General features: G+C 35.6%; 5 protein-coding genes across 11 annotated transcripts in view; 2 read left to right on the forward strand and 3 right to left on the reverse strand.

The window, feature by feature from the left end:
* The first annotated feature begins 1,601 nt into the window (after nt 1–1,601).
* Nucleotides 1,602–12,320, forward strand: LOC122299546 (COP9 signalosome complex subunit 4). The gene is made up of 14 exons (XM_043109911.1): nt 1,602–1,856; nt 1,932–2,083; nt 2,558–2,661; nt 2,792–2,852; nt 3,568–3,660; nt 3,753–3,853; nt 4,728–4,836; nt 4,928–4,972; nt 5,089–5,157; nt 5,254–5,345; nt 5,432–5,474; nt 10,949–11,008; nt 11,515–11,574; nt 11,933–12,320. Exons 1-14 carry the CDS (start codon nt 1,727–1,729, stop codon nt 12,005–12,007), a joined length of 1,194 nt encoding a protein of 397 aa, XP_042965845.1. The 5' UTR covers nt 1,602–1,726; the 3' UTR covers nt 12,008–12,320.
* A 2,093-nt stretch (nt 12,321–14,413) lies between these two features.
* Nucleotides 14,414–31,146, reverse strand: LOC122298498 (probable serine/threonine protein kinase IRE4). Of its 7 annotated transcripts, XM_043108265.1 has the most exons (19): nt 30,616–31,145; nt 29,036–29,130; nt 28,683–28,898; nt 25,699–26,946; nt 25,058–25,230; nt 24,665–24,917; nt 22,390–22,482; nt 22,143–22,283; nt 21,972–22,064; nt 21,244–21,436; nt 21,088–21,173; nt 20,476–20,564; nt 19,370–19,421; nt 19,212–19,268; nt 16,477–16,626; nt 15,948–16,022; nt 15,519–15,625; nt 14,717–15,361; nt 14,414–14,613 (listed from the first exon to the last, which is right to left on the reverse strand). In XM_043108265.1, the coding sequence occupies exons 1-17, from the start codon at nt 30,848–30,850 to the stop codon at nt 15,524–15,526; spliced, it is 3,351 nt and encodes a 1,116-aa protein (XP_042964199.1). In that variant the 5' UTR covers nt 30,851–31,145; the 3' UTR covers nt 14,414–14,613; nt 14,717–15,361; nt 15,519–15,523. The 7 variants fall into 7 exon arrangements, with proteins under 7 accessions (XP_042964199.1, XP_042964201.1, XP_042964200.1 ...); XM_043108267.1 differs by lacking the exon at nt 16,477–16,626 and having other exon boundaries at nt 30,616–31,146; XM_043108266.1 differs by lacking the exon at nt 15,519–15,625 and having other exon boundaries at nt 30,616–31,144.
* Nucleotides 31,147–36,218: 5,072 nt separating this feature from the next.
* Nucleotides 36,219–39,866, reverse strand: LOC122299823 (outer envelope pore protein 24, chloroplastic). Its single transcript, XM_043110282.1, has 3 exons — nt 39,593–39,866; nt 38,973–39,332; nt 36,219–36,532 (listed from the first exon to the last, which is right to left on the reverse strand). The coding sequence occupies exons 1-3, from the start codon at nt 39,797–39,799 to the stop codon at nt 36,452–36,454; spliced, it is 648 nt and encodes a 215-aa protein (XP_042966216.1). The 5' UTR covers nt 39,800–39,866; the 3' UTR covers nt 36,219–36,451.
* Nucleotides 39,867–65,530: 25,664 nt separating this feature from the next.
* On the forward strand, nt 65,531–68,543 carry LOC122299608. The gene is made up of 3 exons (XM_043109993.1): nt 65,531–65,945; nt 66,092–66,307; nt 68,166–68,543. The coding sequence occupies exons 1-3, from the start codon at nt 65,691–65,693 to the stop codon at nt 68,241–68,243; spliced, it is 549 nt and encodes a 182-aa protein (XP_042965927.1). The 5' UTR covers nt 65,531–65,690; the 3' UTR covers nt 68,244–68,543.
* An 806-nt stretch (nt 68,544–69,349) lies between these two features.
* LOC122299607 (protein ESSENTIAL FOR POTEXVIRUS ACCUMULATION 1-like) overlaps nt 69,350–72,089 on the reverse strand; it is a 14,735-nt gene continuing 11,995 nt past the window's right edge. Inside the window, exons 8-10 of the mRNA XM_043109992.1 lie at nt 70,502–70,695; nt 70,291–70,350; nt 69,350–69,933 (exon numbers count right to left, since the gene is read on the reverse strand). Of these exons, the coding sequence (XP_042965926.1) occupies nt 69,548–69,933; nt 70,291–70,350; nt 70,502–70,695 (640 nt within the window). The 3' untranslated portion in view covers nt 69,350–69,547. The remainder of the gene's footprint in view (nt 69,934–70,290; nt 70,351–70,501; nt 70,696–72,089) is intronic.

The raw sequence follows: 72,089 nt of genomic DNA on the forward strand, positions 1-72,089 counted from the left end.
TTTAGTTAAGCTCTCGGTGGAGGAAGCTGTATCGCCGTGGCTCTTACGCTGAGGCCTTGCCCTCGGCTCACCCCAGTGCTACTCTCCCCGGTCGTGTTTGGCAATGTGTTGATGTAGAGCGTTGCGGAGGCGTGGGCTGATCTGGTGGAGAGGATTCGGAGGTCATGGGTTTGGCCTCGGGTCTTGTGGGGGGCGTGGCTGGGCAGGGGCTCTTGCGGACGGTTTGAGCTGTTGCTCTCTTTCCCGGTGTTAAGCAGAGGCGGCATGGGCTGTTTGTGGAGTGCAGAGGGCCGCTGGAGTGGCTGTTTGGGGCTGCTGGAACGTAGGGCTGGTACCGCCGGGGCGCGGCTGAGTGGAGATATCCTTTGGTGCGGCATGGAGGATGCGGCGTGGGCTGTCCTCAGAACCTTCTTTTGATGAGAGCTTGGCTGGGTCGGGCAAGAGGCGGGCGGGGAGATGCAGAGGTTTGAAGGGATGATGATGGGTGGCGGCAGCTGAGTAATGAGAAGAAACCCTAACGGGTTGGGCCCCCATATGCATACCCGCCGGGCCTTGGGCTGGGCCTTTTTGTTTTACAGCCCATTACCTGTTTTTTTATGTATTTGGTTTTGTTAATCTGTTTTTTAGTTTTATAAATAATATAAATAGTCTAAGTCTCACTTCTCTTTTGGAGGAATGTGGATGTTTGTCCTACTCCTCTTTTGGAGGAAGGTAGGTGATAGTACTCTTCATCCTTGAGAGGAGAGAGTGTGGTTGTACTCCTCCTCCTTGGGAGGATGGACAGTAAGTGTACCTTTCTCTTTTGACGTTTGTCAGGAGAGAGGGTGTAGAAGTTTTAGACAATGTCTGTCGCAAAGAAATTTGTTGGCGGGGAAGCTCCTGAGCAGTTGCATTAGTTGACTTATAGTCTGGTTCTCCTGTACTGATAAGTCACAGTTGTAACTTCGTTTATGAATGAATGCTATGAAGCATATTCCCAACTATACATAGAGAGAGAGAGAGTGGTCAGTTGGAGGAGAAATGAGAGGAATCGGAGAAGGAGGGATTACAATTAAAAATTTTGAAGGAAAGAGACGGAACAAAATTAAGAGAGAGAAAGAAGAAAAATGACAATACACTGACGTGGCAGAGCTGTTTACGTGCCGGTTGCTCCCAGTGCTTACAATTAGCATTTTTGTTTTAGGAAATGTTTCTAAAACTTTCAATTTTGAAGCATTGTTGGGACAGTTTATTGTATTTTTTAAGATTTAAAATTTATTTTAAAATTCAAAAACTTTTGAAAAGGGAATAATTAAAATTAAATAAATAAGAACAAAAAAAAAACATATTAAGAACTCATTTAGATAGTAAAATGAGATGTGATAGTTTTAGATAAAAATTGAATAAAATATAGTTATAATATTATTTTTTATTATTATTATTATTTTAGAATTTGAAAAAGTTGAATTGAGATTTTAAAAATTTGAATTTTTTCTTATATTTTATATGAAAATTTGAAAAAAATATAATAATAAGATGAGATAAAATGAAATAAGATGAGATAAACTAATAATCGAAACAGTTCTAAATAATAAAAAGGAAAATAAATTTTAAAATTTGAACTATTTGCTGTCAAACGAGGCTATTACGTAGGCGCAGCAGTGGAGTGGAACAACCGAGGATTCATTTTGTTGGAGAAAGTTTCAGGGTTTAGGATTACAAAATCAAGAAGAGAAGTCGAACTTCAATGGAGAGTGCCTTCGCGAGCGCCTCTGCGATCACTGACCAGAGGCAAAAGATCGAACAGTACAAGCACATTCTAGCCACCGTGATTTCCTCCAACGACGTTGTTCAGGCCAAGAAATTCATCGATCACGGTTGAACTTTGTTTCTCAGTCGCCTTTGTAGTATCTAGATTTTAATCACGAAGTAAAGAACTATTGTATTTGCAGTTCTATCGGACGACGTTCCTTTGGTGGTGTCGCGGCAACTTTTGCAGAGCTTTGCGCAGGAATTGGGGAAATTGGAGCCTGATGCCCAAAAAGAGATTGCGCATTATATTCTTTCCCAGATTCAGCCTCGGGTTGTTTCGTTTGAAGAACAGGTTAGTTTCGCCTAAGCCATTTAACACTTTATTGTAATTTTTTTTTTTGGCACGAAAATTCAATAGGAAAATGGTTACGATCTTTCGATTTGTATTTGGTCCGGGTGTTAGTTATTTGGGGTCTCCGAGTGGTTAACTAAAGTTTTCAATTGTTATAATAGAGATCTAGCATTGACTCTTACTGATGTTGCCTTAGCTTTCGCTGAGTGTTTTATATAGGTGCCCATGTAATTCTTTCATATGTCTTTTATATTATTTGGAATCTGCTTCTTTTATGTGCCTCTTTTCCCTTGTGGTGCTATCATTGTTATCATCGAAACTTGGGCACGCGTTAGTGTAATTTTATATGCAAAACACACACAAATTGGCATTGTCACATGTTTCGGTTATTGAGACCAGTAGACGCTTTACCTTTATGAGTTAATCGAGATCATTTTGTGTAAGAAATTCGTTATTTGTCTGTATGAGTTACAGGTGCTAGTTATCAGGGAGAAACTTGCTGAGTTATATGAATCTGAGCAGCAATGGTCTAAAGCAGCTCAGATGTTGAGTGGCATTGATCTAGATTCTGGAATGAGGTCTGAGAGTAGGATGCTTCTTTTGTTAATATTTTTCTAATTGAGCTCTTTAAGACATATTTATGATTATTTATTTTCATAATAATCATCATGTTGAATTTCTTCATTTTTTTATGGATGCCTCCATCAGAGTGATTGATGATACATTCAGATTGTCAAAATGTGTCCAAATTGCTCGTCTTTATCTTGAGGTATTGACTTTATTTTGCCATTGTTTTCTTTATATTGAGAAGTTTTAATGGTGTTTGCTAAATACTGAAATTGAGTGTTGCACTTGGGCATTACTGAAAATGCTATTTGTGGGAAATGGCGGCACTCAGGCAGGTTGTGTGCATGTATCTTGGGGCTTCTTGGAAAGAGTTCATATATGGGGCAAATGAGGTCAGGTGGAATAGCATTGATACCTGTTAATTCTATGCTCATCTTAGAGAAACATATCTGTGAATAGTATTACTCTCTATAAAATACTAGATTACTAGGCTTGTTCCATAGAAAAAAATGAAAATTGTGGGTGGTTCAAAGTTAACCAACGTGGACAAGTTGGTAAGTGTTGGTATAGGAGTTAAAAAAACATTCTCAATTTAATAAGTGATTGGCAATAGGCGTGTTCACAGGATATAGTCTGCAATTTCTGTGCTGATACTCTTTGGACTCCATGGGTTTAGTTTGATGATTGAAAGGTTCTACACAATTTCATGTCAATTCTAAATGACAATTCAGCATTCAGATTGGTGAAACTTGTGGATTTGGTGGTGATGTTCCGTTGGTGACTTTTATTCCTTGGTGATATATTCCTTCCTGCGAGCACTGTGTTCATGACCATAATGCTTGATCAGGAATTTTAACCTCAGAACATGGTAGTGTATCACTCAAGTTATTGGCTCTTGTTGCTCGCTTATTTTGCAGGATGATGATGCTGTTAATGCAGAAGCTTTTATTAATAAGGCTTCATTCTTGGTTAGCAATAGTCAGCATGAAGTTTTGAATTTGCAGCATAAGGTCTGACATTATTTGACTCTCAGTGATAATAATTGTGATGAAGGCTTTCTGCTTTTGCATTTTCTTAAGTTGATTTCCTACTCCATTATCAGGTATGTCACGCGAGAATTTTAGATTTGAAGAGGAAGTTCTTGGAAGCAGCTTTACGTTATTATGGCATATCCCAAATTGAAAAGCGGCAAATAGGAGATGAGTATGTGCTTTTGGAATTTATTCATGTTTATCCTACCTTTTCACAAGGATTGTTTTTAAAAGGTGTTTTCATGTTTGCAAAGTCTTGCGTTATTGGCTGCATTTATTGCGTGCCACCATTTTTTTTTTGAAGTTTCCTTGAAATGATTTGAGTTCGAGAAGTTGATATTATAACTCTGTCCTCTTTTTTATTTTTTTTATTTTTTTATCATTTATCATGATTTGTGGATAACTACTTTTTAATTAGTTCTGCTCCAAGACTGACCAAACTTAATCACGCCAAATTTCAAGAACTCGGTTTTATCATTGTTAAATCATGCATTATGTGACATTGACTAAAAACTAATAAACCCACCTGGAAATGCAATATATAGTGTTTATTGTGCAGCAAGTAATTTTATGTTAACAAGAAGAGATTAGATGATATTGTTAATGTTAAATATGATTTGTCCAATTATTTCGCTCCCACTGCACGAGCTAAGTGCAAATTTCGAGCTTAATCTCACAGGCACTTGATTGTTTCAGTTTAGGAACAAATATCTTTAGTTTAACATTGTGGAAGTCACTCTCCCTAATTCCACCTTCAAAAGAAAATTTTCAGATAGCCAAGGCATGGTTAAGGACCTATATAGTTATTGGATAAATAAATGGGCCTTTTTTAAATTAGACATCAGTACTTATTTAGTAACCAAATAAGATGATGATACTAGATGTGGGTTATTTCATGAACAGGGTATGGTCTGGAATGAAACATTTGAAAACTATCTTGTGTGTGATCTTGTGACCGATAGAGAGCACTCACTCACTCTCTCTCCTCTTCACTCTTTGGCACTGGTGAATTGTGATGCATAAAAGGTTCATGATTGTTTTTGCAGGGAGATTGACGAGGAAGCATTGGAGCAAGCTCTTTCTGCTGCTGTGACCTGTACGATTTTGGCAGCTGCAGGTCCTCAACGTTCTCGTGTTCTTGCAACTTTGTACAAAGTAAACACTCTCTCACAATGAATAATAGTTGCATTTTGAGAAGTCAAAATAACTTTGCACTATTTAACTGAGATGCTGGTATTTCTTTCAGGATGAACGGTGCTCAAAATTGAAAATTTATCCTATATTGCAGAAGGTCCCCTTCCACTCCCCCAGTTATATAATACTGCATGATTTTTTACTTTCTTTTTTCCTCATGTGCATCTTTTTAAACAAGTGATGCTAATTCACTTTGGATGCTGTTTATACCAGGTGTATTTGGAGAGAATTTTGAGAAAACCTGAAATTGATGCTTTTGCCGAAGAATTAAAAGCACATCAGGTTATGATTAGTTGAAAAATAAGATGTCACATTTGCGTCATTTACTAATCAGGAAGCTATAGTGTGTTTGTCTCAATTATTATTTTTTGGCCACAGAAAGCACTTCTACCAGACAATTTTACAGTTCTGGATCGTGCAATGATTGAGCATAATCTTTTGAGTGCAAGCAAGCTCTACACAAACATAAGGTTCCGAATACTGCTTCTGTTAGGTTGTCTTTACCTCTTAAGTTATTGCAGGAGACTAAGTATTATTGTTTATGCTTCTGGCATAGCTTTGATGAGTTGGGCACCTTGCTGGGCATTGCTCCTCATAAGGTATGTTCTGTATTCTGTTTATGAACGTACTTTCTTACTGTTTTCAAATTCATGTTTCTGCCATGTGATGGCTAGTGTGAAAAGAGCTGAAAAAATTTACGTTTCTTTGACATTAGGCCCTGAAGTTTTGTTGTATGTCTATCAATTTGCTGCCACTATAATGTTCCCTTCTTATTCGGATACGTCTTTATCTTAGTTTCATGCAGTAGTTTGAGCTAAAGGAAAGCATGAATTAAGTTTAACTTTCTGGGCAATTCTTTTTTCCCCCTCTTAATATGAAATTGGGCATATAGATGAGCTATCAACTACTCTCATTTTGCATGTACTTAATTTCTTTCTTCATGTCTAACAATTAAAAATATGCAACATGTACTTCAGTTTAAGTGCATTTATATTTTGAGCATTGGAATCTTGGACTCTTAAAGCCTCCATGTAGTTGAAGCATTACTCTAGTGCTGATAGTTTAGAGCATTAGTTGTGCATCTGTGATAGTATTCTTGGCATATTTTTATTTACTTTGGAACATTTTTAATTTTTCCTTTGGAGCTCCCAAGGTTTCATTCAATCTCCGATGGTATTTTTTTTTAATCGGTAATAAGATTTTATTGATCGTAGAATTAGGCAAAAGCCCAAGTACATAGTTCATATACAAGAGCAATGCTTAGGAGTGGTGTTCTAGTGATACAAGAAATTCATGAGTGTTCATGCCATTAAAATCGACCATTGGAACAAGTTGTTAAAAAAGAAGGTTCTAAGTTCATCCAATGACTGTTCTAGATCTTCGAAGCTTCGCTTGTTCCTCTCCCTCCAAATACACCACCGTAGGCAGATCGGAACCCTCTTCCAAATTGTAGCAATCTGAGAAGTGCCTTGGAGACCTCTCCATGAAAGCTAAGAGGTCAATCACTCTTCTTGGCATCACCCAAGCTATATCCACCCTTGCAAAAAAGTCATTTCACAAAGTCAGGGCAATCTCACAATGAATTAATAGATGATTGACGGATTTGCCACTCTTTTTACACAAACAACACCAATCCAAGACTATGATTCACTGTTTCCTTTTATTAGAACTCTTTGTATTTGGGCCAACGCCATTAATTTTAATGGCCTAGACCTTCATGATTTGCTTGTTTCTATTGCTCCTACGTAGTTAGGGCATTCTTTGTTCTGAATGAGGCTTTGCCTATTCTTTGATTAATATAATTTATTTACTTATAAAAAAAATATTTTTGATTCACCATTTCCTTAGGTTGTCGGTAGCGAGAATCTTCCCCAAAGAAGGATGCCTTTAAGGGAGGTTTTGTCTTCCAAATGCTCTTCCATAGGAATGGATTTACATTAAGCTTAGAGTTGGATTAGTAGAAGGAGTGTACTGAGAACTTCCCTTCCGCCTAGGGTCGCCAAAAAAGCTTGTTTTCACTTTCCCCCCTCGTAAGAACATAATATATTAGATTGTAAAATTTAGAAATTGCTTCAACTTCCCAATCATGGATAGCTCTAAGAAATGTGATATTCCATTGGGGATTACCGTTAGATTGGTAAAGGCGGTCCACAATCAAGGCTTCCTTCATTCTTGCTATACCAAAGAAGTGGATAGGCTTCCTTAAGTGCCCTGTCATCACAATATGCCATGCCAGAATTTGATTCGGGACGGGTCACCCACCTTGAAACGGGTAAATCTAGAAAATTCAGTCCATCCACGTTAAATGTGCTTCCAGAGCCTCACCCCATAGGATCCACTCACCTCGCTCGAGCACCAACCTCTTCATGCTCTACCATACTTAGTCTAAAAGTGTTCTCCACAAAGCTTCATGTTCTATGGGATACCTCCATAGCCATTTGGCCAACAACGCCTTATTAAAAAGCTGCAAATTGCAGATACCCAAACCTCCTTCAGAAATTGGGGAACAAACGGTAGTCCATTTTACCAAATGAAATTTGAACACATCGTTCATCCCTCCCCATAGAAAATCCCGCTGTATTTTCTCCATGCGGTGAGCCACCTTTGATGGAAGTGGAAGTAAAGAGAGGAAATAAGTCGGTAGGTTGGAGAGGGTAATTTTGATAAGTGTAACTCTGCCACCTTTGGATAAGTATATCCGCTTCCAACTAGCAAGTTTCTGCTCCATCTTTTCTAGTATATCATTCTAAATGGATATCGATTTGTAATGAGCACCCAACTGGAGGCCAAGATATTTAATAGGTAGATGAGATATCTTACATCCCAAAATGGTAGCCATACTATCCACCCGGAACGACCTTTGATTTGCCCAAGTTCACCTTCAAACTGGAAACGACTTTGAATCATAGAAAGAGAGTCCTCAATGAATGGATGTGATCCTGGCTGGCCTAAAAAAATAATAGGGTATCATTGGCAAATAAGAGATGAGAAGTATTGAGTGAGCCAATATTTGCTTCCCCCATTGTAAAGCCGAATATAAAACCACCCACCACAACCCCATCAATCATTTTGCTAAATGCTTCCATTACAAGAACAAATAGTAATGGAGATAAGGGATCCCCCTGTCTCAATCCCTGCGAGCTTTGAAAGAAACCGTTTGCTATGCCGTTAATCAAGATAGAGAAATGTACCGTAGATATGCAATGTTTGATCCATGAGCACAACTTCACCCCAAAACCACATCTCTCGAGCATATAGAGTAAACGCTATGGTGGTATTGAGATACATGCTTTTATAATCTCTCTCTCTCTCTCTCTCTGTGATAGTATGCACCTTAAAACGGTGGATTGCAGTCCATTTTTAACTTGCTCTATTAATTACAACCCAAAACTCAGGAGCTTCAGCCACAGAAAAGTTAAGGGGAGATATCTTTGAGTCTTTCAAGCTGAAACTAATATAATGCAATGTAAGGGGGTTGAATGATGCCAAAACAACCCTAGAATTTGGAACTTGCTTAAAGAATGGAAGGGCAATATCATTTGCTCTAGGAGGCTAAATTTGAATATATGACCTGTGGTGTAGTGTGATCTGTGGGTTGTCAATATGTTGATTAGTGCTGCGTGGGGTCTCGAAGTGCTTCTAGGGGAATTTTACTAATGTGAGACTGGATGGTGGTATAACATATTGAAAACTGTGTAGGGGAGTTTATAAATATCGTAGACCAGTCTGCATGGGCCTTTATGGGCGTTTATGGGCCCAATAATTATTATGACAGAACATTGCTTTGGGATCAGTTGACTGGAGTAGTCAGCTTGCAGCATTTACCTTGGTGCACTTGGTGTGTTGGGAAGGGGGGGGGGGTGTTCTACCTGACTAGGTTCCTGAGCAAAAGATTGGGTCTTGCTAGCCATAGGCTGGCAATGGAGGAGTCTTCAAACTTTATTCTTGAGCAGGATTTTATTGATTTGCCAATGATTCCAGGGAATTTCACATGGTCAAACATTTGAGAGAAGGCTTCCTGGTCTAAAAATGACAAGTTTATTATCTCCTGGGAGTGAGAAAGGCTATTTCCTTAAGTATCCCAGAGGAGACTTCCAAGACTTTGCTCTTAATATTTTACTATCAAGCTGGATTTTGGTCAAGGTCAAGGGGGTAGATGATACTGTAAATTTAAAATATGCGCATACACTTACAAGGTTTTGTGGATAGTGTTAAGGAGCGGTGTACCTCTGTTGTTTTTATCAGTAAGGAGTGGTGTAACTCTGGGCTCTTTGGGGTGTAAACTCATGACCTTGAATGCTATTTTTTAGAGATTTAGGGAGACAGAAACTATTTCCATTAAATGAATTGAGTGACGTGTCAAAGAAGGGAGCGGCCTAGAGGTTGAGGAGAAGGCGAAAAGGGACACAACCATCAATGACTTGGATAGAATTGCTCTCTTAGAGGAAATGAGTTGAAGAAAAGAACTGAGGTGCCTTGTGGCTGGAAGAAGGGGAAAGGTGTAATAAGTTTTTTCATCAGGAGGGCAGCTCACATGAAAGATACAGTACCATTGAGCCCTTAAAAGTCAGTGGTACAGTATATTCTAATGATCAAGAGGTGAGGGTCATATTGTACAATTTTATGAACGATTGCATGGACAGTTCAATTAGAGACCTAAGTTGGGTGGATCGTCCTTTGGTTCGTTGGGACTAGAGGAGGCCTCTTGGTTGGAGATACCCTTCAAGGAGAATCAGGTGTACGAGGTAGTGAAGGCTTTGATTGGTGATAAGGCTTCGAATCTAAATGGTTTTACTGTGACTTTTTCCAAGAGTTTTTCATGACTTTCGCTCAAAAGGCCATTCTGTTAGAAGCATCTGTCAAACATTCATAGCTCTTATCTTGAAGAAAGCATGGGCTATCAACATTAAGGACTTACTGATCGATTAGCCTTTTAGGTGGGGTGTACAAAATAATAGCCAAGGTACACGCAGATAGGCTGAGAACAAGGTAGAGAAGACATCTCTAATCCCAAAATACTTTTATCACGAGTAGGCAAATGTTAAATTTAGTTCTCATTGGAAATCAGTGTCTCGACAGTAGAATAAGATTTGGAGAGTTGGGATTGTTGTCCAAAATGGAGTTGAGAAGGCCTTTGGTTGTGTTAATTGGAAATTTTTGTTGTGTATGTTGAGGCGGTGTGGCTATGGGGAGAAGTCGTGTAGATGGCTACTGTCTCTCCACAGTGTGTTTCTCCTATGAATGGTACTCTCACAGGGTTCTTCAATGGCTCCCCATGGCTAGCTCAGATCAGCCCAGCCATGGAGTTGCCAATGGTGGCCACCCCATTGGTGGCTAGCAATGGGCCACCCTGAATCATATTTTTTTAAATAATAAGATTTTCTCAAAAATTTCACTATCAAACATTTTCAGCGGGACCCACAATTTACACACAAACTCATAAAACTTATCTCAAGCTTTTTCTCCACTTCTTAACATCCACATAGTGGCTAACAATTTGTAGAATTCAAATGGTTCAAATAACTGAGTGGTGCAATTTATTAGAACAGTACATGATTGGGAGATGGATCTCTTTGTTCTTTGCTTGGTTGTATTCAGTGCGAGTGAGACAGTAGAGAAGATAAGATGTTATGGTTCTTATCCAAGGGGGTTCTTGAAGTAAAATCTTTTTATCAAGCATTGCTCCACATGAATGGGTATCATTTCCTATGGAAGAGCATTTGGAGTAGAGCCCCATTGAGAGCGACAATCGTTTCTTCTGAGGCAGCATTAGGGAAAATCCTCACCCTAGACAACTGAAGAAAAAGATGGATTACAGTGATAAAATGATATTGTATGGGAAATATATGCAGAAGTTAAAAGGGTTTTTTTATCGGTAAAGCTAAAGGATTTTTTATTCAGCTCTCTATCTTTGTATGGAATTTTTCTGAGTTTTTAGATCTTTTTGCTCTCTCTAAATAGGTGTTTATGATGCATACACCTGGAGTACTTGGTTGGTTCTTTTGCTCATTAATAAATTTGTTTCATCGAAAAAAATAACAAATTCTTGAATCCCTAAATACTTGACTTGCAGGCCGAAAAGATAGCATCAAGAATGATTTATGAAGATAGAATGAGAGGATCAATTGATCAGGTAGAATAACTGCTCTTTGTGGCTCAGTAAATAAATCACCACTTCGTCTATAAAGTTCTTCATTTGATCATATCTTACCAACTGAGAAATGTGGTGATTATTGGAGTATTGAAATTATAGTTATGTTTGACTTAAAAAATGTTACACATTTTCCTTCTCTTTCATGAATTGAAAATTCATTGATTTGATATCATTTTTGGCCCTTTCCCATCTTGTTCTTGCAACAAAAGAAATAATTTATTTCAAATAAATCACCTTGATTTGGACTAGGATATTTTGCTTCAGTCGAGTCATCGATTGATCTCAAAACTCGGTTTCTAGAGTACCCTTTTTTTCTCAATCTTTTTTTTCACAGGCTAATTTCAGATTATTTCACTTGGTTCATATATGTTGACGAAACCTATGGTTCTTGCAATGACTAAAAGGGAAACAAAAACAAAGAAGAAAAAGAACGGCTGCATTCTTTTCTTGTTGCATAACATCTATCTCTAAATTTTTTGTATCAGGTAGAAGCTATCATACACTTTGAAGATGACACTGAAGAGCTGCAACAATGGGATCAACAGGTGATTCCTTGCTTTGGTAGCTCTCTCACTACTGGACCTAACATATCAACAAACTATTTTGTGCATGCTGTGAGCTCGATTGAGCTTTTGCCTGCACAAACTATAATACTTAACCAACTGGACTATGCTTATATCAATAAAATATCTTCTTGTTAAAAAAAACTATAATACTTAACCAACTGCAACCCCTTTCACCAAATTACTGGACTTCCAAATAAACAAAGTGGAATTTTTCTGATAGTGTTTGCCAACTTAAACTGGCCATAGGTCCTGAAATACAGTGTCGGCTAATAAGTAGCTCTTATAACTGAGTTTCTCCTTTAACAGCTCTTAGTTTTATTCTTGCGGTCTGTTGCAGATTGTCGGCCTGTGTCAAGCTCTCAATGATGTCTTGGATGGCATGGCAAAGAAGGGCTTGTCAATCCCCGTCTGATTGATGTTCTCGATGACAAGGACTTCAATTTTTTTGACCTCTATGTACTTATCATGTAGTATTATAGTATAACTTGTTTCTCTAAATATGGGGTTTCTGTCTAGCACAGGGTTTTATTCCCTGCTCTTTGGCGATGGGTTGTCTTTGTAGTCCATCCTCTGTGGTTACCCAAGACCATCTCTCCTGTCAACTTGCTTCAACCTTTGCATGAAAAGTTGATGGTGTGGGTTACATCTAAGTCGTTTAAATTAGTTGGCTGAGCTTTGAAGCTGGCTGGAAAAAAGCAATGCTACTCTTAATTCTTATTTTTGCATCCTCAAATTGTTTTATGTAGCATATTTTTAAGTGGCTTTATAGTTCAAAACTTACATATCAGATAGTGAGACTATAAATGATGAAATTCAAGATGAAGAAAAACCGTTTCTCGAAATAATGGTTCTCTTCTCAACGAACTCAAAAGTATTTTTGGTGTAATTTATGACCGGGTTATGATTTAGATGGAAATGCAGCATGGTTTAAGTAGGAAGAGGCTTAGGGCTTGTTTGGAAAAAGTTTTTATCCTAAAATTCTAATCTCATTGTCTCTTTTCCAAACATTACTTAAATATAAATACTTTCAAATTAATGATTACAATTTTTTCAAACTTTCAAATAAAAAATAATTCAATTTTTCAAATTTTTAAATAAAAATAATATTAAAAAAATTATATTTTAACAATATTTTAACTTTATAATATTTTTTATTCAATTTTTTTCTCTTCTTTCTCAAAATCTAAAAAATACTTAACTCAAACTATCTCACTATCATTCACAAATTATGTTATTATTATTCACAAAATTTTCATCTCATATCATTACGCAAGCAAGCATGTCCTTAGTTTATGTTTGGATGTAGAAAATGCTGGGTCAGTTTTTCTTCTGAGCTAAAAATGTTTGAAGATGAGGTTTTATGGATTTTTGTGAAAGTCGCGAGTCTCATATCAAAATATGTTCAGGTCTTTTGTGGATGATCTGTCCCCCCTACTAAACATCCAGCATTTCGTTGCACCCATTTTGACAATTTACGTCAGTGGCCGTTCTTTATGCTCCAACTAGCCTGTGATTCATTTTGCATTTTTTGATTTTTGGAAGCCGATTTTCTACCTTTGAGTTTTAGGTTTGAATCTCAAATCTATCTTTAACTTATCTCATCTAATCATTAACACTTTTATAAATTCCAATACAAAATATAATAAATAATTCAACTTTTCCAAATCTAAAAATAATAATACTACTAAAAAATAATATTCTAATAATATTTTATTTAATTTCCATATTAACTTAACTCAAATCAACTCAATATCTAAATCCAGCCAGAATTTCCCATTTTGCATTTGACATTTGATTTTTGAACTTCATGAAAAAAGGGAAAAAATAGGTTTTTGTTTGTTTGATATTTAGGTTGTTGAGGATCCTTAAAACTATTGTCCATTGTAACAAAGCTCAATCAAGCTGGCAACTTTTTGGCATGCAATATTGGTTACGTGGCAGCCTCCTATCTGTAATGTTTGTTTAAGTATGGTTGTTATTCTCATTTAAGGATGTAGCAACCCGTTAATGGATATGCAAGCAGTCCCTTTATAAAAATTGAGACACCATAAATAAGTGGACTTTTCATTTGGGTCTTGGACATTGTTTTTTTTTTTTTTTTTTCCCCAAAATGAGTGAAAAACTTACACATCTTATGACTATATCTAGTATCATTATAAAAAATTATCACTTGAGTTATATTTAATAAAGTCAGTTTTATGAGGACATATAAATATAATTTCCTTATAAAGAGATGAAAATCTACATGTAAAGTTTCCTTCATGTTGAGCAACAAAAATATTCATTTCTATTTATCAAAAATAAAATTAAGATATTCCTTATGCTCTCTCAATCCCCAGACCTTAGAAATATCTCTCCCTTCTAAATACTCCCTATCAAACTAAATTATGACGATAGTTCTTTTCCGTCTTTTTTAATTTGATTTCTAGATATATTTGTATTGCGAGGAATCATAAAAAATCACATAAAATATCTAAAAGTTGATAAAGAAAAAAAAGGAAAAAAGAAGAAGGAATCTCATATTCCTTATGATCGTATCAAATTCCTATGTAGGTTTACCCACATTCTTGGGAATCTAGATGTCGGTAACCTCTCCTAGGAAAGGCCCTTCGGACCCACCCATGCAAAATAAACTCTAATTCCATGCACTGTACCCACAGAAGTTCCACTACACGAAACCGGTTAAATCGTTGGCTTTTCACCCAGGGTGGCCCCAAATGATTGTTTGCACCCATGAACAAGTCAAATTCAGTTTTAATGTTTTGATATTACTTATCTTCTCCAAAGAAATTTTGAGATTAATTTAGAGAAAAACACAGAAGATAAAAAGGGAAATATTATTTATCATACTTTTAGCCATCATCCCAAGATACATCATCCCTAATTCAACCTCAATCTTTTTGGAACAGCAGTTCGCGTTCACCAGGCTTAATATGTCTCAACGCGAATGTAAAAATTGACTAGTCCTGTTTAACTGCAATAAACTAATGATCATGCCAATGTGATCATTCGACTTTTCTGCAATAAAAAAGAGACATGAGTAGCTTAGTTTTCTTGTATCAGATGCACTCAAAGATGCCATGTCACATGCTTTATACTTAAAAAAAGAGAAATCATGTACCTCTCAAGTATATTTCTCCAGCAGCAGATTGATCCAGCAGATTTGAGGAACATTAAAATGTGCTCTAGTTGATATGAGTTTGGTGAATGACGATGGCTCTGAAAATACCTGAATCAAACTGCATATATATATGCACTGATAGGAATACAGACACAGGAATCACACTTTTCCTCGCAATAATCTGATAGTGCTGGCTCTCTTGATTTCAAGAAGGCAAGAGGGCCAACAACCGAATCGATGACTGTCCTCGACTAGGTCACTGGAAGATCTTTATTCTATGAGCAATGGTCACAGAAAAGTCCCATGAATAAGGTAATACTAAAACGATAACATGCTCTCATTTTCATTCCATGAAAGAGAATATGGGCTCTAGGAGAAACGACTAACAGTACATGGTAATGATGTTGCTGATGCTTTCCCTTTTCCTTTAACCTCTTTGACTTTCTTTTTCTTTTTCTTTTTTGTTTACACATTTATCTTCATATCCTAAAAAATCATTATATACAGGGCTAGCTGTACAATTAATTCGGTTTAAGACCAAACCATGAACTATGAACCTGGACCTCTGGATGGAGAAAACTTTGTTGGATCCTTCCCAGTTTGTAAGAGCACGTCATGGTTAATAGATGCCAACTGTGACAAATTCTGCAAAGAGAAATTACTTCAAGTAAACAAGTTTGAACAAATTAAATTTGTTTAACATACAGGGTTCAAACATCCTGAAAAACTTCAAACAGGCGGGATGTCCCAATGCCTAATGAAAACCAGTGTGTTTAACAAGGACTGGGTATGCTACACATACACTGCCTATGGACAACACCACGCAATGAGGGCAAAACCGAGCCAGTTGTTTTCCCTCTTCTGAAAGACGGATGGATGGTGGCTGGCTATGTGGCTAGGAGATCTGTACTGTAGGTTGCAACAATTATAGCAATAAGCTACATGCAAATACTAGAACATTTGTGAATCTGGTCTATATCATTAACTGGGAATAATGCATGTGACAGCCTGAGACATCCACACTTCAAATGAAGTCTTTAGAAGGATTTTTTATTTTTTTTAACAAGTAATCGAAGATTTTATTAAAAAAAATATAAAATGCATAGCACAGGCATCACAGGTAATATTCCAAAGGTCACCAGGAATATCAATTAAGAAAAGAAGCTCCAGAGCAAGATTGAATATATCCATTATGGCTACGTTGTTTCAGTTTAAGGACAAGTTGGCTTACCTTGAAGGAGAAATTTATCAAAGAGAGGCCTATTGGAGAATCCTCAAACTCTGCTAGGTCACCGCATTCATCCATCTGAGTAGCAGCAAAGAAGATTCATAAAGTTCAAAAGATTCAAGTGATAAGACTTCAAAAATAACTACTGAGCCTATAACAGACGAACATCAGCTAACACAGTTCAACTTCAAAGAGAAATATTGTTCAGCACTCTGAAGCAGACTAAAAAAAAATACTTCCACTTTGAAGCACATGGTCGTACACAGTAATTTAACTAGAGATAAAATATTAACTCAGTTTTCTATATTCCACAACTACATTCCTTCAGGGAAACTAATGAGATGAAGGCTCTCTCTTTTCTTCAGAGCACCAATCTAGGATAAGCTGCAAACCACCCCCAAATCTGATCTCTCTGCTAGGCCTTTTAGCATGTTTCATATAGTTAATGACATAAAACAGACTCTTTGACCAACCATTCCGGTTATACTCTCAAATATGGATTGTTATTAAGAGATGATAAGGGTATGTCCACCTCAGCTAAAGAATTTGAGTCTGATTCCTGAGTGTCAGAATCAGAGTTGCTACAGTTCTGATCATCTGGCAATCCAGGGGAAATTGGACGATGCCGGGATATAAAATAGCTCGTGTCATCTGCACTGTCAGGCTGTGGAACAAAGGCAGCCTAGGAGCAAAGTTAAGCAGTAACAAAGTTAATAATTCAGAAAATGTCCCCGACTTTGTTCTTTTAAGAAGTCTGCACCAGTTTAATCAAATTCCTTTTCATATTAAATGCATAGATATAAACAAGCATGCAAATAAAAGAATATAAAACACTTCTGTGGTAGCAAGTCCTTTCCATTCTACTAGTGTATCAGTATATATAAAAGCAGATAAACTTATAGCAGTTTTCCATTCTACTCGCATGGTAGCAAAATATGGAATACATAACGTGAATTACTTCAGTCATGTTCTCAACAATTCAACAGTTACACAAGCATGTTTCAGACCCCAAACAGATTTGTTTTTTTTTTTTTTTTTTTCGAAACTACTATTTTTTTATTAATAAAAGCCCTCACTTAGGCAGAAGAACAACCATAATTACATCAAAAAACCCCAAGCAAAAGACCCAATTCAACTAACGTCTAACATACAGAATACCCAATCTATTTGTACGAATAAGACCCCTAATTCTCCCTGGTCCACACATCTCACCCAAAAAATCCAAGTTCCCACCATTAGCCCCCTATCTTAGCTAAAAAAATAAGCTACCATATTAGCTTCTCTAAACACATGTTTTAACTGAATGTTAAAAGAAGAGATAATAGACTTAGCTTCTTCCCAAAAATCCCACAAATATCAATAAGTACAAGACCGCAAAATAAACCAACCCACCACCACACTAGAATCCAACTCAACCAAAACATCCCTCAACCCCAACTGTTGACAAAACGAAGACCATCTAGAAAAGCTCGGCATTCAGCAATAGTGTTGGTAGCATGCCCATAGCAATGAGCAAAACCCCCCAAGAACCTGACCCCGCACATTACGGAGAATGCCTCCTCCGCCAGACATACCCGGATTCCCACGCGAACCTCCATCCACATTGAGCTTGACCACCCCCACTTCCAGTGGAGACCAAGCAATCAAACTCGGCCTATGCCCCAGAATCAGCACCACTGGGCAATTTAACTCACTCAAGACACGCAAGTCCTTTGAGCCTAACACCTTGAATTTCCTCATTGACAATGAAATATCAATAACAAAACCTTTTACCCTTCGGATAATATTCCTCCAATCATATTTCACATCTTCCATATGTACCGCACAACGTGCTCTCCAAAGAGCCCAAGATATAAAAATAGGAATAATACCACGAAGCCACCAAACTTGTGAAGATGAAGAAGCTTGCCCCCACCAAATACTCAAAACAGCAGACCATATCCGAGTATAAGGTAATCAAATACCAAAGATAGCTGCAAAAAAATCCCAAACCTTCCTTGGACCCTCCCCATCACAAAACACATGATCCAAAGATTCACCCTTGCTGGACACACAACAATGACATTTAGAAGCAATTGGAATACCAAGCTGTTGGATAGATTCATCCACAGGTATGGCATTTTGTTGTGCTCCCCAACATAAAAAAGACATCTTCTTTAGCACATGATCTTGCCATAACCACGTCTTCCATGGACAAACATCTCCATGAATCCGAACCAATTGCCAGGCCGATTTGGTAGAAAATTTACCATCCACTGTATGCTGCCAACTCAGGACATCATGCCCCTCCCATAAATGCACACGAGAATGAGCAATTTTATTAAACATTTCATAATTCACCAGTTGACAAAGAAAAGCAACATTCCACATCACCCCATCCCAAACATGCTGAACCTGCGGCTCAGTATCTCCCACAACAGGAAGCCGATCTGCAATAGAGCCATCCCCAAGTCAATTATCAAACCAAAAACTCAAAGCACCCTCTCTAACCAGCGAACTCAAATGACTTAGCATCAAAGGCAAGACCTGCAAAACACCCTTCCAGAACCTGGAACCCCTCGGCAACAAAGGAGAAGAAACATGCTCATTTCCAACATACTTTGAAGAGAAAAAATCTGACTAAAGAAATCCACCAATAAGTAATTTCCATGCAAACTTCATGAACAAAGATTGTTGCACTTCCGAGAGATTTCAAATCCCCAAGCCTCCTTCCTCAACCGGCAAACAAATACAATGCCAGGAAACTCATTTCCGCTTTTTAATATCCATACTCGATCCCCAAAGAAAATTTGAAAAAATTGACTTGAGTTTTCCAAATATTCCTTTAGGCAAATTCGTAATAGACAATAAATGAATGGGCATACTATTAAGCACATGTTTAGTAAGCACAATTTTACCACCAAACGAGAGCAACTTGCTCTTCCAACCAGCCAACTTTTTTTGAACTTCTGCCAACAAAGGCTCAAACATGTGCAAAAGCTGTTGCATTAAGATGTTGTAACTTATTAAAGCTTTACATAAAAAAAAAAAAATACAAGACAACTCCCTTTTTCCTCTTTCTGTTTTCAAAGCCGGTTTGAAACCATATGCCAAAAGAAATTGGGCCTCTTTTTTATCAAAATTCTAGGAAAATCAAACCAAAACAAACCAAAAATGAGATGCATTCGCAAAGGAGCTAAACATATTTTGCTTTCTAGCTTTATCAAAGCAAAGAAACTTCAAGTTAAGAATATGTCTCATATACAGGAGGATGAGCAGCATTTCTACCTTCTGCAATGCTAGGTTGTCCCAGTTAACTCCTCTGAAAAAAGGATCTGCTTTTACCTGCAAAATAAATAAGTGCAAGTTCCTGTTCAGGTCATCATGATGCAGAAAAAATGCTTATTGCTCGGCTAAAAAACAAAGTGTAGATAGTAGAATACAACTTCTACTGATCCATTTGCTCCTAAGCGCTGCTCTGGATTATGTATAAGAAACCTATCAAGAAAAGGTCTGAGCTAAATAATAATTTGAATAGAAGCTAGCATATCATATTACACAAACAGCCAAACAAGGCAAATGAGTGCTTGACTTGTGCAAATGAGAAGGAATTATTTTATTACACAACATAAAAGTAGAGAAAAATTGTTCATCTGATTCAAGTACTGGGTGCGAAGAAATGTGAATGAAACAACAATAAGCATGCTGGTTTTGCAATGAAAATGTGCCTTTGGCATATTAAAAATACATGTAGTACACCATGTAACTGAAGGAAACAAAATGGAGCAATAAGTAAATAACCCAAACATCTGAAACTGAGACAGTTCATGGATTTATTACTAAATCTTTGTATAAACATCCTGCATGGCACAGACAAATGTAGAAGCTAATCTATAAATAAGCTGACAGATATCAATTTCCAAGACCACAAAGAAGCAATAATCATTGATCTCAAACAAATTTATCAGTACCTCTACAAATTCAAGCTTGACATGTTAAATAATATGATACCACATTAACTGATTTGGAAATTAGAAAGGTATAAAATGCGAACCTTTAACATAGACAGAGAAAATAATACCAAACATATTCAGTCACTTTCAAGTTCCTTTTTTATGAAACAACTTTCCTGTTAGACACGCAGGCACAAATACTCTCTGTTTGAGGGCATCACATATAGAGAATAAGGACAAGAACTCCATTAGGACACCCACACACAGAAGTACCAAGTCTGAACCTCAACCATAGATTAAGAAAATAATTAACAAAAATATCCTGTAACTTTTACAATGAAACTTCTTCTGTTACAGACATTGATACTATCTGTTTGTGGAGAGAGAATAAGATCGAGATTTTTTTCTGATAAGTAATAAGATATTTTATTGATGTAGAGAATAAGATCGAGAATTACATTAGGACACACACAAACACACATCCTGGAGACATGAAAGTTAAACCATTTACCATGAGAATATATAACACATAAAAAGTTGCTAAGTCAAAATTACAAGCCATTATCACCACATCAAAAGGCAGGAGTCTGATAACCAACCGATTAATTAGGTCCTGGGCCTCATAGGTCATATCACTGGGAACTGAAGGCCAGGGGACTTTTCTGTTAAGAATGTTGTCAAATATTTTCTGCACACCATTAAAGCAGTGTTAAGTTTTAACAAAAGAAATTTTAGATGGGAAATAGCATTTAAACAGAATTTCTGATAAGAAACTCGGTTTAAAAGGATAAGTAATCAGTAAATAAGTAATCAAAATAATGGATGTATATCCCCCCCCCCCCCCCCCCCCCCCAATTTAAATCAAAATAATGGATGTATATATGCAGTTTCCTAGCTGTAACATCATGACACAAGGATGACCGCATAAAGCATAAAATCTCAATGGTAGCATCAAAGTCTGATGGGAAATTAATGGCATAGCAAACACCATAGAGCACATAACTAAAAATAGCATGTTACCAATATGCTTTTACTGGTGAATGTCAAAACGATAGTCTTATGTTGCTAGCTGGCAAAAAAAGGGGGGAAATGCTACAAAACCAGGCTTTAGATAATGATTGTTTTGATACCCGAATCATAATGGAGTTTTAGTTTCCCAAGGAGTACCGAGATTAAAACATAATGAGAGAAAATTTTAACACGAAGAATACCTCTGGACGTTCAGCAGTGAAAGGGGGAATTCCAGTTATCAATTCAAATAAGATGATTCCTACTGACCACCAATCAGCAGCATAACCTGCATGAAGGACCATCTTTTACTTTCCCATTATGCTTAAAATAAAGTGAAACTCAAGTTGAATTCAAACCATGCTCAGTTCCAAGAAGGATTTCTGGTGCCAAGTAGTCAGGCGTCCCAACAGCAGAGTGCCGACTTCTCTCCTCTGTTTGTTGAGCATGTGGGTTATGGACATCAGGTGAAGCAGCTCCAATTGTCTGAGGTCCTGATAACTCCATTGTGCTATTTATGAGGCCAATCTTTGATAGTCCGAAGTCTGTAAGCTGGTAATATAAGCAACTCTTAGTCATCATTGAAGCAGAAATCAAACCTAAATAGTCAGACCTCATGTGACGAATAATATGAGCACTAAGTTGAACAAAGGTATAATAATTAGATATTCATTAATTCTCAATAAGGAGGAATTTCTTCATCGTTGTCTTCCTTGTGTGTTCGAGGATTTATGAGATATATATATATATATATACACCTATCACTTCCACTACATCACAAGGTTTTATAGCTAATGTGTTCTAAACTTGGGAGGTTTTCATAGCATTGGATTAGTTCCTTTGACCTTGTAGAAAAAAAAAATGATATCAATGAGCTCCAGGTTAGGGGGTTAAGGTAAAAAATTGCACAGGAGCAATTAGTTTATAAGATACTTTTTAAATTTTGATAACTAATATATTGATGCCAAAAAAAAAAAAAGCACTAAGATCAAAAGCAGCTTCAATTGGTTGCAATGTTCTTGATCTATTATTTATACCAATCCTTCATACAAGAAAATAACTTAATCATCAAGTATATACACCAGACCTTAATGTGCCCATCGTGAGCAATCAGTATGTTGTCAGGTTTCAAATCACGATGCACAATTCCAAGAGAATGGAGGTACTCCAAAGCAAGAACCTGCAAAGGACATAAGAACAAACTGAAAAATATGTCCATAATCCATGAGAAAAAAAGGCATATGGCGAAATTAACAACCAGTTCTGCAACATATATACGAGCTACATCTTCCTCAAGGCAACCGACATTTCTGAGCAGAGAGTAAAGATCACCTCCATTCAGATATTCCATAACCAAGTAGAGGTTATCTCTACATGTGAAAGAATAAAAAAATCGAACCTGCAGCCACAAACATTCATTTCTAATGTATCATAGAGTACATTTTAAAAACTATTCAAGCATAGCTGCAGTGACATTTGAAAGAATTTCTAGTATTGGATATTACCACAAAAGGGTTCCGAACAGTTATTAGTATATTACGCTCTGCCAATATCCGCTCAATATCATTTTTTCGTATCATATCCAATTTCTTCAGCACCTGCATGAGCAGAATGTTGCACAATATCATGAATCTGGACCAAAGTTACAATTTAGCAGTGCCAAAAAAATATATAATTCCTTGGAAAAGAGAGAATTTAAAGCAAGAAAGTTTGTGGAAAAAAATGAATTGCTTGGACATCTTTTTTTTTTTTTGATAAATAGAATTGCTTGGACATCTCTTAGGAAGAAATACCACTGCAAAATAATTTTGAGTAGAAACAAAGACTTCCAAGACACAAAGAACTCAATCTTACTCTTTTCTGTTCCACGGGGAGGGGGAAGGGGCACGGGTATTGTTACAAGAGCATTTGCAGTGACATTAACATTCTCATAGCTCTATATGAAAAGAACATAGGTGCCAGTGACCAGTACAGTGACCTCATAAGAGCCAAAATGCTATGATCATGAATGAAGATGTGTGAATCAGAAATTCTCTCCCAAGCAATGTGGGAATCCTATACATAATCCGGGGTATTAAGATCCCTCCTTTAAATTCCTAATGTCCTCATTAGGTCATTCCATCATATAGGTGGCACAGCTCAAGTCTCACACTATTAGTTGGTTTGGCTCTTACAATATTTGTAATGACCCAAGAAAAGCACAGATCACATCTAGGCTTATACTCCAAAAAGATTAGTCAAGGTTACAATTGAAGCTCATTAGAATCATTATAAGAGTTTAAACTTCTTCCTCCTAAACAATGTGGGATCCCACTCACCACCATACTATACACAATACAGGGTAATACAATCCCCTCTTAAAGCCCTGACGTCTTAGTCAGGCCATTCCATTTAAATCATTGGTGGCATGGCTCAAGTCCCACACTTCTGGTGGGGATTGGTTTGCTGCCATCTGTAACAAGTCAAGGACAGTTCAAGCCACATCTAGGCCCATACAGGAAAGGACTACCCAAGGTTCTAATTGAAGCTCGTTAACATTATTATAAAAGACAAAAATTTCCCCTCCTAAGTAATGTGTGATCCAATTCACCACCTTCCATATATAATATGGGATACCTTAACCAAGTTATATTTGGTCCAGGATTTTGTTTTATAACGGCCCAATATGTTATATCTCACTACATTGACGACGTTTCTATAAGCCTTCTCTACTTGAATCAAAATCTACTCCTTACAATTGTAATCACCAATCAGCCAAATGATCACACATTGTGGATGAATTTGTTCCTCCTGGTACGCCTACACCTGCTTACACTAAGAGCATAACTTAAAATTTTATACTTCCTTGTACCATAACCCATTTATTTCATCCACAATGTGTGGACCTTTTTTTCTTTCCTCAAGACAGCATTTAATGATGTACGAATCTGACTAAACAGTTTCATGTCATTTAAATCAAGTCTATAAACAATTGATGGGTCCCGAAAATACAGGGAAAATATAACCTTCTTCAATGAAAATAAAAATAGAATATAGATGCTTTTTTTTTTTTAATGAACCAAATGATCTTAAAAATTCAATATTAGGAGTTAAGGTTTCCTTGTCACCTCAGTAAAGGAAAATTGATAGAGTAGATGCTTAACTACATTTTGGTCAGAGGAATACAATAAGGCAAAAGCAGATTGACCATCCAACTGTCACTCGTAAAGAATTAACTGTGGCTATTTGTGAATCACCTTCTCCAATTCAATACCCGTTTGGCTATCAGCCAACATCAGGAATCTTGGCAGTATAGTATGTCCATATTGAAAAGACTCCCTCCATGAATAGTATAATAAGTTATTAGCCTATATTCAAGGCTTTCCTGAATTTCCACTCACCAACTTCATCCACAAAAACTGATCAGTAGTCTGTCAAGCACAGGTGCCAGATATTACTAACGTGCCACCAAGTAATCTTGCTTTTCAATTTTATGGCCAAATGGATAAACCTATTCGATTCTCATTCTGTCAATAATAAAATTCTTTATAGAGATGTGAGAAACCTGTTCCTCCAACATGATGGCTGCAACACCATTTTAATATTTGACTTCATTTTTAGTTTTGGTCTTCGTCAGACACAGCTTCTGACTCAAATTTTTACATATATCTATGGGTTAAAAGGACTAAAGTTATCCAAAATACAAATAAAACAAGGAACATCAGCATGATGTTGTCGGTTTTGCTTAGTGTCAAAATTATCTGAAGATTTCTTACCAAAGGTTTGCGTTTAAAGTATTACCTTTATTGCGAAAAAATCTCCAGTTGTCCGCTTGCGTGCAAGAAAGACTTTACCAAAAGCACCCCTGCTAATTGGTTTGATAATCTCAAAGTCATCAATGCTTATCCGCTCTTTGTGCACGAAATGTAAAGCAGTTGTCTCAACAGTACTTTGGGATGCATTATCAAACAGCTGTCTAGAACTTTCCTTATTCTTGATATCACTCTTTGGACTTCTCATATCTATTAGCTCACAAGCAATTATATATTTCTCCCTGCATATGTGGTTATATGAGAGAGGAATAACTCCAGTGAGATAAAATTAGATTTAATAGGAACTTTTCTTCTGGTCAAGTTTAATAAGAATGAGAGAGGAATAACATAATAGGGAAATTTTCTTCTGGTCAAAAATTACCCCAGAAGCTTCTCAATACGGCCTCCAAAGGTGTCTATTACAAGAGCTTTCAGCTTGCTATCGCGTAAAACATCCTGTAAGTCATGCGTGCAGGCAAGCAAAAATTCATAGGACCCTTCTTTTGAAAGATCTGTTCCTGCCACACAACGGGCAATGTCCGCTAGGTCAATCATCTGCCAAGAATAAAGTACAGGCTTTTGAAATTGGAGAACAATGTTACAACCATAACCATAAGGTAATGAATAGATATACTAATGGATAGACGCCTAATGGATAGACGCAATGAGTCTACCAGAAAATTAATGAATGCTTGCTTATCAAAAAAGGACCAGAAAGTAAACAATGATGACTGCACAATCACGCAAGACTAGTGGGGGAGCAGAGTAACAACACTAATAACAGATTGACAGACACACACTCTCTCCATGAGATATTTCTCAGCATGGTTGTATCAAAGGACCTCCAAACTTTGCAGGAGATTCCAATTCTAGACATCCATACCCTAAGATTTTAGGAGAAATTCCTCACATAAACTACTCACACACCACAGAAGCAGATTACATGTGCTATAATCTAATTTAATACAATTATAGGTTGAGATGATCTAGAAGGAACAAAATTCACCACAAAAAACGGCAGACCTGTTGCACATCCTCCAGCGCAGAAGGATTATTGTGCTCCAACCACCAGGAGTCAAAATGACAAGCTCTAGGTGTATTTGTGGACGACACTGATGTCATGCTCCCAGTTGAGGAGGAAGTTCCGTGGTTGCCAAGCTTTAAACCCAAAAGGCCCTTAAGGTTCATAGAAGCAGAATGAGAATCATCTATGTAGGCTGTGTCCATCTCATGTATATCCTCAAACATTCCTTCAACACCTTTATTCCGCCACTCACATATCTTGGGAGAATATGCTTCAGATGCAATTGCCAAGTTTGTAGTTTTTGTTCTTGAGCTTTCAGGGCTGCCATCAGATGAATGAAAACTCTTATTGCGTGACTCAATGATTTGTTCCAATATCTCTGCAAGTTTAATAAGGCGCTCATCTACATCTAGATAAATTAAGTCACACTTATCAGCATATGCACATATATAAGAATGTGACTCCAGATGAGAAGTAGGAACCATTTCCTCACAGATCCGACAGAGTACTGCCTCTGATCCATCTGTGCTTTCTTCTTGCTCATGAAATGACCCAGAACTGCAATTATTTCTAAATTTTCCAAAACTACTGTCAATTTGATGAAATTGTTGCTCTGGTGAAAGAAAATCAGTTTTGGCAGTTTGAACAGCCAATTTTTGCTGCGAAACCATGACATCCTTCTTGGAAATTGAGTCACTCTCATCATCTGGCTCTAAAGAATTGCAACAACTTGCCTCCGGGACAGAACATAGCTTACTTTCTCGATGCAATTCATGTTTGACAACATCCTTCTGATTCAAAGCATAATGTGAACCACAGTCGGCAATCTGGGGATTGGGCACCCAGCTTGTTTCAATAGCAGGAATACTTTCCAAACATTTCTTTAGTTTATGAAGAGATTTCTCATCTATTGGTTCCCTATCTTTTTGGAACTGCAACAGCCTAGTGCACCGTGTTAATATGAAGAGCATGCGTGTTACCAGCCACTTCAGCATTCCTGTTTGACACTGATGTCTTTTCTCAGTCAATTCTTGGACAATTGTTTCACACTTGACACGAAACTCACAAGGGTTCATTTCCATACACGTCCTAGCAAGAAGCAGAAGATCCTCTGCCATTGTTTCTCCCTCTAGGGATGAGTCAATCTTATCAAAAACATCCAGGACATCCCCTGAGAAACTAGCCAGCTCCACATTCACCACTTCTTTGGCAGCATCAAATCTTGAATGCAAAGAACCCAAAAGTTCCTGAATATCAACTCATAAAGAAAAAAGGGTGAAAGGAAAAGGAAGTAAATCAGCTACAAATAACAAGACCCAATCGAGTTCAATATTTTTGTAAAAAATACGAAGGATTATCCCATCCTCTAAAATAACATTATTATCCTGAAATAATTCTCTTCTGCTACTCAAACCAAGAATCGTTCTTCTTCTTTTTTTTTCCATAGCAGACAGTGTTGGTGAAAGCGTTAGGAACTTAAGCGCAAGCATGAGCCTGATTAAGTAAAGCACATCTTTCTAAAAATAATGTAGACTTACAAAATAGGGTTAAATATTAAAATTGTCAATGTGGTTTTCCTTAATCCTCATAATTAGGCAAAGCCCAAGTACACAGGTAGTATACAAGAGAAAGGTTTTCCTTTTAAATAGATTAGTCTCTAAACTCTAACTTTGGACTGTTTACAACTTTGTCCTTTTAACTTTAATCAAATCAGCCATTCTTTTAGGTTTCCGTTAATAATCTGTTAAAATGTCAAGTCAGCACCAATCACCGATTGCCATGTGTCATTTAAAAAACAAAAGAATAAAAAAGTAAAAAATTATACATATATATATATATTTATATAAAATACAGACATAGATTGCTGATGGCCCTGGTACTTGAATTGCACCTAGACATGGATCTACACCCAGGCACCTCTTGGGCGCACTTAGGGTGATGCAGCAGCAACCCACACCGATGCCAAGGTACCAACCCAAGCACCATCTGGGTAACCCATTCTATATGTTTGCCATTTTTTTAATTATTTAACCTTTTTGTTTTTTGAACGGCACGTGGCACTTAGAGATTGTTGCTAACATGGCATTTAAATAGATTATTAATGGAAAATTAGGGGAATGATCGATTTGATCAAGTTCAAAATTACAAGGAAGAAAAGGTTTAAAATTAGGGTTGAGAGCGTAATCTATCCAGAAGGCAAATGACAGAGATTAGATTAGTAATTAACCCTATCAAAATATTCATAAAAAAATTAAAATGATTAAAAAGACAAGATAGTGATATATGTAGCCTCTTAACTCAATTGTGTATTATAAAACATGGCAGTCAAGTGATCAACTAATCACAAAAAATGTAAGCATAACATTTTTTCTAATCCTCTTGTCCTTTACAAAATATACACAACTATGTTATTTGATAGCTATTAAAAAAAAAAAAGTACATGGTCAAATCAAAACATACTAAAAAAGCAAAAGGATTGGCATAGGTTTGCATAATTGCAAGACTTGAAGAGAGGAGTGACAATGGTTTATTGGTGTCAGGCTACTAAGATTGAGGACCAATAATCTAACCTCGCCATTAAGAAAATATCAATATTCAATGGTAAACGTTTGATATTGACGTCTCAAGTCTTGCGTGACAGTTTGCTGACCTTTCTCAAATAAATCCTTTGATATTTGAAAATTATCCAACATGAACAAGTCTATAGAATCTTGAAATTTACAAGTGAATTGTGAAAATAACAATCAAGACTACACACAAGCTTGTAAGTTGATAAAACATCTTGAAAATGAGAATTGTCTCTGTGAAACCTTAGCCAAATCACAAAATGATAGTATCTTAATATTCGTTGAATAAATCAAAAAGGGCAAAAACAGACCTTTTATTAAACACTTTAATTTTTCATGCACTTGTTACTATCTAAGGATACTAACTAAATACATCTAAGGCAATTGATTTCCTACTTAAAACTACTGAGAAATACCTCCAAATTGCTGAAGCTGTGAGCCCGAGGCTGGGTGGGTTGAATGCCGCCTTTTGGTCCTAGTTCATGTGAAAAACTTTTTAACCCTTTTGACACTTTACCATACCTTGCCCTCTCCCGTGAAGAATGCTTTCCATCTAAATGACTTCTCTCATTGCTTACTTTAGATTGTATAGGACCATTCTCGTCAAGTGTCTTGGTCTTTGAGTTCCAACCCTGTCAAATAAGTAGCATGTCAAATCTCAGTACTTATCGTGAAAAGGACAAGGCATAAACAATCATAACATGCATATCCTACATTTATAGAAGTAACTTATGAATGCATATCAGAAGCATTCTGAACGAATCCTCACCTCAATGTTTGGAGGAACATTACTGAAAGGTTGAGTTGAATCCTTGCCAAGGTATGACTTGAACCATCGGGTTATCTTCTTTCCCTTGTGGTGTCCTAAGTTGAGAAAGTAATTTAAAGTTTATTTCTATAAGTAATCACGAGTGCCATACTCAAAAATGAAGAAGAAGCCAAGGTTTTTATGATGACTATTGTATGCACCTCCTGTATATTCCTTTGACAGAAAAGAATAAAGTATAAAAAAATCAAGAAGTTGAATCAATCCCATCAGCCAATATGACAGCTTTTCTTGAGGCCACTCTTTCTACAGACTAAACCTCTTTTTTTTTTTTTTAATAAGTAATATTCATACTAAACCTTTTTCACATGTATATCACTTTGCCAGCAAGAACAGACAGATCCAAACCACCCAAAAGCATAACTAGTACATCCAACTCAACTTGAAACTAAAGGAGTTTTATTAACATTTCCGGTAAACATATCTAAATAGTTCATGCTTCAATCCACTAGCAGTGGGTCTAATTGACCACACAGAAGATATTTCTAATTTCATGGAATAGCTCTGACAACTTGTGTGTATACTGAACATGCAGCAACCAATGAAAAAGCATTACACATTGCTTGGGCTTCAGCTACCATTAGGTTGAAGGCTCATTCTTGAAAGGAGAAATGCAGCAGATCCCCTGATCATAAGCCTTGGCAGACAATGGTATTACTATTCAATTTGACCAATCATCGTACTAACATTTTGGCTCAAGGTCCCATATAATTTAAATCCAGCTGTGATAAACTAGTTTCATCACCTTATCTATGATCATCTCTCCAAATCTATTCCATTATATCTTCTCCAAGTTTTACACATAAACCGAATCCTAAAACAACCATGTACCACGTATAGAACCACACATAGGATCCAACAGGAACTATGTGGGTAGGTTTGGACAGTGAGATGAGAACTTTTAATTTGAGATGAAAGTTGAAAGTTGAATAAAATATTATTTTTTAATATTATTATTGTTTTGGAATTTGAAAAAGTTGAATTAGAATTTCAAAATTTTGAATTGTTTATTATATTTTGTGTGAAAATTTGAAAAAATTATAAAGATGAGATGAGAAAGACGAGAATTTTGAACATCTTACTTCCTAGTCTATGCGTTTCTCTCTGGCCCAAAAAGAGTTTTTTTTTTTTTTTCTCTCTCTCTCTTTTTATTAGTTTCATTTATTTATTATCTTTTAGTGTATCTCTAAGGTAGGATGGACTGCCAATGATCTTTTCGGGTAAATATTATATGTTAAGACATAATAATATTATATACTAATATTTACAAAACTCAGGCTGATTGTCTTTCTCCCCGTGGTTCACAAAATTCCCGAAAATTTCTCCGAATATAAAGTTTTAAGAAAGTTTAATTGATTAACAAAAGGCAGCGAAACAACAGGATAAGCAATACACTGTAAATTCCAATTATAGTCCGTTAGTATTCAAATATTTATTTTCTTTTTTTATTCCAAATTTTTCCGAGCAGCCCATCAGAGCAATGAAAAAAATCAATTAAACCATGGGAAAAAAAAGATACAAACCTTTTTTGGAAGAACCATTGGCCTTTCCACGTCCGTGAGCCATAGTCTTTTGCTTTTGCTTCAGGGTAGACCATGCGACCCCAAAACTCGGAGACTCGGTCGACTCATCTAGTTTCGAACTCGTTTGATCGTTGGAAGAAACTCGCCGAGTCTTAATCCGATTCAAGCCGGAGGGGATAATACTAACTTCGGACGAAGACTCACCTTCACCCCGGGTTCCACTGATTCCATCCATTTTATGAAACTTACATGCACGTCTTAAACATCCGAAACTATAACCCTAGCTCTCCGGCTCCCACTTGATTACTTCAACAAACTAGAACCGCTATCCTCCATTCGAACGACAGCAAAGGAGGCAAAAAATCGCAACAAAGAAGAAGTAGCTGCTTACAAAGCCGAAGATTATTACGGATCAAAAACTCGCAAAATGAATCGCAGCACTGAATGGAATGAGGATAATTGTAAAGAGCTTACGAAGAAAGGATATTTCTTGATTGTGGCTGTCTACTTCGTTCAGATTTTATTTTATTTTTCTTTTTATTTTCTCCTTCGTTTTGATGTCCAATGTATTGACAACGAAATGATGAATTGCATTAGTGCTATAAAATTATTCCTCCACTAAAAATTAATTTATATTTTTTTAAATGATAAAATTAAAGGAAAATTATTTATGAGTAATATTATATATTGTTATGGAGTACGCCAGCGTCATGTAGTTATTTTAAAAAAGAGTTTAATTTATTATTAAAAAATTAGTTTTTTATATGATTTTTATATTTATTTTATTTTTTAAATTATTGTGTAGCGCTTGCATACTCACGACTGTAAATATCATTTCTCTTTATTTATATTATCTTAGAATGTGCAAGTCCTGTATATTTTTTTAAAAAAAGTTAATAAATCTAAAATTCACTTAAAAAAAACTCATATAAAAAAACTCATATTTTAATAGTGGACTCTAATTTTTTTCAAACGTAGTACGCTAAACTTGAACACTTTAAAACTGTATATATAACATTACTTAGAATCAAAATTTGAGTAATTTTACAGAATTATTTTATTTTCAAATCAGTGTATAGAACACATCATTACAATCATTTAAATAGTAATATCTTATTTGTAAAATACAAATATTAAAAATTATCTTTTAAATTAAATTATGTCATATAAACTTTTATTAGATGTAATTTATGTATCGAATTGAGAATATAATTTTTCAATCTTATATAAACATTAATGATGAAAAAAGACAATAGTTCAATATAAATATAAAATTTAAATAAATAAGAAACATCATAAAGAACTATTCAAAGATGGAAAACTTCCCTTCATTTGCTGATTTTAATTTTAAAGAAAAAAATCACTCATTTATTTAATAATTTTAAACAAATCTCAAGTAACCGATTAAATATTGATAAATCTTAGCATAATGTAAGTCAATAGTTTGTTTAATAATTTCTTTAGCATATTTAAAAAATTAGTCAAAATAAATGAGCCTAGATGTTATATGTGAGTTTATATTGCTTACTTAGGTCGTATTGTTTCATAATATATATATATATTAAAAAAAAGAAAAATTGAAAATATATCTATACATATATAAATTATTAATATTTATTAATACTTTTACGAATTTCTATTTTCAACTATATGTATTTTTAAGTTTAATATTCACAATAAATCTGCCCTTAGAAATCTTTCTCATAAAATAGAAGGTCAATTTCGTTTTATTAATTATCAAGGTATTAAACTTGCATAAAAATAAATGAATGGTAGGTTTTCAGGTCACAAATTTAATTCCAATTCGTATGTATGATTATTTTATGGGAAACTGACTTCATTTATTCATTACAGAAAAGTTATAATCATGACCGGATACATACTGGAAAATTCTCATATCACAACTGTTGCATTTGGAGCTCTACCAGTATACAAAATTTCTTTTGTGACTAGTATGATCTTAATTACTGGTGTAGCTCTCTATAAACAAAACATCTAAGAGATAGCACTATGCCTAAAACAAAAATTCATACCCCACCTTCCAAAAGATAAGAGGACTCAACCTTTACAAAAAAAAATGTTTTAGAGACGATCTCAATTTTTTTTTAAATAAACAAAAAGAAACAATAATAAAAGCAGAAAAATAGATGTGAAAAAGACGAATTATAGTTTAGATATATTCCCGTAGACTTTCAACTCAACCACAAAAGTTAGGTCTGAATGATATGATGGCAGGAGAAGCTGGTGGAATGGGTGATCTACCATTATCTTCCTACGATCGGTCTAGGAATTATATTGTGCTACTCGTGTTTCACAAGAAGTGTCGGAGGACTGTATATCTATCTTTTTAGCCTTGAAAGAAACAAAATAAATTAAAAAAATAAGAGAAATGAAGGAATGAGAGAAAGAAGAGAATGAGGGATGGAGATAGAAAGGAAGGAAATGGGGAATGGGAGAGAAAAGAGGGATGGAGAAATGAGGGAATGAGAGACAGAAAGAGAGATGACTCCTCATTCTCCAGCAATTTAAAAAATTTCTGAAAAAGAGTTTGAGAAAGAGAGTGACGGCACTAAGATTTATGAGAGTTTTGATTGTTTTGTATTGAGTGAATCATATTTTATTAGTATTTTCGTTTTGAGTAATGCTACTATAGCGGCATGAGCGGCATGACCTTTAATTTATATCACTTACTTTGTCTCATTGTTATACCATCACGATGTGGTGGCATATGGCTTATTAAAAATATTTAAAATACAAACATAAAAAAGTAGGAATGATCTAGGATTTTAGTCTTCATTTTTTTATATTCTCGAGAGCCGTTTCATTTTGAATATATTTATTTTTTAATCTTTTTAAGAAGTTGCGTGACATCACATTGTGTTGCAACATCATTGGGGCAAATGAGTGGTATAAATTAGAATACATGGTATCATTATCTTTTCTTTTTTACTTTAAATCTCAATTTTTCAAAAATGAAAGAAGAATTTAAAATTAATAAACTATTTAAAATATTTTATGAATAAATACAAAAAAATTTAATTAAATAAAAATACTTTAACTTTAAATGAATTATATAATATTAAACTTATAAATTATTATAATTTGATATAATACGTCATATTATTAAATTATTTAATTATAAAATAAATCTAATATATCCTATAAAATTTGATTAATTTATAAATTTATTTTATAAAATCACTTCCTTTCAATCTGAAGAAAAGGATGACAGTGAAAATGAAATTCTATCCAGTTTTTGCGTGTACCACCAACCGATGGCTCCTAGGCTCTCTCAAATTTAATTAGCAGCCGCCTCGATCCCTTCTGTTGCCACGTGGAACAGGTAGTGCAGAGAGGGAAGACTTTGTAGAGGGCTCTATGACGTGGCAAGGTGCCCTGTTACCGCGTTCACATTAAAGAGAAACTATAAAATATATGAATAAGGAGGGGACAACGATATCAGCCCGACCAATAGCAAAGCAAATTATAATATAAAGTTTGACATAAATATAAAAAGAAGATATTATAAACTACGATATTATTAATAAAATATGATCTTATTCTATTTTTTATTTCATTATGATGAAGTGGCATAAACCGGCAATTATTAAACCTTTTTATTAAAAATATAAAAGAATGATGAAAAATGTCACATTTTATATAGTAGGATGATAAAAACAAAACTGAAGTGTAGTTTGCAGCATTATTCGTAGAGAAGTACTACAGCCATAAAAAAATTACATAAAATAAATTTACAAACTGACATAACTTTATATTATATATTAAATATGTTTTACAGTAAAAGTAACTTTAGAAAATTAACGTACCGTATAAATTCAATTTGTAAATTTACTTTTGTGAAATTTCTTTGGTTAAAATATTTTTTATAGTGCATGTTTGAGATTACAATGGAAAATATTATCTAATAATTTTACACTTATTGCTTATAGCTTAAATAATAAATTTTACTATTAAAAAGTTATTTATTGTTTAATAACCTTATATTTAAAGCACGTTATAATTATTTTCAAACAAATTAAAACAAAATTGGCTAGAAAACTTAGCTTTTCTAATTTAACTTAACAAACACTAATATTTCTTTAATCCATTTAGATATTTTATTTTTAATTTTTTTAAGAAAGTTGAAATTACTTTACTCCACGTGGACGAGATTAGAACTTTATTTCTTCATATTTTATTCTATTGGTCGATTGCAATAGACTTTAATATCATGAGCATACATGATTTTGTTCTTGTATCTTTAGACACTCATGCATAAATGTTACTCTTGTATATGTCCCATGTACTTGACTTCATCTGTTTTAATAAAATTTTTATTTATTAATAAAAAGAAATTGTTTTCTTCTCCCCCGTGCATGGCAAATTTTCCTTTTAATTGGGTGAAAGTTAAATTTGGAACTGTAATTGAGCACATGTAACCTGGATTGGTTACCAAAAATCAAATAATCTCATTTCATCTGATTATTACAATTTTTTTAAATTCTTATATAAAATATAATAAACAATTCAACATTTTCAAATCCCAATACAAGACTAATATTAAAAATTTATATTATAATAATATTTTATTCATTACTATTTAAAATATCTCATCTCATTTTATCTGAACAAACGGGTCTAAATGTGTTATCAGAGTGCTAAACAAACCAGAAAGGGCATAAACAATTTGATTCATATTTCCTAAGAGCTGGTCAATAAACAAGTAGTTCATTGTAACAAGAAAATACTTCATAAAAAAGGCACCGAGAATGGCTCACTTCGAGCGGAGCAACCTCCAACAGAGAAGAATAAGAAGAAGAGGATCAAAAGGGAAACAAAATTCTATTCAGATTCTGCTTGCCCTCAAAAGAGGGACGTTCACTACATATAATACCAGACCCCTTAACTAACTCATGGGCCAAGGGCCAACACACTAAAACAATAGTAAAATAACACAGGCCTCACATATCTATCAAAGTAAGAAGTGGGCCATGGCCCAATTAACAATAACATGTAAATCAAAGAGATGGCCACAGGCTAACACTTAACCCATAGGTTGAGCCCAACTACTAAACTCTTAATACCCAACCTAAACCCACTATGACTTCGGCCCCTACTGTCACTGTTACAGGCGCGTGACATTCATCTCCCCAAGTAGGAACTTAATTTTGGTAAGTGCATGAAAATATGTTTAACCAACCAAAAACAATTACAACCTAAACATACTGTCCGAAACAAACCATAATTGTCTAGTCAAACAAACTACTATTCCTAAGGTTTGACGCAGCCCCTGATCAAATCGAGGATGTTTGCTATCCTAATATAATGAATTATAATAAATGCTAGCCAAAGCCTGCACCTGCCCAGCTGCCCCCTTTCATTTTAGGCTGGTAAGAGGGAACAATGTCGTTTTTCATCCTTGATTTTATCATTCTCTTTCACACTACTTATGTAGCACATTATAAGTAATTTTATATGTCAACCACTTAAGAATAAATAGCCACTTAAAAGGTGTCACCTCAGTAAGTGTGATTGAGAATGACGAAATCAAGGATGAAGAACAGCATTGTTCATGTGAATCTGCATCACATGAGGTTTTCAGGTTTTTCTACAACAACAGAGGAAGATATTTCAGAAGCGAAAATAGCAGTTTGACAATCATTGCCACTCTGCTGGCCCTTGCCAGGAGATCGGCTCAGTTATAAATTATACAGTGTTCAAGAACAAAAAGAAGATCAAAGTTTCAGGGGTTTGCAGCCATTAGAAAGTTGTACGTCTGATCTCCAGACATTTCAACAAGCAAATGAATCCCCAAAAAATATATGCTCTAAGATGATCAAACCTCGAAATTCCATGTACTCTCAGCAATTAACTTTGGCACCTTTTTCTCCTCAGCCAAATTGACGGATGCTAAAATCTGGAAGAAATAAAATAACGAAGTTAGAAAACAAATTGTCAAGTATCAATCTAAAAAGATTATTTTTTCTCTCTAACAAATCTCACATAAAGTCGAATCATAAGTGCAGACGGTTCTAAACTAGACATCTATATGTTTGAAAGAAGTCCGATCTAGTTTATGATAAAAAATAAATGTTTCTCGACTTTGAAGTAAGATGTTAGGAACATTACCAGGAGTTTCTTGACCAGAACTACTAAATACTGGACTATATATTCAAATCTAAAACATTTCCGTGGTCCACTTAAATTGCATGAATGGTATGTACGACTTAATTAAATTACAGGGAAAAATGTTTGAAACTTGAGGAATTGACTGCAGTATTTCAGTACAACTATAATGCCACGTCCAAGGCTCCATCAAGCATATTTTCACCATTACTATCGTCTCCAGCACACTTGCACTGCCACTGCAGACGTGCAAGCTAGTTTCACCTTTTGACTCCACCTCTACGTTCATTAACTACTACCACAACTATTGCCACTGCCAGAACCTCCATTACCGCCACCTTGAAGGTATCCAAGCCACCCACTTCCAGTACCTCATTGACAAAGGTGGTTTAAATTGGAATCTTATCTAAAGACTAGCGGGTGGGTCTGGAATGTGTGGATTATCTAGAAGAAAAGCCATTAAGATCATAGAACTGTAGTTAAAAGTCTATCTTATGGTTAAAGCTAGTGACTTTTGCACTAGCAGATCATATAACACAAGAAGTTAAAAGTCTTATCTCATGATTAAAACAAGTGAGTTTTGCACATGCCATTGTGTTTCAGCCATAAATTCCAGAGTGCAGGTCAAAAATTGGGTGTCTTACTCTTACCACTGATACTAGTGAATACAGGTAATTAAACTCTTTTCACTAATTTCTTTTTATCATGATAAAAGTAGAAATTTAAATAATCCTTGTACCTCTAATTCCTTTATGTACAACAAAACAAAAAGTATCAAACAGCAGTTTTGAAGTAAGATCAAAATTCTACTTAGTCTCAAAAGTAGCACCCATGGCCACCATCCATGTCAATCATAATTGTCAAACATGATATGCCTCTATCTTCTAGCCCTATATCTTCTAGTAATTAATAACACTTATTAAAAGACATTCAACCTTAATGTATTTCCATTCATTGAAATTACCAAGTCCTTTTGCAGAGGATCAAGAAACCAATATCCGAAGACTAACCATCATTGCTCATTAAAAAAAGAAGGCTAACCATTCTCAAACCAAACCACGCCACCGTATATGAGGGGCATGAAAAAAAATACTGTGGTAAAATGGTCTTCTTATTCTATTTAATTGATTACAAACAAGCAGAACACAAACCAGAATACATGTGTCTATCTATCTATCTATCTATCTATCTAAATGAGTATATATGTCAGATTCAAGTTGTGTCCAGTGTAACTCTTTGTAATATGCCACCGCTCAAAAGTTTTTTAGGACTGTGTATACATCCACTCACAAACATACCATTAGCTCTTCAACAAACATTACCTTCCACAAAAATACTCCAGATATAAGTTCAAATATGTGTCTAATATACAAAGTCAGCTGAAGTTAGAACCATCATCCACACACATCAGAAACCCACTTGGACGATAACTGGAAAACTAGTGAGACAAGAAACCAACCATGTGAAGACTAATCATTCTCAAACCCAAGCCAAACCACCATTTATGAGGCACTAAAAGAATACCACGTTGAAATGGTCTTCTTGTACTATTTAATAGATTACGAACATGCAGAGCCACAAACTAGGATACATATGCATATACATACATATATTCGTACATGCATGCAAATATATAAATATAAGTCCGGTTCAAGTTTTGTCTGGTGTAAATTACTAGCATTCCACCACTCACTTTTTTCACAATTATATGTATATATCCCCTGACACAGATATACCATTAGCTCTTCAACAGATCCTACCTTTCATAAAAATACTCCAGATATAAGTTCATCTATGTGTCTATATACAAAGTAAGCTGATGTTAGAGCCATCATCCATAAATATCAGAAAACCCACTCGGACTACTAGTGAGACTTTGGCAGATTGTATAGTTAATCATCTGAAAGCTTAAGGTATACAACCCAATAAGCCTCTAAAATTTAAAAAGCCATTATTAAAGCTTCTCACAGCAAACAATTGGCACATTCTAATACCAATTAAATTTGGATTTTTCCAAAAAGGACAACTATCAAAGTTCTTAAATGTCGATGAATGGATAGCGAAACTTAGGCTCAACTACCACATTTGAGTTCCAAAACATTAGTTTGGAATCAAAATGCAGACGAATATTCAGTACAAGTGCTTCTTTAAACACCCAATTCTCGACACAAAAAGGGAAAGCTGGTCTTGAAAGATCAATCAAGAACCCAAAAACAAGAATTTCTATATACCTTGAAAGACCCTATCTGCTTCGAGTTCCTCGACCACTCCAATCCCAACACTTGGCTCGATGTCTGGTACGATGCCCTCAACACATCCTCACCGTAAACCTTGCGTGCCACTGCAAAGTCCCAAGAGTTCTTCGCCAAATCATAGCATGGTTCAAATGTCGTCACCCCTCCGTGCAAGTAAGTGTACTTCAATTTGCAATTTTTCGAGCCAAGCGCGTGATTAGCTGACACCTTGTTAGCTGAATCGAACACCAGGGTTCCATCTAAAATGGTCCGGTTGTCGCCTCTGCTGTGAATGTAAGTGAGCTTCAGTGGTTTCTCCGCAACCCTAACTGTGTTCATGAACTGAAACCGGAAATCCTGCTCCACACACCGCAACATTGAAATTAGAACTGTTCGGTAACTGAGTACTCGAAGGAAATTAGAAGAAATTTCCATCTTACAGCATCTATTAGAACCTCAGCGAGTCAAAGGGTTCAAGTTCTCTTTCAATTTCCAAAGAAGATTAATTATAACAAAAACAACAAGGCACTAACTCACCGTCTGAAAAACTGAACCAATTTTTATTACTTCCTACATGAATTATCAGAAACCAAAGCGTCGATGCAATTGGGAAGTACCTTTTTGGGGACGTTGTAATCGACGAGGAAGAACCCGGGTTTCTCGACAGCTAAAACCAATCCGTTTAAGCTGGGGCCGTTGACGAAAGTGGCGTCGGTCAAGGAAGCTCGGAGCTTGACATCACCGGCGTTAAAGCCGAGAGTAGCAAGGGCGGCTGGGCCGTTGCTCTTCTCTGTTTCGTATCTGCCCTTCAAGGAAGCCTTCATTTTGGAGAGAGAGAGAGACGGTCAATCGGCGGAGTCGACAAGGATTTACATGTTTTTTGAATACTAAAATGTTCCAGCGGTTGGTCGGTCTTTTTTGAATAAAAAAAATAAAAAAGTATTAAATCTTCTTAGTTTTCTGGTGTATGGTGCAACTTCAACCTGCGTGTAATTTGTTAGGAAAATGACAGTAAGACTATTTATATATTTTATAGTTAAATATGTTTAAAAATACATAAAAGAAAAACGAAAAAAATCTATCTACACCGGCATGCATATTTGGGATGAACATTTGGTACGTACGATAGTATTATCATTTATTTAATTAAAATTATTATTATTATTTTTTTTTAAGCAAGCAATTCTTCTATAGGCAAGCGGATCACGTACCAATTTGCAGACACTGCTAACATGGCATGTCAATTTATTTAAAAAAAAATAGAAAAAAGAGGGAAACGAAGAAAATACATACAAAAAAGAAACGTGCTTCTACCATTTTCATCTCTCCCATCCATGGCTCCTCCGTGACCACCTCCATGGATTTCCTTCACCATTTTCATCTCTGGTCGCCAACTCCTCTCTCACTTTCTCTATTTACATCTCTCATTAGTCTCTATTTCGCTCTATTTTCTGTCATTGGAGTACATAGTAGTCTCAACAGGAGAATCGCACCCAGCATTCCAATTTCACATATAAAAATCGTCTTTCTGAAAATGTATTGGCTTCCAAATTTTTAGTTTTATTGTTTATTTGAAAAAAGAATAACTTTTCACCATTTTTTTGCTGAAAATAAACGAGATGGTGTTTTCCTTTACCCTATTGACCTACAAGTGTTATTCGTTTTCGTTTACAACCAAATAGAGTGTACATATGACAAGGCTGCAGATCGAAGAAACGAGTCGAACGAGGGGTTGGGGCTACGTTTGTTCATTGTTTTCATGTAAGCAGGGGAGATTTCCCTGATCTTGCTAGCCACATTTAGAGCTCCATTCGCTTGCCTGTAGAAGAACTGTAGGGAAATCAAAAGCACCAAAGCGTCAAAGATGCTTCATCTGGATCGTTGAGTGTCTCAGGCTTGTTGGAACAAAAGGTAAATTTGATTAGACTTAGAACTACTAAAAATTTTATTTGTAAGTAGTTCAAATATATGAAATTTAAATCTTGGCTACCAAAAAAAGAAAAAAATGAAGAACAAAAAGGCTTAGTCAGAGGGTACAACGTTTCTAATATATGAAATTGGATTTAAATGTTGATCTAATCTAGTCAGAGCCAATGCTGAAAAGCAGCTGGCTTAGTCGCCTGAGAATTTAGGTAAATTTTTTTTAAAAGCAAAAAGAACCTCCATTTTCACTAAGATTTAATACATTTAGCTTAAAAAAAAAATGATTTAAAGATTACCTCGGTCATGTGCAAGTAGCAAGATTTCCTATAGATTAGGGGTGGGCAACGGGGCCCCGCACCCCGCTACCCCGCCCCCGTTCGCCCCGCCCCCGCACGACAGGGCGGGGTACACCGCCCCGCATGGGCCGGGGCGGGGCCCCCCGCCCCGCATCTAGTCCCCCTAGCGGGGGCGGGGAGAACCCAACCCCGCCCCACCCTCAGCTATATATATATATGTTATATATATATAAACATAAATATTTATATTTACAAAAACATAAATATATGTTTATATATATAAATATATATTTATATTTTACAAATTGTGTATATATAAATATATATATTATAATTTGTTAGACTTGTTTACAAATTATGCATTAGCAAATTTAAAAACTATATAGTTTAAAAATTACTACACTACAACTTACACAAAATATGCATTAGTAAATTTAAAAATGACGTAATTTTTAAATTATAGTCATATTTACAAAATTTAAATTTACAATTTAGATCTAAATATATATTTTTTATCACTTTTAGATCTAGAAATAATTTTTTAAAATAATAAAATATAGTTAATATTTGAAGTAAAAATAAAACGGGGCGGATTGGGTATCCGCCCCGCACCCCGCCTAGCGGGGCGGAGTACCCCGCCCCGCACCATGCGGGAGCGGGTGGCGGGGAGGAAAACTCCACCCCCGCATGGTGCGGGGCGGGGTGCGGGGAGGGGGCTACCCCGCACCGTATGGTGCGGTAGCACCCCTACTATAGATTAGTTTTGGGTAACAGGGTATATGGTTTACTGAGTCAACCCTGACTTCATTAAACGTGCTACCAAGTGGTTAGCTTAGCCGCCTTAGCTTTAATGGCATTGAATGAGCATTGTTAGCATTTCGAGTAGAAATCATAGGGTGGGCTTAATAAAGATGGATTGCTATGGGATTGAGAGCTACCTCTTGATTCCTACTTTCTTTGAGTAGGTAGAACTGTAGAAGAGGACTTAAGGAGTACTTAGCCCTTGGGAGAAAAGAAGTTTTCCTTGATTCTACTTAGAGCTAAGGAAGGAGGAATTTCTTTCACTCATGGCTCGCAACTCCAACCTCTAATCTTCTTTCTGAAACTTTATTGTGTGTAGTAAGGACAGAAGTTCTGTAGATATGCAGCAGTTTAAAAAAAAAAAAAAGGCAGTGCAGTAATTAGAGATGTCATGGCATCCTCACGTACAGAATCTTATCTGCGGTTGCAATTGTTAATATGAATTAACAGCTACAGTTCTATATACTACGTCCACATAAAGCAAAAGCCCCCGAATCGTTTGATGCAACGTCCAAACGAAATACTCATGTTAACTTTTGAAAAATACTTTTTAATTTGCTGCATATTAGTAATATACCATAATTATTGTTTCTTTTACCCTTTGTTTATTTATTTATTTTACCATATTCTCATTAGTTTTGACGGCTGATAAGAGTAAAAGTTCACTTGGATGATGAGAGAGAAGGAAGGGTCTTTGAAGCACATGAAAGTATTCTAAGATAAAAGGGGTAGATATGTAGTTTCGTTAACCAGAGGGCTTTTGCAAATTTCTTATATTTTTATTCCACAGGTGGTTTCTCTTCAGCTGCTCTCTCTCTCTCTCTCTCTCTCTCTCTCTCTCTCTCTCTCTCTCTCATGATGGTAAGGAGGATTACGGCATGGGGAGAAAAATAAAATTTGAAGCTTGATTCTAGAAGAGAGAGATCGAAGAGGCTAGGGCAAATGAGGAGAAAAGGGAATTTGGGGCTATTTACTTCAGTAGCCGAAACGGTGTACAGGGGAAGAAAGTGAAACGGTGCGGAGACTTGGGAGCAATATTGTCTTTAAATAGATTTTAAATAGAAAAGTTGTGGTTTAATACTTGCTTTAAACGTTGTAGTTTAATATTTGCTTTAAAGGCTGTGTTTTGACAGCTGGTTGTAAGGGCTAGTATGTCTTTTACTTTTAATTTTGTTAGATCACGCAGATAAGGTGGGAACGGGTATGAGGGAGTCTTTGTCAAACACTTGAACAATTAATTTGGTCATCTTCTTGGGAGGTTTTGGGTTCCTCGAAAATCCAAGTTATCAACAATGGAAGTACTGTAGCTTCCATTTTATCATCTTCCTGTGTTATGTAATTCCTTCCATATTCTATCATTGTTTTACACCTGATTAAAGTAAGTTCCTAACAAGTGGTATCACTTGGAGCTACCGATTCTCCCATTTCCCACTTCCGCACAATTAAAACCCATTCATAACCCAACAAAACAACTTATTACAAAACCTTAGATACCAATATACATCAAATCAACCCAGCAATACATACCATAAACACCTTTCCATCCCATAAATTTACATTTCCCATCTGCCAAACAACCCAGAAAATTTACCTATACATCCCTTCCATGGCTGACAACACTCGATCCAAAGTGGATAACAAGGAGAACAAGCAGCGCAAGTAGGAAGACCAGGAGACTGCCATCAACCGTTTGACGAAAAGGCTGGACCAAATGTCTGAAACGCTGCGTACAATATGGGAGCGCCAACAGCAGCAGATTCCTGAAAACAAGTATGAACGAGACAATGAGCACAATGATAATCGAAGAATATTTACAAGAGGAGTCAAATTAGATTTTCCCCAATTTGATGGGGCTGACCAAGCTGATTGGGTGTTTAAGGCAGAACATTATTTCGAATTTCATCAAACACACCCCACACAAAAGCTATTGATGGCTGCATATCACATGCATGGAGAGACACTTATCTGGTACAAAGGAGCTTGGGATAGTGGCCAGTTCACCAGCTGGGAGACCCCTCACTCGTATTCTCCTAATCCGGTTTGGTCCTTCCACTTATGATGATTCGGTGGAAAGCTTGAAAAAGCTCACACAAACCTCAACTGTAGTAGCCTACCAAAAACAGTTTGAAGCATTATGTAACAGGATCAATGGATTGTCAGATGCACACAAATTAAGCCTTTTCATTAGGGGCTTGAAAGATGAGGTTCGACTCCTCTTAAAAATGTTTAACCCTACAAGTTTAATTGGGGCGTTTGGACTAGCAAAAATTCAAGAGGAGTATCTCATTAGTGCTAGGAAGGGGCTGAAGTCAAGGGGTGATAAAGGCATGTTTTCTATGGCTAACAAGCCATCCGGTGGGGATCACTCCACTGAAGGAAGTAGGAAGTGGACCAAACCCTTCCAACCTACAAGGAGAGTCTTCTCAATGGAATGAGATGAAAAACGGAAGAAAGGCCTATGTTATCATTGCGATGAGAAATGGCATGCCACACACGTTTGTAAGAAAACCAAGATTTACCTATTGCAAGGCTGTGAGGATGTAGAGGAAGAGCAATGTGAGAGTGACAAAGAAGAGGAAAAACTGGAACATGACAATGTGAGGACTACTAAGGTCGAGGGAAATCTTGAAATTTCCTTAAATGCTATCGCGGGCACTCCTAGCCCGAGTATGATGCGAGTTAAGGGAACAATTAGTGGTGAACCAGTGGTAATTTTGGTGGACTCTGGCAGCTCTCACAATTTCCTAGACCCGACAGTAGTAAGAAGGGCCAAGTTGGCCACCAACCAGTCCACAAAGTTAGCAGTACGGGTGGCAAATGGAGCTCTTATTCAAAGTGAAGACCATTGCGACTTGGTGCCTCTAAAAATGCAAGGTATCCAATTCTGTCCATCTCTTTATATTATGGAGTTGGGAGGTTGTGATGTGGTGTTGGGATTTAATTGGTTGGGTACCTTGGGTCCCATTATGTGGGATTTTTCAAAATTATCAATACAATTTGACCATGGGGGTCATAAGGTGGAGCTTAGAGGATTGGAACCCCAACCAATCTTTATTGAGGGAAGTGGTAAGGCCATGTTGGCCTCGATGAGTAAGGGAATGGGCTTTTTGCTCCAAAGCCAAGTGGAGTCAAAGGAGGAAAATGTGGCTGTGCAGAATACTGAAATTAATGAATTGTTGAGATAGTTCAAGGGGGTGTTTGAGGAACCCAAGGGGCTGCCTCCTGTGAGGGACCATGACCATAAAGTTGTTTTGAAAGAGGGAACGCCACCTATTTCCAATCGACCTTATCGTTACCCATACTACCAGAAAACAGATATAGAGAAGATAGTGACAGAGTTGCTGAAAACAGGGGTAATTTGTCCAAGTTTCAGTCCTTTCTCCTCTCCCGTTTTGCTGGTCCGTAAGAAAGATGGGAGTTGGCGCATGTGCGTTGATTATCGCGCACTAAATCAGCACACAATAAAAGATAAATTTCCCATTCCGGTGACAGATGAGCTATTGGATGAGTTGTGTGGGGCAAGGGTGTTTTCCAAATTGGACTTACGTTCTGGATATCATCAAATCCGGGTAGTTCCTGAGGACATTGAAAAAACTGCATTTAGAATGCACGAAGGGCACTATGAGTTCTTGGTAATGCCCTTTGGGCTTACCAATGCCCCTTCTACTTTTCAAGGGCTCATGAACCAGGTATTCAAACAGTATTTGAGAAAGTTTGTGTTAGTCTTTTTCAATGACATTTTGGTATATAGTCGGAGCTGGAATGAGCACTTACAACACCTACATCAAGTACTACAAGTGTTGCAGCAACACCAGCTTTATGCTAAGTTGTCTAAATGTCGGTTTGGTGTGGGAGAGTTAGATTACTTGGGTCACATCATATCTTCCGAAGGGGTATCAAATAAAATTAAGGCTATGCTTGATTGGCCATCACCCAGGAATACCAAGGCATTAAGGGGGTTCTTGGGCCTAACGGGATACTATAGAAAATTCATTAAGATGGGATGCTTGCAGCCCCACTGACCAATTTGCTTAAAAAGATCAATTTTGGGTGGACTTCAGATGTTAAACAGACCTTTTAGAGGCTGAAAGAAGTGGTTACTTAACCACCGGTATTAAGGCTCCCAGATTTCACATGCCCATTTACTATTGAGTGCGATGCGAGTGGTACAGGAATTGGTGCTGTCCTAATGCAAATTGGGCAGCCTATCGCTTTTCTAAGCAAGGAATTAAAGGGCAAGGCTCTTCTCCTCTCCACCTACGAAAGGGAACTGTTGGCCTTGGTGACGACTGTTAAAAAATGGAGGCCCTACTTGTTGGGGCAATCATTTGTAATTAAAACTGATCAGCAAGCGCTGAAATTTCTACTTGAACAAAGAGTGGGCACTGAAGCCCAACAGAAATGGCTGACTAAGCTAATGGGGTATGAACTTAAAATTGAGTACAAGAGGGGACAATAGAATAGAGTGGCTGATGCTCTATCTCGGAAGGAGGGGAATGATGACACGGTAGAAGCAATATTAACTCAGATTTCACTTCCAAAACCAGATTGGGTAGAGGAATTGAAAATGAGTTACCAGTTGTCCCAAGAGTTCACAGATATTCTTACCAAAGCCAAAGCCCAACAGGAGATGCCTAAGGGAATTTCTATCATGCAAGGGTTACTTCTGAACAAGGGAAGGTTGATGTTGGTACCTGGATCATCTTTTGTTAAAAAAGTGCTCCATTACATTCACACTGACCCTATGGCGGGCCATACTGGGTACTTAAAAACTTATCAGCGAGCCAAAAGGGATTTTTATTGGTCTGGTATGAAAACTGATATAAAGAGATGGGTAAGAGAATGTGAAGTGTGTCAAACAGTTAAGTACGAGAATATCCTTCCCACTGGACTGCTCCAACCATTACCCATTCCAGAGCAAGCTTGGACAGACATCTCTATGGATTTCACAGAGGGTTTGCCCAAATCAAAGGGGGTCTCAATGATTCTGGTTGTTGTTGACAGATTCACTAAGTATGGTCACTTCATGGCCCCCTCACACCCCTATACAACCTAAGATGTAGCCTAGGTTTTTATGGATCTAGTTTTTAAACTGCATGGAGTGCCCAAAATAATTGTATCTGACCGTGATTCTATTTTTCTAAGTTCGTTTTGGAAAAGTTTATTTGATCTGCAGGGGACGACACTGAACTTTAGCTCGACTTACCACCCTCAAAGCGATGGCCAAACTGAAGTTTTGAACAAAAATTTGGAAGGATATTTGAGGTGTTATGTGGGACAGAAGCCAAGGGATTGGGTGCAGTGGCTAACATTAGCCGAGTGGTGTTATAATTCTAGCTATCACAGCTCAACAAAACTGTCACCTTTTGAGGCCTTGTACGGGTACCCTCCCCCAAAACTAATTTCATACATAGCAGGAACTTTAAATAATAATGCAGTGGACACGATCTTATGGGACAGAGCAAAAATATTGGAATTTCTAAAGCAAAATCTCAAGGCTTCTCAAAACCGAATGAAAGTATTTGCAGATAATAGAAGAACTGAAAGAGAGTTTCAGGTAGGAGACTGGGTTTACCTACATCTTCAGACTTATAGACAGAAGACGGTTTCCATATGCCACAACTTGAAGCTAGCTCCTCGATTCTACGGCCCTTTCCAAGTGATCCAAAGGATAGGATCTGTTGCCTACCGATTGGAGTTACCACCTACTTGCAAGATCCATCCCGTTTTCCACGTATCCTGTTTGAAGAAAAAGATTGGTGAGAAAGTCCAGATCGCACCAACTCTTCCACCCATAGATGAAAAGGGAGAAGTTTTACCTGAATTGGAGAGGATCGGGGAGCGACGTGTGAGGAAATTGGGCAACCGTGCGATAACCGAAGCATTGGTGAAGTGGACATGAACCTCCATGGAAGATAGCACTGGGGAGAAGATATGGAATCTTAGAGCCTTGTACCCACACCTTGTGGGCAAGGTCTTGTAAGAATGGGGGATTGTCATGATGGTGAGGAGGATTACGACATGTGGAGAAAAATAAAGTTTGAAGCTTGACTCTGGAAGAGAGAGATCGAAGAGGCTAGGGCAAATGAGGAGAAAAGGGAATTTGGGGCTATTTACTTCAGTAGCCGAAACGATGTGCAGGGGAAGAAAGTGAAACGGTGCGTGTAAGGAAATGGAGCTTGCGGCGTGTTTGCAGACTTGGGAGCAATATTGTCTTTATAAATAGATTTTAAATAGAAAAGTTGTAGTTTAATACTTGCTTTAAACGTTGTAGTTTAATATTTGCTTTAAAGGCTGTGTTTTGACAGCTGGTTGTAGGGGCTGGTATGTCTTTTACTTTTAATTCTGTTAGATCACACATATAAGGTGGGAATGGGTATGAGGGAGTCTTTGTCAAACACCTGGACAATTAATTTGGTCATCTTCTTGGGAGGTTTTGGGTTCCTCGAAAATCCAAGTTATCAAAAATGGAAGTACCGTAGCTTCCATTTTATCATCTTCCTGTGTTACGTAATTCCTTCCATATTCTACCATTGTTTTACACCTGATTGTAGTAAGTTCCTAACTCTGTGTGTGTGTGTGTGTGTGAAAGACTCGAGTTTGATGGTGGAATTCTAACCTTAGACCTCGTGGCGTAAGGTGGGTTTAAAAACAACCGATATTAGGATGAAACTGAAACTTTAATTATAGCTATAGTTTGTTTGCTAGAGTATAAATTTGCCAGAGCTTCAGTATACATTTAGCTCTGAGTGTGCAGAGCTTCGACATCCTTCCAATGAGAGATACTAGAGTATAAATTTGCCAGATCATGCCAAACTTTAAACTCATTGACTTTAAATTTATGGTCATTTGAAACGTAAAATGAATGACATGGCTGCCTGGTTGATTCATAAAACTAAGTAGCTACTTAAGTTCAAATGTAGATTTTTTTCATACAATGCTAACTAGCAGGTTATGGAGCTCTTTCTAAATTTCCCTTTGAAGTTTAGCAGTTTTCTCTGCAAAACTACGTCTAATGTAAAATAGTTTGAGGATTCTCTGAGTAAACAAAGTGACTTCATTAACAATATACACAAATACACCTACAACCACCACTAAATACCAAGTAATAACTCCATCCTTACAAGCGGCATCCTAACAGAACCGAAACCAAAACATTGAAGATGCTAGGCAAAGGTTTGAAACCATTTAATTTTTTTTTTCTTTTCTGCCCACTTTTTTTTTCAATATTATTTAAGACTATATCAAATTGCTACATATATGAGTGAAAATAACAGAATTGAAGCCACCAATTTTGTGCAACTTTCTATGCATTGCAGAGTTTTCAATTTTATTTTAGTTAGCAATGAAAATTTGTATTAGATTTGTTTTTATAATTCTCCTTCCACTATATGTACCTTGTAGATAAGAGATAACTTGTTTTTATCTCACCAGGAACCACCCCCTACACCTTTCCATGTCACTAAGATGCAAGAAGAAAGGAAAGTTTCCAATGGATGTCTTGTTTGATGAAGCCTTTTGATGAAACCTAATAAAAGAAAAATAGAAAAACCCCAAAAATTTTAATGTGTTTGAATATGTTAATTGCCAGTTTTTAGCATCTTAAAACCCCAAAAAGTTGAAGCTACTCAATTCTGGCTCAGTTTTTAGTTTTTAGTTTAAGAACCCTACTTAAAAACTAGGAGTAGGGTTCTTGTTTTTTATTTTTCATGAAAATGTTGACAATAATAAAAGCTAACCAGAGCATGACAGGGTCCCTATATATTGTGATATTTCGGGAACAGTAGTGCTAGCGTGCCGCCAAACTTTAACCACTGCGTGTGCCCGCTAGCATAAATTTATCTTCTTATATTTTTCTTATTTTATTTGTTATATTTTTTAATATATTTAAATAGATTTTTCTTCTAAGAATACACAATCTGAATAAAGATATATATTTTTAATATATCTTATTCATAATTACTACCAAGGGGAGAGGATTCAATGCAATTTGATATAACAATTTACAAGTCACTAGCTTTATTATTATTCATAGTTACTTTATTTCCTTTGAATAAATTTATATAAGATGATTTTAATGTTCTAAAATATTTTCTAGATGGAGAAAGGGAAGGAGCATGCATCTCCTATAACACCTTCTACCACAGATTGAGCAATAAATCCATCAACCAAGGTATTCATTGATCAGAGTTAAAATTCAGTTTTTGTTCATTATAATGACTGGTTTTGTTCCGTAAATGATACCAAGACCATTCTATCCACTTGGATCAACGCCTCCTACTGCAAATCCATAAACCAATCTAGCTATCCAGGTGAAGTTCTTGTTTTCATTTGTTTGTTCTAATAATGTCTATACTTTGTGTTGCTTGTTTTCTATGTACTAATTTTTCTACTTTCGCATGTCATTTTGGAACAAATAAGTCAATCAAATGACGTGAAGCTATATTAGTACATCTTTGTTTCATAATCATTACTGTTTTATATGTTAGGTGATACCAATACAATTTTATCCAGAATTTTCAAACTATATGTATGGTTGTCATCCACCATTGCCACATGCATGGTTACTACTATTTGTGAAGCGTTCTGATGCCAACTCATCTACGTGGAATAGTCAGGTGATAAATTCATTTGTTAATTAGTGCGCTTATTTTTAACCATATTTGTAATCGATTTAACTCATTTTGTGGGTGTAAACTATAAGAAAATCTGTTGCCCCCATTTCACTCATTACTTAACCTTTCAATTGGTTTACACTATGCAAGTTTAAGCCATGTCGATGAAATCCAAAATGCCACACTTGACTTTATTAGAAAAAGTATGTCTACGCTCTCTGTTCGTGATACTGTTGAGTCCAAAGATGACGATCAGTCTGGGACACAAAATACTGTGCATACTGTGGGGGCCGATATCGTTGAGGAGCTGAAGTTTGGGATGGTGTTTAAATTTGAAGAGGAGTTACTTTCTTATTATAAAAGATATGTGTAATAATGTAGTTTTGGGATAATGACACAAAGGAGTCATAGGTTTGAGGATGAGAGCCTTAGTTATGTCACATTGGGTTGTGCTCATGGTGGGAAGGCATAGACGTATGGTAAATGTCATGAGGCCACGTCTGACATCAAAGACAGACTGTAAGGCAATGATAAATGCTATGTTAGAAAAAGGAGTGTTGAAGGTGTCGAGTGTTAACAATTCTCATAATCACGACTTAAGTCCACAAAAGTCGAGGTTCTTTCACTGCAATAGAGAAGTGAATGAGTTTGTAAAGAGAGTGTTAGATATAAATTATCAGGCTGAGATTAGAATGAACAAGAATTTCGCCTCTCTTGTGCAAGAAGCATGTGTGTTTGAGAACTTGCCATTCAATAAAAAAGACTCTCGTAATTATATTGACAAGGCACGCCACCTTCGACTTGGGTAAGGAGGTGCTGGAGCCCTCTGTGAGTATTTTGCTAGAATACAATACAAGAATGTCGGTTTTTTTTCACTAATGGATATGGATGATGATGGATGATTGAGGAATGTATTTTGGGCAGATGAACGAAGTAGGGCAACCTACAAATATTTTGGTGAGGTCGTCACATTCAACACAACTTGTTTGACAAACAGATATGAGATGTCGTTTGCACCATTTGTTGGTGTAAACAACCATGGCCAACTAATTCTTTTGGGGGTATGATTAATTTCTAGTGAGGATACAGAAACGTTTACATGGTTATTTCAGACTTGGTTGAACTGTATGGATGGTGAATCTCCCAAGGTTGTTATCACAAATCAAGATGGAGCCATGAAAAATGTAATTGTGCTCGTCTTTCCAAATAGCCGACATAGATTTTGCTGATGACACATATTGAACAAATTACCTGAGAAGGTAGGTTCATACGGTGCATACAAAACTGGGTTGAAAAGTCGGTTTCTAAATTGTGTGTATGACTCTCAAATAATAGAGTTTATGGGGTCTTGGAAAGTATTAATTACGAAGAACAACTTGTAGTAGAATGCTTAGTTGTAGAGTTTATACGCTAAGTGTACGTATTGGGCACCGGTATTCATGAAAGAAGTTTTATGGGTTGGAATGAGTACAGCCCAACGAAGCGAGAGCATGAATGCTTTTTTTTTTTTTTTTTTTTTTTTTTTTACGGGTATGTTCATGCTAGGACAAATTTAAAAGAGTTTATTGATCAGCTCGATAATGCATTTATGAAGAAGATAGAGAATGAAAATGCAGCAGACTTCCACTCATTCAATATCACAATTCCGGCCTTCTCTCTCTCTTCACTTGAGAAGATATTTTATATACACTTGCAATCAATTTAGATAAATTCATAAAGAAGTAATAGGGATGCTTACAACTCTTCCAACTCTACACCGGAAGGATGGTGTAATTCCAACATACTGTGTAGAAGATGAAGTGAATGTTGATGATTTCATCAAAGAGGTGACCCACTCGGTGTACTTTAATGAGGCTGAATGCGAGGTGAAATGTTCATGTGCCTTGTTCAAGATGAGAGGAATATTATGTAAACATGTATTAGGCATTATGAGAGTTAACAAAGTCTGTTCGGTGCCAAAAAAGTACATACTGAATCAATGGAGGAAGGACATAAAAAGAACATACACTCTTATCGAAGTAGTTATAACATAGTTGATGAGAGGCTTGAAGTGAGTAGATATTCACGTATCATCAAGAAATGCAACGAAGTAGCCACAAATACAGCTTCATGAGCATACTGAGGATATGCTAGCTCAGTTAGATGCAATGAAGTTAGGCTACCGCACCAACAAGCCGCCTCATCAAACTTGTTCGAAATTACAGTTACAACTGCCGATACAAAGACAACTGGGAGTTCTAAGAAAGTACTGAATCCCCTTGTAATGAGAGGAAAAGGCAAACTCCATCTCTAAAAAAAAATCAATGATTGAGAGAGTGAAACCCACGACAAAGAAGGCTACTCAGAAAAGAAAACGTAAACAGGTAAACTCAGTGCTCCGTTATGAATATTTTAGTTTCATATTGTGTAATTGTTTGTTAAGATTAATGATATATATTTATAGATTTGTTTTTGCTTTGTAGCTGCATAGAATAGAAGGCAAAGTTGTTGGAATGTGTAGGAAATTATTTGGGCAAACAGATGTTGGGACACAACAAAGTGTTCCCATTCAAGTGGTTACATACGGGTTTTTAAACTAGGACAAATTATATTGTGTTTTTATTACTAGCTAAAATTCTATGCTATATGGGTTATTTTAATCTAATATTTTGCTTATATATTATTAGCCGCCTCAAAATACTACTGAAGTGTTGGACTTTAGTGTCACCGAGTTAGGCTTTGCAGTGATTGAGATTCAAGAAAGAATAAACCATCTTCTTTAACTTGGTCATACTCTCTAAATGTTCTATATTTTGTGAGTATGTTGGTTTGATTTTTAACTATTATATTATGTTCACAGATGCAAATTGGGATAGATGGAACCCAGTTGGATAGTTTGCCTGGGATACAACTGTGGCAATAAATCACTTTATGGGGTTTGTATCTAGAATGCTTATGCACTAATATTATTTCTAATTTTGCTTGCTTATGGGAAAAAATAAATCTCACTTTATGGGTGTGTACATGCATGTTAATCTAGTTGATTAGAATTATTAATCATGATGGGCCAGAAATTTCTAAAGGAAATTTTTTTGGCCTACTGGTGTGGTGGAGTATTAATATATATGTGGTTGTAAAGGAAATTTTCTTTATGGCTTTTCAGTTAGCTTGGGATTGGGTACTAATACTTGTGCTAGGTTTTTTGCTTTAAAATCTAGTTTGATCTTAATTTATGCTATTGATTGAGCATATATAGTTGATTTGGTGTGCTTTGGTTTCAGCTCAAAAATGGGTAGACTCATGACAGTTTCGTATAAAAATAAGAAGAGTAAGGGGAAGAACGATGTGGAGTCAAGCAGCTCAGTGTAAACCATCATGGGTGATGATGTATTGCCCAGATTAGTGGAGCCAGAAGAGCAAAATCCAACTTTAGATGTTGTAATTATTTTTTGAAGGGTAACGAAAAATGTTAATTATGTTTTTGAGGGTGAGCTGTTGTAAGTATTTTTTGATGGGTAACTTGAGCTGTTGTAATTATTTTTTGATGAAAAACTTGAGCTGTTGTATGTTCTCAAATACTACAGAGATGAACTAGAAGTTGTAATTATTTTTTAATAGGTAACTTGATCTATTGTATGTTCTCAAGTAGTAAAAGTTTGAATTAGAAGTTGTAAAGGATACACAAACTGACACATTTAATTATTGGCATTGATATTTCTACTCCCTATTTTTCTTTTAATTTATACTACATATTCTTTTACCTGAATGTTAGTGCTTTAGGGTTTAGCTTTCATTTTTCTTGGCTTCAGTAGATTTGATTGATTAAGCTATCCTTTTTCTTGGCTTCAGGAAAATTTACTTGATTCTAGTTGGCATGAAAACTCGAGTCAGATGTTCATACATTCTTTAGAAATTCTTGTAGGAGAATGCTTGAGTGATGCTTGACTGCCAGAATTGGGTGATAGCCACATTAACATCCTATAATATTTTAATGTTAATATTGGATGATTTGGGTTTTCTTAACTTGTAATTTGTTTCTTTTATTATGCTTGTATTTAACAATATTTGCTCAAAGTTGCCAATGAGTACATGAGTGCAAGAATTGATAAAGATTTCTAACACTCAGCTAAACAAGTGATGTTGAAGTTAAGCTAAGGATTTTCATTGTTACAAATCTCCAACTTTTGGATTATCTACATTAACCTATTCGGTTTTTGGCGAAAACCTCTCAAGGCAGTTAAGTACATCTCCCACAGTAGTAAAGTGATCGAGCTCTACCCCGACAACAGCATATTGCTCAAGTCTGCATCCTGTTGATCCTGGCTAAGCGCTCCCGTTTGACATTCGATGTGACCCAAGTGCCATGCGGCTCAACGCTAGGCAACAGTCTAGTCCGTCTACCGTTGACTCCAACCGAGTGCTCCCATTAACACTCGCCTGATGCGGCCTCAGTGTCATGTGGCCCAACGCCAAAGAGTGTTGTGGGCATAAAAAAGAAAATAACAAAAGAATTGCTTCACCCTCGAGCCCCACCTCGACACCTCAAGCCTCACTCAAGCATTATAGAAACTGAATGCTTACTAGATGTCTCGCCGCTTGGCTCAGGTTTGCAAGTCTTAGATCCTTGTTATTCAGATTACACTAACCAATTTGATTTTGGAGAATTTTTCGAAACGACAAAGCACTCGAATACCTCTCCCGTTGTGGTAGAGGGTTGAGCTTCATCTTCCTCCATAGTTAAGCAGTTGAGCTCCATCCCCTACTAAAGCAACATGGTTGAACACATCTCCCACTAGGTCTAGCCCCACTTAAGTGCACAGGTTGCCCTGCAACACGGCTAAGTATCTCTTATAGTAAAGCTGAACAAAGCTGGAAACAATTCAATGAAGTGTTTCCCTCCTTGCCTATAGTGCAGCTGATACCATCTCATGCTAAAACCTAAAGCCTAGTGTCTCCACTTGCACTAGGCGAACAAAGAAGGAAACAACTTAACAAAGTGTTTCCCTTCTCGCCCGTAGCGCGGTGGAGACCATCTCCCCATCGAAACCTAAAGCTGAGTGTCTCCGCTCGAACTTGGCGGATAGAGGAAACAACTCAACAAAGTGTTTCCCTCCTGGCCTGTAGCGCGGTCGAGACCATTTCTCGCCGAAACCTAAAGCCAAGTGTCTCCACTTGCACTTGGCAAATAAAGAAGGAAACAACTCAAAAAAGCATTTTCTTCCTCGCCTCTAGTGCGGTCGAGACCATCTCTTGCCGAATCCTAAAGCCAAGTGTCTCCTCTCTCCCCTAGCAAACAAAGGAGGAAACAACTTCCTTTAACATTTCATTCCTTGCCACCTAGCGCGGTTGAGCATATCTCTCACTTCACATCAAAGCCGAGTCTTCTCACACTTGCACTAAGACATATATGTTGGCACAACATCTTCTCTAGCAAATGCCAAGTGTTCACACTCATACTAAAAACTGTTGTTGCTAGCAGGTTACTTCTAGGAATGAGCCTCTGAACTCCACAACCGCCTTGTGCGAGTTACCATGGAGAAAGATTCGATGGGCTCAGCAACTGCCTGAGATGGACCCAGGAGTTCAATAGGTTCCCTGAGCACTTAGCATGAGTTACAATAAACAAACTCTAACCTTAACACCAAAATGAAAACATCAACAGAAAATCGCATCACAAAATATCCACTACTACAAAAAAATAGCAAAAATTAATCATGGGAAAACACACTCTTTGCTAACGACAAATGGTCTCTTGCAACTAATCAGGCAAACATTCATACAAACAAATTCTAAACTGAGTTCCGCACTTGCACCTAACATGATTAAGAGCACATCTTTCGCCTATCTCTCCAAGCAGAGCTTCACGCTCTCAACTAACACGGTCGAGCACATCTCTAGCCTATCTCTCTAAGTAGAGTTTTGCGCTCGAAGTTATTCACTACTTAGCACAAACAAACAAAAAACCAGGGACCAGTTTTCAGAATTTATTTTTCGACAGTGTTTCACAGACGATCTCTATCGTGGCTTGACTTGAAGATTCTCAAGGCCTTCTTGTTGAGCAATTTGACCTTAAGAATCGTGGGCATCTGTTAGGGATAAAGTTGATTGGTCCAATCTATTGAAAACCTATCACTAATAATAAAAGAATAGATAAAGCCAAGAATCTAGCCTAGAGACAAAGCCAATAAAAGATAAAGTAAGTTGACTTAAACTCCTAAATTCAAAGGGCTTCATAAAGCAAGTATAACCCAATCACTCCAAAGAAGGAAATAAAATTCTATAAAAGGAAGAGATTTCTACAAATCTGATGGACTCTCTATGACTTCTCTAGACACAGACTCCACCACGCATAATGACTCAAAAAGATCTTCTCCCAGGAGAGCTATCATCTTCGACTCCCAAAACCCTAAATTTCTTTATTGTATTAAGAGATATGTAAAATCACCTATCACAGTGGAATTCATCCCCAAATAATATGTGGACATAGACATTACGTCGATTACATAAACCTTTGTGCCTCTCTTTATTTATATTTATTCGCTTAATTTTCATTTATTCCATGGATGAACGCGAAGAGTATCGTATCGACGCCCGCATCATCATCATGAGCTAGAGATGATTCTTTCGTCCGTTTCGGCCTATTGTGCGAAATTATACATTAATATACCTGATATTCCATGTCTCCTGTCTCAAAAAGAAGCTGGGAACCTGAATTGATCCAGTCCCTTCACTTTTGGTGCCACAACCAGACAGTGCCCTAGTACCTCAACCCGAGAAGGTCTTGCTCCGACAACTCAAAAAGAAAGGGGCAACTTCAACAGAGATGTTGGTATAATGGAAAGGAACTTCAGAAAAAGAAGCGACATGGGAGGATTATAAAGAGCTACAGATAAAAATTCCAGAGCCTGTGGCCAAGGTCTTCTAAGACAAGAGGCAGTGTTAATGAGTTTCCTCATGTCCATTAGGTCTTCAAACAATTTACATGTGTTTATATTTTATTCAGCTATGTAGTTAGTTAAATTAGTTGTGATGGTCCATGATAGGAATAGATGGGCCTTAAGTTTGGGTAAATAGGTTGTTAATGGAGTCTCTCATTGAATGGGTTAATAGCAATGAGTCCAATTCGGAAGTTTGTATACTGACAATCATCAATCAAACAATTGTCTCAAGTCTTATTCAGAATATAGTGTCTTTGGAGGGTAATTGGTTCCCCGAACTGCCATAAACTTTGAAGTTAGTTAATACCAATCTAATTTTAAGTTAAGTCTAACATTTAAATACTCAATTCTCAAATCACTAAATTCATCTAAACTCAATATATCTAAACTCATCTTAACATCCAAACACAACTAAACTCATTTTAAGTGAACCACACAAAACTCATTATACTATCTCAACTTACTACTATTCATAAAGAACTTAACCTATCTCAACTTAACTCGACATCCATATGGGGTAGTAGCTCATAACGGTGTCTCAGTAGGCCTTAAGAAAAACTATTATTTTCTTGGTATTCTGTGAATTTTTTGTCAAATGGGTTGGTGATTTGATCCCAGGAATCACATTTCCTTGTATGAACTTACTGCATTCGTTTACCCTCTCTCGGTGTTCTAGTTTCAATGCTCCAGGAGGTATAACTGACACAGAAAGCGAGTGATCGGCTTACCATCCCATTGCATACTTTTATTCTCCCTTTGGATACTAAAGAGTATTTTAGATCACTTGTGAATAATAAAAAAATAATTTATAAATAATAGTTAATAGTTTATAAATAATAAGAAAATAGTCTCAGAACAATTATGTCCCAAACATGCCCTAATGTCAAATGGGCCTTTAAAACTCTCTTATATCTTATTTTCATCCTGTATTTGTTTTGTTTAATTTGATTATTGAATAATTTTTTTTTTTGAATAATTTGCAACCAGAATTGGCTTGTGAGGAATGTGCAACTAAACCATTTAGTGATATACTGACAGAATTATCTGATATGCAATTGGGTAAAAGAGTTCTCCTATATAAAGTTATTTTTATGTATTTTTTATATACTCTACTGATGTGATTGGTCAAAATAGTTATTTAATATTAAAAAAGTAACACAGTCAATCATATTAGTTGAGTGCAAAAGAAGTACGTAAAAAGTAACTGCACATAGAATTTTTGATATTGTAATATAGCACATACATGGGATGGCAAATGATGAGAAATTATTAACTACACACTGAACTAAGGGCATCCACATTGGTCTATGCATATGCATATGGATATGCAAAGTCATATTTGCATAATATGAGCTTAAATTCATATGTATTGGATTATGCATTTTCAAATATTTGCATAGATGTATCTTTTGCATATTTGAAAATCTACTATTCACTCTCCAAAACATATTTTACTTTCTTTCTCTCTCCTCCCACTCTCTTTCTACATATTTTACCTTTACATGTTTTAATACATATTTAACATATTTTACTCATTCACTTCCCAAATAAAATATTTTATATATTTGAAGATCAAACTCGTGCACCTCTTTCTCACAGATTCTGAGTATATATATTAGGTGCTCATAGAATTTCTTTGGGTGCTAATTGCATGTATTAAAACAGTACATGGAAATTGCAAACTCTATAAAAAAAAGAAGGCAAAAAAAAAAAATAAAGAATATTTTATTATTATTTTGTCTCAAATATGCATAAGCCAATGTGGAAATTTTGCTTGAATGGCAAAGTGAATCTCCAAAAGAGATGATTTTACATATGCATATGCATAAATCAATGTAGATGCTCTTAATGTAGACTGCAACTTTGCTTATTATCTGATGCCTTCCTTGTGATCTTGACCAACATTATTTTGTTGTCTTTTTTGTCCATGATTTCTTTATGTTAGATTTGCATAATTTGAAATATATAAACACGATTTGAGTTTTAAAGTCATCGTATCTAAAGATTATTTGCAATTTGGTGAAGTTTGCACCACTTAAGCACTTCCAATGAATTTTTTATTTTATCCTTTAAAATACATCATCAAACTCACTTTTTTCATTTTACATACTGACTTTTATAATATGTCATCCAAAGCTTATCTATTTTTTCTTCATATCATTTAAATAATATTTTTTTTCTTTTTAAATATTTCCTTTCTACCAATAAATTTACAATATCCATATATTTTTTTATATTTGCAATTTTTTTTTATATACAATGTAAAATAATTCAGCCCCATACACATAAAACAAAAATATATAAGCCAAATAAAAATTAAAAATAAAATCAAAATATGAAAAAATTGGTTTAAAAATATTTTCAAGATATTTTTTACAAGAAAATGAAATATATGTATTTTAAATGATGAACAATAAAAAGAATTTGCTTACATGATAAAAATCAAAGTAAAAGATAATGAAGAAGTAAATGAAATATAAATAATAATAAAAATATTTAGAGGATGAACAGTGGGTTACTATAACAAAATGTATTTTACATTCATTTTACATAATTGGATAGAACTTGTTTTTAGAACAATTCTTCAAATATTTTACATTTTTTATATAATACAAAAGCCATTGAAAATGCTCTTAGAATGTACACCCAATGATGAGAAAAAGCAGACGAGAGGTCAGAATTTGATGCCATACTTGTAGATAGGGGTGAGTTCGGTCCGGTCCGGTCCGGGGAGGTTTTGCGGACCGGACTGGACCTATTCGGTCCAGGGTTTTCCCACCCTGAATCGGACCGAACTCCCTAAGGGTCGGGACGGTCCGGTCCTATTTGGTCCATAGTTGATTTTTTTTTTTTAATCCTATGACATTTTTTTTAATACTTATGTAATTATATTGTGATATATTTAATATATATATAATATACTATTATATATAGTAATATATATTAGTAATATGCTAATACTATTAGTCTATTAGTATATAGTAAATTAGTAATAGTTATTAACTTATTTGCTATAACTAATAATACACTAGTACTAATACTATAACTAATAACTATATGTAATAATAGTAATACTATATGTAATATACTAGTATTACTATATCTCTTCAAACACCACACATTTATTAATACTTTATGTCATACTATATTAAATAATAGTAATACTCTTATTACTAATACTCTATGTAGTTATATTAAATACTATATTACTAATACTCTATGCAATTATAGTGATTTAATACTAACATATTACATATTAAGTTAACTATACTAATACATTATAAATTTATACATATATGATATATTATAATTTATACCATAACTCTTATAATATGTTAATATATTAATATATACTAGTACTATATATTATAGTTAATAGCTATACATTAAATAGTATAATAATACATTGATACTAAATATATATAATTATAGACTTATAATGATTTAGTTATTATGAATTTACGATTAGTATAACTATATAATAGTATTTGTATTAGACTATTAGTAATTTAGTATAGCTATATTATATTAGTAATATTAGTTATGTTGAATCAATCAGTTAATAAAACTATTTTCTACATTATTAGTATTAATAATATTAGTATTAGTTATAGCCATATAGCCTATATTAGACTTAAGAGTCTTAGACTATATAATAGACTAATAGTAATAGTACAACTGTATAACTATATATTAATACTAATTATAGTGAAAAGTGTAACTATATAATAGTATTAATAGTAGACTAATAGTATAGTTATATATTAGTATTAGTTATATTGTTATAGTAATTTAGTATATTATAATTTATACTATAACTCTTATAATATGTTAATATATTAATATATAATAGTACTATATATTATAGTTATACATTAAAGAATATAATAATACATTCATACTAAATATATATAGTTATACTTATAGTGATTTAGCTATATATTAGTATTAGTATTACTTATAGTATTTAATATAACTATATAGTCTATATTAGTATAAGTATAACTATAGTATATTATGATATTAGACTATTAGTATTATTTTTTTTAATACCATATTAGACTATTAGTATTAGTATAGATATTAGTATTAGTAAAAAATTATATAATTAATTTATAAAATTATTTATATAAATTATATTTTTATTTTTTATTTTTTTTCATTCAGTCCGGTCCGGGGTGGAAAACCCCTAGACCAGGATCGGACCGAAACTCATTCGGTCCTCCCAAGTTTGGACCCTGGTCCGGTCCAAAAAGGGCCGGTCGTTAGTTTGGCCGGTCTGGACTGGCCGATACTCACCCCTACTTGTAGACTGTCTACAATTTCCACTCATGGAAATATACTACCTGTCTCCTGAGGTGATATTTCATTAAGGAAAATGTTTTAGGAACCGATAAATTGTCCCTCAAATGGATTGATATATGTTTTTTTACTTAATAATTGAGGAAGTAATTTTTAGTGAGTTTGTGATTATTTTTAAATGTTTTAAAATATTTAAATATGTGTGAAAGAAAAAAAAAATTGAAAGTTGTGTGATCGGTCGAAACCATCGGTTCCAGTAGCACCATCCTTTCACCAATTATATTTCCTATTGCTTGATACATATATTTAATGAAACTTTTTTATTTCTAGTTGTTGATGTAATTTTTATGTATTCCTATGGCATGCTCTAATGATCTACAACTAGAAAGGAAAACTCGAGAAACTCAGTGGGAGATGTCTCTGATGTTTAAGTCAGTGATGAGTTAACCTTACAAAGTACGTACCATTAATTCATAAATTCATAATTCATTAGAAGAGCTTAACTCCTTGCCAGATTAAGCATCAGAGGCATCCACCATTGAGTTCTCTGTGCTTTCCTTTTTGGTTGCAAGCCGTTCATACTTGAAAATTGCATCAACAGTGGTATTGTTAATTTTCTTAGTGAATTCTTTGTGATGTTTCGCATGTAAATAGTTGTCCTTTTTGTTCATGACATTGCTACTTCATACTTCTCATTATCATTGTTTTGTGGTCATATAAACCTATAATGACTGCTATAATGTTGTTGCTTAAATATGTGTGGACATATGAAACTTGTTTGTGATTCTAAATGCATCTTCAAAGCAGTATTGCATGCATAGTTAATTTTTTGTGTAGGTCTATCCTATTTCAGCTTAAAATCTTGTGGCTGTCACAATGTAGTGAAAAACTACTGAGAGGTTCTGGTGGGAATGATACGTTTTCCTCGGATTTAGGGGCATTTGTTGTTCAAGTGTTTATTGACATTCTAGGCACTAAAGCCACTTATTCTCAGCTCATTCAAGTATTTCTGTAGTTGAAAGTAAGATGGGATCTATTTTTGGCTAGACTGATATAATTGATCAAAAGAAAGCTTAGCTTTATTGTTATAACAATGTTGTTTTCTTCCAAAAAAATGATATTTGTAATTGTGGAATGTGAAAATATTGTATAATTTTTTTGAAAAAAGTGAGTAACTACAGGACTCACATGATAAAAATTAATTTTTTAATAATAGACTCTATTTTTTTTCAAAAGGGTTGTACAGTACTTACACAGTCCACAACTATATATATCATTACTCTTTCTTCAATTCGTTAGCTTTTAGAATTTTGCTAGACTTGGGCATATTGATGACAGGAATTGGTTTTATGTCTACTTTCTGGGAAATTAAAAACTTTTCATTTGTTGCTTTGCTTCATTATTAATTTCTTGGTTTCCATTGCTTTTCATTGTGATTCATTACTTTCATTATCTGCTATTAGTTTGAATTATTTAATTTTATTGATGGCAGGTGATGACTTTGATCTCATCCTACACTGTGTTAACAACAACTATCTGATGATTATTTGATCTTATCCCTACATAGTGCAGTTTTTTCTTTGTTTCTTTAGGTAAGCTGGTAAGCTTTATTCTTTTCAATGGGTCAAAAGCAAGAGTAAACGGTGAAAAGGAAAGGGAAAGAAAATGAAAGGAAAATTGGGAGACTCGGATTTGTGATTGTATTTTTTTATTTTTTAGAAATGATTTATACAAGCTCTAAATTGACAAGTTCCACACATTTTTTTGTAAAAAATTAGATACCACCTTGAAAAAGTATAAAAAAAAACTATTATTTTTCAGTGAAACTCATTTTTTAACAAAAATCCTGCGTGTGATTTGTCTACTTGGCCTTCTCATCTGCCTATAAGATATATGTGAAATTATTATTTATTTTAAAAATTTTAATTGATAAAATAAAATAAATTTTATTATTTATTTTATATTTTAATAAGATAAAAGGCTAATTCCTTTGGTAATGGGAATGGAAGTGGAAGTGGGGTAGGACAAAGTCTGGTATAGCCCTAATTGATATCTTGGAAAGGTATAATTTTGTCGGTATAAGGGAGATTTTTTTTGTGAACCATGTTCTGTTCATGGACCACAAAAACTTGGGCAAACAACTTTTGGCATTTCCTAAATATAGGTTAGATTTTTCTTAAAAGAATTTTATTATGTATAAATAAAATTATGTATTAATCTGTATATTAATATTAATTTTTTTATATTTAAAATTTAAATTAATATTATTTTTAATAAAATTTATTTTTTAATTAATCACATTAAATTAATATATATATTAATACGTAATTATACTTATAATTAGATTTTTTATTATATTTTAGAGTGTGGGGTTTCATTTTTAATTTTAAAGCTTATGGTTCCCATTTCCTTGGATGCAATAGCCGATGGGACAGATTCTTACCTATTATTTATTCAATAATCTTTGTTGACGTAAATGCAATGAAAAAAGAAGGGTTCTCATCGTCTATCACTGCCAAATGGCTGAGTGATGGTGGGTTGCCCAAAAGTGTGATGATGTTTTTCTTTCAAGGTTCAGATATTCAGAAATCCATGCATGATTTGTATGCCGTAAGCTGGTAACCTAGTGGACCGCTTTTCTTTTAATTTCTATTTTCTCCCACCACAAATTTCCCCTTTTATTATTAATATATATATATATATATATTATTATGGGTGATAAATAAAAATAACTGCTCATGAAATAAAATGTTGTATCTATTGATCATGTTGGAAAATGTTATTTTGTTACTATAATTCTTAACTTGTTATTCGTTGTGTAATCGTTTTAAAAAAGAGTGAGAAATACTATTAAAAAATTAATTTATTTCATATGAATCTTATATTTCATTCATTTTTTTCAAAGCGATTATGAAGTGATTGCACAATTTACGGTTACAAATATCTTTTTTATTTTTTTTCCCCATTTTTTTGGTCATACTGTGAAGTTTATCCAAGGCAATCGATTAAAGCCCATAAGAAAATGCAATTAATTAAAAATTGGTGGGGAAAATGTAAAAAAGTAATGCTAGCCATCCTTTTTACTATCACGTTCTCACCATTTTAAAATATTTAATAATTAAAACCTACTTGTTATGTTTTATTTGTGAATCAATTATTTATTATCACCTTAGGAGATGTTGAGGAGATGATTTAAAAATAATGATAAAAAGAATTTTTTTTTACAATATTGGTATAAAGGTAAATAAATTAGTTCTTTATATTTATCTTTTTTCTCTAAAAGTATGGGTGTAATCGCTTCGGTTCGGCTATTAAATAAACAAAAAAAATAATAAAAAATAATAAAAAAGTGATAAGATGATAGTAAATTATCATTATTATTATTATTTAATGAAATCAATTATAAAAAAAAAAAAAAAAAAATCAAAAACAAAAACAGCTAGTCAATGTAGAAGTCGGGAACCTTAGGATGACGGACCTGTCATTTGGCATTACAATTTACAGCACCCCTCTACATGTATGGAATGTATGAAATGTAAACATCAAAGAACGAAACAAACATTTTCTAAGAGGTCACTCATTTTCATTACAGCGATTTTTAATATTTATTTATAATTATATTTTAAAAGAGTATTTTTTATCAAATAAAATTGCATGATTGCAAGGAGCATGGTAACTCTATCCTTTCTCACTTATAACTTAGGAGAGTCCCGTATTATGTCGGAGTCGGACTGTCCAAAAAAACTCCCCACTTTCTCTCCCTGATCTCTCTCTCAGAGTCAAACAGCTGTCTGTCGGTCTGTCTCAGTAATTTATAACTCAATCCACGAAAGAATAGGGAAATAGAAGAGAAAAGGCGCGATGACAATGAACGGCGACGTTCCACCGACAACAGTAGCACTTCCTTCTTCGACGTGGAAGAAAGAGAACTCCGACGCGCATCCTGGGTTCTTTGGCAAGACCCGGCCATACAAGTTCTGGGCTCTGGCCGCCATTCTTCTCCTCGCTTTCTGGTCCTTGTTCACCTGCTCCGTCACTCTCAAATCGTCCGCCGGTGATCTCACCAGCTTCTCCGGCCATACCCACTCTCACATCCGTGACGATCTTGATATTCTCGTACTCACCCACCTCTCTCTCTCTCTCTCTCTCTCTCTCTCTCTCTCTCTCTCTCTCTCACTCACACACCCATTGATCGTCGTACATGACTTTTGTTGGTCTTGATTTTGCTCTTTTTTTTTTTTGGGTTTGGGGGGTGGGTATAGGAAGTGGAGGAGAGAGAGAAGGTGGTGAGGCACATGTGGGATGTATACACTCAAAGCAAGAGTCACAGACTGCCTAAGTTTTGGCAGAAAGCTTTCAAAGCTGCTTACGAGCATTTGGTTAGTGATATTCCCGGCGTCCGGGACTCTGCCGTTTCCGAAATTGCCAAGATGTCCATCAGCTCCATCACTCTCGACCCGCTTCCTGCTCAATCCCAGGTAATATATCAACCTCTTCTTCTTGATTCTGTTGTTGATGTGTGTGTGTGTGCGCGCGCGCGTGTCCAATAGGTTATTTAATAATTCAGGTTTCTTGCGTTAAGAACAACAGCTTGTGATCAGGTTTTTACGTTTTGATTAGCAAAACTTTTGCAATTAGCGTTTGCTTCTGTTAGAGATAAACTCAGATCAAGATTTTGATTTGATTTTCTCTCTAACAGCTTCTGTTCGAAGTTTTTCCCTTTCAGGGTTGGAGCTGAAATTGAATAATGATGATTTATCTATGTCTGGATACATTTTTCTTCCCTGAATCTTTTTGCTCTAGCATGCAGTTCTGGGGAATTGAGGTCCTGGCTATTGCAGTGGCCGGTGATGAAAGTTTACCCAAAATCATTAAGTTAGAGAACTAGCCAACCATATACATAATAACGACTCCAATTAATTAACAGAACTTTGTTTACTATTTATATTACAGGTCTTTTCCATGACTGTTTGAGAACTTCAAAACTTGTTTAAAGCTTTCTTTTAAACAGAACATATTATTTTGGAAATAGCATGTTCAAAGCTTACTTGAAATGATCCATAGGGTTATTGCTGAAGGCTCGAAGTCAAGATGCAATCCCATGTCGGTATAGTTTGACTTGTCCTATGATGTTTTTGTTTTTGTTTGTTATGAGTCAGCCCATGCTCAAGGTAAACCAAAAGATTAATGCTTCTAGTAAGACAAATTCCAAGATCAAATAAAAAGTCATATTTTACCGAATATTCTCATATTCCCTTTGCATTCATTCATTTTACTAATGCAAGTTGTTTACAATTGCCAACTGGCAATTTAAGATAAGATTTCAGTTTCATTAAATTATTTGATATGCAATATCTGTTGACTTTTCTTCCATTGCTCTATATGGTCTCTGTCAGGGACAGTTCAGTGGAGTGTTAATATAAGGCCTTTCCATTGTTTGATTACATTTACTCTTTTTGTTTTTCTTCCCTTTCATTTATCCTAATTTTCTCCAATGTTTTAAATCGATTCTTCTTAGCAATTGATTATTTTGTAACACTTATTTTAGCTTGATCTGATTTTCTGGAATGCAAGCTTTATATATTTTGAACATACTGAGATAAAAACCTGATGCATTATTCTTTTTTAGTACTAGAGAGGGATGTATATTTTTTCACAACCCTGGACCGGCATTTTTGTTCTATAAGTAAAATTGCTAGATGATTATAAAATCACACTACAACTAAAATACGATACAGAAAATTATAAATACTTGTAGAATGTGTCAAGTTGAGGTAATTAGCATTACAAACTTCTAATGCTGTAAATTAAATTACTAGAAGCTGGGTTTTCCGCTCACTAGTCCGCTCTCCAGGTAGCCATCAATGGGAGAGGACTAGAATTATATTCTGAGTAATAGGAGAATTGTGTTTTGTGACAACCTAATTTAGAAAACCAAAACACAATATACATTCATACATGCATACATATATATGATACAAAATGAGATCCTAACGCTGAAAGGGTAAGATTGGTTGGTGGCTTATCATCACCAATGACAAGAAGATTGTTGGACATGGATGCTATTATCCTGGTTATATTCTTCAGTTGGTTTAACTGCTGCAGTCTCATTTGATATTTTCTGAGTTCTAGTTTGGAAGAAGACGAGACATTAAATATAATGTATAACTGATATGGAAGTCCTGTAAATTTTGTGAACAAGGGGTGCTCTCTAGACTGTCAGAGGATTGTGTAAATTTTTTATTTAGAATTCTAATGTCTGTTCAATCATGAGCCGAAGAGCAGGATTTTAACACGCTATTGCCATCGTGTTTGTGTTGTTGTTATGCTGTCCAGAGTACTAGACTTTCAAGAAAGAGCCCCAAACAAGCAGGAAAAGTCGAGCAGGCAAGTACTGTTGGGAGTAGCCGATAACTGGATTCTTCATTCATGTATTTATACACTTTGCCATATCCCACTTCCTGCTTAAAGTTCGGCAGAAAATGGTAACGAGCTGGAGTAATGCTGCTATATATTTGAATCTTTGATAATGGAAAAGACTTCAATCCAGATGTAGTTTACACTTGACCTTCAATCTAGGGGTCAAAGTTCTACTCGTTTGTAAAAAACTTTTCTGTATTTTCAATTTTTTTTAAGAGTAATGTTAGATAAAAGTAGGCTTTTTCATAGGAAAATGTTAGTTAAATCAATAAAAGTGACTGATTGAATTTTTTATTTACTTAATAATTAAGGAAGTGAATATTAATGAATTGGAATTTTTTTTAATTTTTTAGAAATGTTTAAAGTTGTATAAAAAATGATTAAAAGAAGAAAAGAAAAAAATAAAAAAGTGGATTTACACTCGTCGGTTGATTTCTTCGATAATTCATCTGTCCATGTAACACGGTCCTATTTTATATGGGTATTAGATTTATTTTTTATTTTTTTTTTAAAAAATGCGCAAAACTTGCATGTATTAGTACTGTATAAATCTTCCTTTTCTTAATATTACTCATTAAAGAACTAATCACTTTGACTGAGGTAAGCTACACGCTTGAAATCAAATCTTTCAAGAAAAGCAAGGAGTTATAACATCTTTCTTGGGCAATCAATTACATCGCTAAAGGTTGTAGCTCAAGTAGAGAGAAGTCTAAAGCGCCCGCATTGTGAAGACAGGAAACAAGGGGTTGGGGTGCAGGTTGAGTATTAGTTCCATGGAAAACAAAGGGTTGGAGTCGGGATGATGTGTTCCCTTCCAATTCGGGACTTGGTATATTTTGGATTGTTTTTCACAGGCTTTTTAGGTCATTAGTCTCTCTAATATGGGCTAGGTCATTAGTGTACTTGGTTACTCATTTTGATATTTATAATATTTTTACTTATTAAAAAAAAATATTACTCATTAGGCTAAACAACATCTGAACTCGAGTCATTCTGCCCAATTCTAGTTAAAATTTCAGACTACACTTGTCACTAACCCGATCCCTGCTTGATTAATGCAAGTGACAAATAGGTGTCCACAAAAATAAGGGAATAGAAACTGAAGGAACAAAAGAAGACAGACTAAGGTTACCTTGATAATAGGATTACACCTCTCTCAGACTGACAAAAACGGTTGAGCAGATACTAACAAGAGTACTGCTGAAGAGCTCTATGAAGAAAACAAAAATCCTAAAGCGAAAACCATTTACAACCGGTTAAAAGCCAAAATGTATTTACAACTGGCTCCAAAAACTGACCTAATCTTCAACTGTCTGGATCTCACCCATCATGATCCGGTTACTGACAACATTAAATCCCAAAACCGTAGGGCTAACCTTCTTTCCTTTTTTCCCTTTCTTCTTTCCTCCCCCTTTTGAGGACCCATCAGGGCCAATTGTGGTATCACGATCGATGTCCCCAACACCTGCATTGCCAGAATTCACATCTCTTGCGATGAATCCAGTGACCCGCTTGTTCCGACTTTGAAAGGCAATGTCAAGGACATCTGCTGGTAACAACTCCATGTAGTTGAGGAATTTGTCAATGAACTCATGATTGGGATCAAATGATCCGAGGTTCTCTATCAGAAGCATCTCAGCCTCTGATCTGGACTGCTTCAAGCAAAATTCAAGGATACTTGTATCTAGCAAGGATGAAAGGACAATTGCATTCCATCAGGCAAAAACCACAAGATCAATTGACTTCTGAGCTGTAATGCTAGCAAGGTTTCTAACAAGTGAGACATGGCACGAGGAACAAAACTACTGTAATCAGATTCCAGGTAATAAATGGGGCACTGGACCTTGTATTCAGCAAGACGTCTGGTATTTTTTTTCTCTAATTTTAGTTGTACTTTCTTGGCTAACAGAAAATTGCAAAAGAGTACTTTACAGCTAGCCTCTTTGTTCTTCATTTTTTCCGGTAGCCAAGACTCAAATTTCATATATTTGAACTACTTAAAAATAAAATTTCTGGGAACTCTGAGTCTAATCAAATTTACCTTCTGTTCCAACAAGCCTGAGACACTCACTCTGGCACCAATCTCTGAAGTCTGTAGCTTCTGCAAGATTTAAATAAAATAATAATATATAAAAAAAAAAAGCCACTCCAGACAAAAGAAAGTAAGAGGAAGAGGAGGAAGGGGGGGGGGGGGGGGGGGGGGTGCGGGTGTGTGGTGTACATGGGTCAATTGAAAGAGCAAAATGGCTTACCTGAATGATTGGTCATGACATCTCTTTTCCCCTTTGAGGAAGCCTGCGCAGAGGCAGGTGAGGATGAAAGAGATCTATCAGCAGGTCTGCCACCAACCGACTTTTGTCGACTCAATGATCCAGACGAAGCACCTTTGACAGATGTGCTTTTGATTGCCCTATTGCCCTGGCTTGCAAGATGAGGGAAATCTGCCCTGCTTACAGGAAACAACGAACCTCCACTTTTCAAACACTACAATTAAATCTCCATGGATACATGGATAATGTGGAAGATAAAATGACAAGTACATCGATAATATGAAAGACTTTTTCTGAACTTAGTATATGTAAATAACAGTAGCAGTAGTGAAAATGCAAACTTAAATCTCAGTGCAGCATATATGAACATTAAGGCAGTGGTGTCCATCAAAATGCAGCTCGGGTTAGCATTTTGAGCCAATGTTCAACCAAACTCTATCCGGATATATTATTTGTAGTAGTTAGTGCATATGAAGATTTAGTCCAACATTGCATGCTTCACAAATTGATTATCTCTGACTTGACCGATAATAATGTCAGAAATGTTTCTATTGACCATCCCCTCTCCCGGAACTTTTTATTTATTTTTTTTATCAATAAACAAGAATTTTATTGAGATATAGATAGGCATAGCCTAAGTACACAGGACACATATAAGAGCAACACCTAAGAATAAGTATCCAGTGATACAAGGAAATCATAGATAAGAAAATGTGTTCAGATAAATAAATTTCTGGAAGAATTATTGACTTTCCGATTTTTGGTTGACACCTTGAAAACAATATGGAAAAGCATTTCTGATGTTTGGTTGCATTGAAACCATGACTATTTATACGACTTCATATATTTATAATTTTAATTCATAATATTAGTATACTCTAAAAAAATAAAAAAATCAAAGAGAGAGCATGTGAGGGGGAGATAACATCAAATCTGACGATCTTCAAGATTATTGTCAATAATAAAATCCTTCAAGCAAAAAATTATTTCTTTTTTATTTGAGCAAAAAAATATATATTCTATTGCGTGGGTGAAGAAAAAGCATAAAGCAAGGGGTGGAAAACGACTTACTGCCCTGGAGAGGGCTAAGTCATTTTCCACCTCATGCACATGCTTTTCCCATCAACCCTGTAGCCATTTTCCATTAACCTCTTTTTTCCTCCTTTCCAAACAGGCCAAGAGATGAAAATGTTTACCCAGAAAATATTTTGATGATATGCATGAGGCTGTTTTCATAATATGCATATGTAGATGTTTGTATGTTAGAGAATGAAAACATCTCTGACTGAAAGATCATATTTGAAATTGGGCGGGTTTTGGGTTGCCAAACATATCCTAAACCCCACCAGAGTATATTGGGCCCCTCATCTCTACACAACCAATCACCAGTACCAGCAGACAACTATATTTCCAAAGCCTGGTCTTCAAAAATATGAAAAGATAACAGATTTTGACCACAGACTAAAACTGAAAATATGGTCTGCTTGTGGAATGTCAAAACAGAGGCCTGAAAAAGACTTTTTCACCCAAGAAACTTCAATACTTCATAGACCCCAGGGAAAGTCACCAC

This window comes from Carya illinoinensis, chromosome 16 (genome assembly GCF_018687715.1).
Source record: "Carya illinoinensis cultivar Pawnee chromosome 16, C.illinoinensisPawnee_v1, whole genome shotgun sequence".
NCBI classification, from domain to species: Eukaryota; Viridiplantae; Streptophyta; class Magnoliopsida; order Fagales; family Juglandaceae; genus Carya; species Carya illinoinensis.

Excerpts from the sequence above, each read along its gene's own strand:
- LOC122299546 (XM_043109911.1), top strand. The coding sequence starts at position 1,727 with ATGGAGAGTGCCTTCGCGAGCGCCTCTGCGATCACTGACCAGAGGCAA. Across the intron at positions 1,857-1,931 it reads CAAGAAATTCATCGATCACG|TTCTATCGGACGACGTTCCT; the intron begins GTTGAACTTTGT and ends TTGTATTTGCAG. Across the intron at positions 11,575-11,932 it reads TGCAACAATGGGATCAACAG|ATTGTCGGCCTGTGTCAAGC; the intron begins GTGATTCCTTGC and ends GGTCTGTTGCAG.
- LOC122298498 (XM_043108265.1), bottom strand. The coding sequence starts at position 30,850 with ATGGATGGAATCAGTGGAACCCGGGGTGAAGGTGAGTCTTCGTCCGAA. Across the intron at positions 29,131-30,615 it reads CAATGGTTCTTCCAAAAAAG|GACACCACAAGGGAAAGAAG; the intron begins GTTTGTATCTTT and ends TTCTCAACTTAG. Across the intron at positions 24,918-25,057 it reads CGTATTGAGAAGCTTCTGGG|GGAGAAATATATAATTGCTT; the intron begins GTAATTTTTGAC and ends CCACATATGCAG.
- LOC122299823 (XM_043110282.1), bottom strand. The coding sequence starts at position 39,799 with ATGAAGGCTTCCTTGAAGGGCAGATACGAAACAGAGAAGAGCAACGGC. Across the intron at positions 39,333-39,592 it reads ATTACAACGTCCCCAAAAAG|GATTTCCGGTTTCAGTTCAT; the intron begins GTACTTCCCAAT and ends TGTGTGGAGCAG. Across the intron at positions 36,533-38,972 it reads AGCAGATAGGGTCTTTCAAG|ATTTTAGCATCCGTCAATTT; the intron begins GTATATAGAAAT and ends TATTTCTTCCAG.
- LOC122299608 (XM_043109993.1), top strand. The coding sequence starts at position 65,691 with ATGACAATGAACGGCGACGTTCCACCGACAACAGTAGCACTTCCTTCT. Across the intron at positions 65,946-66,091 it reads GTGACGATCTTGATATTCTC|GAAGTGGAGGAGAGAGAGAA; the intron begins GTACTCACCCAC and ends GGGTGGGTATAG. Across the intron at positions 66,308-68,165 it reads CGCTTCCTGCTCAATCCCAG|AGTACTAGACTTTCAAGAAA; the intron begins GTAATATATCAA and ends TATGCTGTCCAG.